This window comes from Ruditapes philippinarum, unplaced genomic scaffold (assembly GCF_026571515.1).
Source record: "Ruditapes philippinarum isolate M1 unplaced genomic scaffold, ASM2657151v2 ctg2163_1_1_1_1, whole genome shotgun sequence".
NCBI lineage: Eukaryota > Metazoa > Mollusca > Bivalvia > Venerida > Veneridae > Ruditapes > Ruditapes philippinarum.
The window spans coordinates 111,153-183,241 of NW_026853231.1; the positions used below are offsets into that span (position 1 = coordinate 111,153).

The 72,089-nt window shown below is 30.8% G+C and overlaps 3 protein-coding genes across 3 annotated transcripts; 1 reads left to right on the forward strand and 2 right to left on the reverse strand.

Annotated features, from left to right (window-relative positions):
* The first annotated feature begins 5,018 nt into the window (after positions 1-5,018).
* On the forward strand, positions 5,019-20,394 carry LOC132736182 (uncharacterized). Its single transcript, XM_060723277.1, has 24 exons — positions 5,019-5,056; positions 5,731-5,748; positions 7,225-7,371; positions 8,252-8,440; positions 9,254-9,426; positions 9,888-10,037; positions 10,317-10,486; positions 11,586-11,766; positions 12,242-12,372; positions 12,724-12,832; positions 13,610-13,804; positions 14,019-14,066; positions 14,319-14,492; positions 14,702-14,857; positions 15,236-15,439; positions 15,857-15,969; positions 16,156-16,285; positions 16,550-16,749; positions 16,881-16,980; positions 17,367-17,565; positions 17,787-17,968; positions 18,242-18,397; positions 19,047-19,192; positions 19,597-20,394. Exons 1-24 carry the CDS (start codon positions 5,020-5,022, stop codon positions 20,036-20,038), a joined length of 3,750 nt encoding a protein of 1,249 aa, XP_060579260.1. The 5' UTR covers position 5,019; the 3' UTR covers positions 20,039-20,394.
* Positions 20,395-20,451: 57 nt separating this feature from the next.
* Positions 20,452-22,660, reverse strand: LOC132736183 (low affinity immunoglobulin epsilon Fc receptor-like). The gene is made up of 5 exons (XM_060723278.1): positions 22,571-22,660; positions 22,361-22,458; positions 21,769-21,850; positions 20,713-20,929; positions 20,452-20,545 (listed from the first exon to the last, which is right to left on the reverse strand). Exons 1-5 carry the CDS (start codon positions 22,602-22,604, stop codon positions 20,524-20,526), a joined length of 453 nt encoding a protein of 150 aa, XP_060579261.1. The 5' UTR covers positions 22,605-22,660; the 3' UTR covers positions 20,452-20,523.
* Positions 22,661-23,571: 911 nt separating this feature from the next.
* On the reverse strand, positions 23,572-25,871 carry LOC132736184 (galactose-specific lectin nattectin-like). Its single transcript, XM_060723279.1, has 5 exons — positions 25,783-25,871; positions 25,592-25,689; positions 25,020-25,101; positions 23,945-24,161; positions 23,572-23,665 (listed from the first exon to the last, which is right to left on the reverse strand). The coding sequence occupies exons 1-5, from the start codon at positions 25,814-25,816 to the stop codon at positions 23,644-23,646; spliced, it is 453 nt and encodes a 150-aa protein (XP_060579262.1). The 5' UTR covers positions 25,817-25,871; the 3' UTR covers positions 23,572-23,643.
* Between the last annotated feature and the right edge of the window lie 46,218 nt (positions 25,872-72,089).

Genomic DNA, 72,089 nt, shown 5'->3' on the forward strand with positions numbered 1-72,089 from the left:
ATATTTAGCATGAAACATGTTCTAATGGGTGTCTACAAAGTTTATTCAAATAAAAGCCCTGGGGTCAAAACTGGCCCCGCCCCGGGGTCATTGATTTTCCTTATATGTGTATAGCAAAAACTTAAAATAATCTTCTTTGAAAAAACCCAAATAGCTAGAGTTTAGATATTAAGCATGAAACATCTTCTAGTCAGTGTCTACACAGTTCGTTCAAATAAAAGCCCTGGGGTCAAAACTGGCCCTGCCCCAGGGGTGTCATTGTTTTTAACTATATGTGTATAGTAAAAACTTAAAAAATCTTCTTTTAAAAAACCCAATGAGCTAGAGCTTAGATGTTTAGCATGAAACATCTTCTTATGGGTGTCTACCAAGTTTGTTCAAATAAAAGCCCTTGGGTTATAATTGGCCCTGCCGGGGGGCGGGGGAGAGGAAGGTGGAGGAGGTCATTTATTTTTTTCATTATATGTGTGTAGTAAAAACTTAACATCATGAAACTTTTTAATGGGTGTATTCCAAGTTTGTTCAAATAAAAGCCCTGGGGTTTAAACTGGCCCCGCTCCGGGGGCTATATACAGGTGAGCGACCTCAGGGCCATCATGGCCCTATTGTTTCTTCTTTTTAAAGCTAGCACATGGTCCACACGTTTGAGATTTAGACGCTTTAACCGCCCGGTCACCTCTGTTCCTATATGACTATTTATTTATGCTTCTTCTTATGTATTCCGTGATTCATCCTGATCAAGACATACCAAACTTAAGAAGGCCCTGCGCAAAGTCTTCAAATAATGAAACACCATTGCGTAATGCGACGAAAATGAAAAATGTACTTAAGGTTTATATTATATAACTTAACTACCTAAACTTGCGAAAATTGAATACATAGTTTATCTTTTAGTTTAAACTTTAAACATTATAATCTTATTTTAAAAAGTATATATATAAACAAAATAATGGTGATCATAGATCAGAGTTAAATTTTACTTTAGTGTATTTTAAAATGAAGTTTAAATAACAATGCAGCTTGAATTCATTTACAACTACGGTGCCGTGTCTCGTACCACTGACACTCGTAGTTTTTATAAAAATATTTTTTTACGCATTCAAACTCTTTTGGTCATTGCATTGTTTTAGTTGTTGTAATAGCTGTGGTCTTCTACGTGTGTGTTTAAATTAGAGGTTATTAACTGTGACTCTTCAGATTACATCAATGTTTTGTCAATATTTGTTTTAAATATGTAAACACTTTATTGAGGCATTGTCTGAAAGTAAAACTTTGGTACGACTACTATTTAAGCAAATCAATATTATCTGCTCTAAACCTGTTTAATAATGTATTGTTGATATAAGTATTCATGGAACGCAATTCTTAGCCAGTCATTTCTGATACAATATTGAACAAAATACACAATGTTTCCTTTCATTTGTTCTAAAGTACTTTCACTGGAATATTCAGTTTATTCAGTAAACACTGCCGGTATTAGTAAATCGATGCATTTTATAGATACTTACGTTAATTCAAAATACAATTAGTTTTGTTTGCTGACAAGAGTGCCCCGATATTTAAACTATGACGCTCTTATTGTTTGGTACTTTTATTGTATTCAAATGTTACTCATTGGCCAATTACCGGAACCATCTTTTTATCTGTAGCTATTTAGCATGAATTAGAATTTTGTATGGAAGTCAAAATACTACTTTGTTTACATTTCGATACTTTTAAGACAAATTATTTCACATTTATCGTTAGTTTTTTTAAGGTAAAGCAACTAACATTTCTCTAAAAGCATAAATATCTAAACATTATGAAATTCATGTTTGTCCTTTATAAAGAAGTAAAACTTTATTTGTTTCTGAGGCATAATGTGCCTTTAACTCGTGGATTTTGCTTTTGGAGTTTGATATTTTATATTCAATTCAATATTTTTCTCGGCAAAACATTTAAATGTTCATCACCCGTACAGTTCGTTATGCTAATAAAAATAAACAAACAAAAACAATATAAAAACTCACAATTAATTGTAAATAGGAAATTCAGTTTCAACCAAACTAAAGTTAATACATGTAACTTTATTTAAAGTTTTCATTATAACAAATGTTATCAAATGGAAATCTTGGTCGTAAAAGTTATATTCAGGGTCAGAAGCGTGTTTCATACAAGACACAGCATAATTCAACATACACAAAACTATGTTTAATGTAACAAAGAATGTTTTATCATATGCCCATTGTTAACTGTTAGCCTACTGGCAGAAACAGATTCTTCACATTGGACCAGTGCAGGCCAATATCGGCCAGTATATCCGTCTGATCACGACGTGCACTGTTCGCTATTCAGATAATGTATATTTTGAAACTTCCACTAAAAATGAAAAATGGCTTGTTCAAATTGTAAGATGAGCAAGTCCAGTTAGAGTATTTAGCATGGTAAAGGTTAATATTATGGACCTGTTGTCTTTTATAACAAAGTGCTTGCAAAGTGTTTACACTTATCAAGTGTTGCAGCACGTTTCAACGTAACAAATATTAAAAAAGTCGTTTTTGTTGTAGGACAATCGCATTGACACGCCTATGCAATACACCTCATCGAGACTATATAACAAATTCGAATTTGTGGTCTCATTGCAGAACTTTTGAATATTAAACTTAAATATCTTTATTGAAAAATATAATTTGACAACAAAAATATAAAAAAATAATACAAATGCCGAATACTAATGAGGCTTGATCAAATCCTGTATATAGTAAAGTTATTAATGGTAATTTAATTCTGAAATTTATAGCAGTTTACAATGTCATGATAAATCTCTTTATAAGCAGATGCAGAAGTATGAGTAAATTTAATCATTTATGACAATACTATAATTATAAAACTATTGGGCATCTATATAATGTATGATCCATAAACTAATCAATCTTCTCAGTTTCTTTAAGGCTCACTCTTTGGTCAAATTGGTCCAAACCGACCAATATTGACACTGTGTTCAATAATTTGGCTTCCAAAATATCAGACGAGACAGAAAAACTTATAAAGTATCTTATTGTCTCTATTTGTTATATAGACTAATTTCTAATAACCGTTATATTTGTAATAAAGATATATCTTGAACAGTGATTTATACATCATCCTTTTATCCGAACTGACATTGCATGTAGTTTGTGCACAAATATTCATTTGTCGTTTCTCTTATCAAATTCTCACATGTTCAGGTCAATATTAAGATACTCGTATAATGGAATTAAAAGACAAGAATCGCACGAATGGTGTATAGAAAAGTGTTAGCTTAAATAAAACTTATAATTTGTTTTTTAAATTGTTGGCATTTTGACACTAGTTTTGTCATGTTTTTACTTTTGACGTTGTAATGACCACTAAATATCTTATAAAAAGAATTTACTTCGTAATCTGCACGAAATCGTGATCTATGGATTTCTTTAAATACGAATTTTCTACTGCGGATAAAAACGTTCTTATAGGTTGAAAATTAGACCGGTGGTATTAGACTTAAACTCTTTCAATACGCGACTGGCTGGTTACTGAACTATTTTAATATATAGAACATTTTACATGTTGATTAGTGTTGCATACAGCCATATTATCCAATGTGCCTTTAACCAATCGCTAATTAATAAATACGAGCGTTTTCTCAAGAGTTCACATAAAAGTCCAGTCTTCATTTCTTAAAGAAAGCATACGTATTTAGTACAGTAAAACTTCGTAAACTTAGAAAGTTCTGAAATCCCAACAATTTTCTTGGTCCCTAAATTTCTCATTCTGTTTACTATGTTATTTATATTTCTGAAGTTCGGAACTTATACATTATGGATTCCGAATTATTTTCTTGTAAAATTTGGGATTTATCAATTAAAATTAAATTCCAACATCGCGAAAATGCTTTGTAAAACAGACAAACCTGTCTGTATCGACCATTTATCTTGACACCTGTTGTCAAGCATGACAAGCCGTTTAGAAGTAAATGATTACATGTTAAAAGCCTACTAGCATGCTAGTGTTATCTATTGATATATATCAGAATTAAAACTGCAAAATAGAGTTTATTTAAAATTTACATGATCTTAGAATATGATAACAGAAAAGTTTAAGCAAAAAAAAACAAAAACAACAACAAAAACAAATAAACCATAACTTTCCCCCATTTTCGAGTTTTCTGCCCTCGAAATGCTTATTTCAAGGTCAGACAATTCACAATCAAGGTAAGCAGTGCTTAACAAAACGTTCAATAATTTGTTTATTTTGTTTTTGTTTAAGACTATGCTTTTCTCCCCTTAATAAATGTCTTATTTCTAAATAATGTCCAGTCTTCTACTTTAACTGAACGAAGGGAACACAATTTATCAACATAATTTCATGGAATTTGTATCGCGACCAGGGATAAAATGACAAAGCAAAAACAAATGACTGAAATGAGATTTGTAATACTTACGTTAAATAATCTGCCCCTAAAATGACCGAATTTAACAAAAGGAAAACAATAATTATAAAAAAAAAAAAACGCTCAAGACCTCAGAATCGTATTGGCTGAACCTCATTTTTCCGCTCGATATGTTTCTGTTATCAAAATCGTACGTGTTAATGTTTTGACTCTTTGTACAAATCATTCTATTAAATGTTCCATATAGAACGTAATTCCGAAAGAATTTGGTATAGGGCGTCTGTATATGGTCTTTAAAAATTGCCAAAGTCTAAGGCCTTAAAGAAAGTAACCATTGTATGCATATTCACTCGTTAGAAAGTTATCTGTTTTAAAAACAATACAACCCTAATGAAAATTGCGTCCTCTTATCTTAGTTTTTTGTTATGCCACATAATTGTTAAAAATAGGATCATATGATTAACAGTGTTGTGTAACGCTGACCTGTTCTTGACCCGACCTGTTTTAAAGTAGCCGATTAATTGGCATAAATATTAAGGCTTAATTGGTCGACCATAACATTTGATCGATTTAACATTTAAATAATATTTAAAATTGGTCAGGATATCATTCTGTATCTGGAAGCAAGCATGGCGCGGGTCGCTATTGCAATCGCCGTTGTGGCAGGTATAATATATATCTATTCATATTTAGTTAGTTATTCTATTCAATTATAATATTAATTTATCAAAATGAATATATACGAGTTCATCTGAATAGTATTGTTAATAGATAGATTTAATGGTGTTTTTTTCTGATGACTTCTTAAACCCGATGAAATCAAATATTGTATGTATATATTATTGAAATGAAAAATATAATGCACGTGTTATTTAGTTATTCTTGTATACATAATTCATAAATTATCCTACCGCCAGATAAAAGAGAGAATATCAATTTTCTAGGTTTCCATTTCAGGAAGCTTGATATTCACTTTTTATCTTTAGTAAGTTAGTTTCTCTATATATATTAATTTGGATTTCTTCGAGATTTTTGTTGTTCTACTTTTACCCTGGGTGATCATTTTGACATTCAAATCAAGTTTTTTTTATTATTTTACTTATTTTGTACTTACCGATGTGACTGAATGATATATTTTGAACCATAGTTAAGCTGAAATTGTCCAAAAGTAAATGGAAATTTCTATACATAGCTGCATAGCTTGGATCGTTGCTTCGGTAGGTAGTTGAATGACGACTAAACATTAAATGTATATACTCGTATTTGGAGGTCCTAACTATTGTAACATTTTAATTTTGTTTCATGTTATATTAATCTTTGTTATTCATTTATATTTTCAGTATTGATGGTACAAGTTGGTAAGTTTATTTTTATTTTCGAATACATATTAGAAAGTACATATATTTTTTAAGTATTGTTATATGGAGACGGATGATCTCGGCTTACATTAAATGTAAGGGATTTATATTAAAGAGGTGTGAGTTAATGTATTTCTATGCATATTGATAAAGGATGATCAGGCAAATATTTTTCAACATAATCTGGGACCATCACTTGCGTGAGAGCTTTTAATGTGTCTGTTCAAGTGTAAATAAAGTGGTACTTGTTTAATGTCAATGCTGAATACAAAATACTGATATAAATTCACTATTCAATATACAAATGTAAATGTAAAATCATATATGAGAGCCATTTTATGTTGCTTATACTTAATATTATCTAGTGAGCATGTTCCTCTTGAGAGAAATAGTCGGGTATTTCTGTTTGTAAAAGAGCACATTCAATTTAATGTTGATAAAAGGATACTACATATTGTATTTCAGAAATAAATATGACTATTGTAATTGTTATATTTTTCTTTCTGTAGAAGGGCAAACGTGTACTTTATAATGCTGTTATATTGCATTTAGGAACATATGCGATCAACTTAATTAAGTTTTGAATGGGAAATATTTGTGATAAAATTAGCAAAAATATAAACAAAGTGGTATTTTGACTTCCCTGCAATTTAATCACGAAATACTCAAATTTACAACCTAATTTCAATATAGTACCTGATATAGAACAGTAAAAAAGCTTTAAAAGATTTAGATATGCAAAACAGGCCTTTAATAAAATATCCTGGCCGATTCAAATGTGTAATATCCTGCTTTAAAAACTTTGAAAATGAAACAAACAAATTTATTGTAGATGAAATCTAATCTGTTACTGTAGTAGCCTCTCAACAGAAGTTCTGTTCTAAAATTAATGACGTCGACCTCTAGACTAATAAGCACTTTATTTAAGGTGCACGAGTTATATTCCTAAATGTTTGAATAACACCGTGGATCATTTGAGCCGCGTCACGACAAAACCATATAATGGGTTTGCGACCAGCATGGATCCAGACCAGCCTGCGCATCCGCGCAGTCTGATCAGGATCCATGCTGTTCGCTATCAGTTTCTCTACTTGTAATAGGGATGGTAAGCGAACAGCATGGTTGCTGATCAGACTGCGCTGATGCGCAGGCTGGTCTGGATCCATGCTGGTCGCAAACCCATTATGTTGGTTTTGTCGTGACGCGGCTCAATTTTGATTATGTTTTAATGAATAAAACTAGGTAGTATTAATCTATGAGTAGGAGAATGAGGGGACAGTGGGAATCTTTCATCATATACTGTAGCTATGTGAATATTTACGATCATTACAAAATGTATCTGGTAAAAAAGATGTTAGCATACTTAGTCTAATGAGTATTGAATAATTAATATAATTATTCTTTTTATAAAAAAAATGAAATGTTCATCAATCATCAAAATCGTCGAAAACTTTAGATGTGAAATTAATATTTCAGGTTTTGTAGAGTGCCAACTAAGGAATTTGACAAAGAATGCCAATACAACACTATCAAATAATACACTCAGCAGGACAACAACACCTGTAACACTCCTGACAAAGTCTAGGGGCGGATTTGTAACAACTACACCGTCTATAGCATGGGGTAAGTGTTTAATTGTGTTGTGTTTTAAATTATTGACCTATTGAAAGTACACCACACCACCAGATACTTAAATGTCACACTCTTTTAAAGGGTAAAACGAATTCATTACATCATAAGGGTAAAACGGACTCTTTACATCATAAGGGTAAAACCATTACACCATGAGGGTAAAACGGACTCAATACATCATAAGGGTAAAACGGACGCTTTATATTGTAAGGCTAAAACGCACTCATTACATCATAAAGGTAAAACGGACTCCTTACATTATAAGAGTAAAACGGACTCATTACACGGACTCATTAAACCATAAAGGTAAAATGGACTCATTACATTGTAAGGGTAAAACGGACTCATTACATTGTAAGGTAAAACCGGACTCATTACATCATAAGATGACCTAACGAAAGACAAACACTCATTGTTAACATTGTTCCATATTTAAATCTACTTTGTTCTCTTATATCTTTTAAAGCCTTCTTAATGCAAATGTTATATTAGTTAAAGAAAAACAACTTAAGAAACATTTATGATTATTTTCATATGATACTCTATGAAATATGTTAGATTGAACTTGCAGAAAATGTTTACTCTAAAAGTACAGATAAACAACCAGATGTCTTGATTATTTTCCTGTCTCGAAACTGGAAACTACTGTTAATTGACATCAACTTTTGAATAAATTAGATAACAATTTGGAACAAACATGACAGTATTTCAAGATTAAATAATTATTTTACAATTTTTATTTAAATATCACTATAAATTTTTAATAAAGAAGCGACTAAGATATTCAGCATTCCTTAATATTTACTTTCATGTTACTTATTCTTTGATGCTAACTAAAATAAATATGAGTACTCTTTTCCGTGATATACAGTTACAAAATCACTGAGCAAAGATCAACAAAGGTTATTCAACGGAGCCTTTGACCCTCAGTCAACCGTCACATTCACTGGCAAGTCAATGTTTGACTCTAGGTCTGGAAATGTATCCGATGATTTCTTGGATCTTCTTGACAATGACGAGAAAAAGGCAATCATGGACTTGCAGAACGATTGGAAAGACGGTATGCCCCTTTTTAAATATTCTACTCCCATTATTCATACTCAAATGGTAATATAAATTAGATCGAAAAATTATTGACCATATGCTTAGCAGGTTGGATGATATTTGCTCCACCTGTTGCTCTAACATTTTGAAATAACATTGTGGCTGATAACCATCCACACATGTTCATACAGAGTTCAGTAAATTAAAAAAAAGAAAAACAACAACAACAACACAAAAAACAACAACAACAAAACAAACAACAACAAAAAACCAAACAACAACAAACACAAAACAACAAAAAACAACAACAACAACAACGCAATAGCCAATAGATTTTTAATTGATACCAGATGATAAAACTATAATGCAGACAATTTTATGAGCCTCACCACAACAAATCCGACATAATGGGTTTGCGACCAGCATGGTTCCAGATCAGGATCCATGCTGTTCGCTTATAAACCATATAACAAGAAGAGAAACTGATAGCGAACAGCATGGATCAGACTGCGCGGATGCGCAGGCTGGTCTGGATCCATGCTGGTCGCAAACGCGCTATGTTGGTTTTGTCGTGACGCGGCTCATATGATAAACTGAACATGTTTTTGTCCCTAAAATATCAGTAATTTTGGAAAGTAAAGAATTTCAATAAATAATTCGCCACCAAACATAATGTTTGGTTCTCAATCGCATATGTATTGACAGACAGCGTTATGCAACAAAGGATTACAAAATCTTTTCTATTATTTGTTTCAAATCATTTTATGTCATTATCAAAAAATATTCTGTCATATACATGTACTTTGTAATTAAGAGCATTCTTTTCCAGTTATTGATTTGGGCGATTTATTCAAGGACGCCATGCCCGACGACGTACAGTTTTTTTCTCAGCAGTTCAGTAACATGGACAAATCGAAGTTGGAGAAAATGTACGATGCACCGGGAACTGTTCAGACCGCCGATTTAAAAGCTGTTCCACTTGAAATAATTGGAGCGCTTAATGTAAGTAAAGACATTTTCACTTCAAAAATAAAAGTGAAAATAAGATATTATAAAAAATTTAAAAAATGTTCAAACGAGTTGGTCTATTGTTATTAACTAATAAATGGTTTTATGTAAAGAAATACGCGCACTGGCCCTTTATCTAAATTAATAAAGTTGAAAGAGAAGTTTTATAATTGGACTAGAAAATTTGACAAACACATTTCCTGAACGAATATTGAAGTTAATTTAAAACAAGTTAATGATGATAGTTGTTAGTGTTGATACACATTTTGATATTGAAAAAGACTAGGGATGTTTACTTTCATATATTGGTGTCTATGCATGTAATTCAAAGTAAAACAAATAGATTTATTAAAAAAATTAAGTATGAAAATATGAATAGAAATGTGTTACTGTATGCAGAGCTGAATAAGTTAATAAATCAAAGCTACATGCAAATGCCTTAAAACTTTATACAGGACACAGTTCGTAAAGACAAGCTGAGCAGATTTCCTGCCGACGCCAAAGACATGCTTTGCAAGAAATTACAGAATGATGAAACGGATTTTGATACAACCAAACGAATTGCCCTCGGTCTAGACTGTGTGGCCAGTTTGAAGAAAACGAGTGTATGTAGTTGCACATTTTATTAACAAGTTATTTGTTTGATTTATTTTGATTTTTATTCTTTTAAAGTAACTTTGTAGGAAAATACTGTAAGAGCGCTACGCTTGAAAGAACCTATACCTGAATGTCTGGTTTTATTATTTAACATTAGCAGTTATATAGTCTGTAACCTCACATTTTAAATAAGTTTATTTTGTAATTGAAAACAATTCTAACAATATATTTTAATTCATCCTTGTCATCATCGTCGCATAAAACCAATTTGAAAAACTTTATTTTAGAAATTGCCTCAAGGAAGCTTAGCTAGGGCTATTGCTATGAATAAAATGGAGAAGAAACATCCGAGAGATTGGTCACCAACAGAATGGAGGGATTCCATCAAAGATGGATGGTTTGCGGGACTTCCCGATGGTGTTATTGAAAGATGTCCAAGTAGAGTTGTAAAGGACAAGTATGTATATAGAAATGCAGTAACATTGTATAATCTGCTGACATAAATAGACAGAACGTGTCTGGCATGCTGTAGAGGGACTGAATTAAAAACGATTTAAAATAATTTGATTCTGCATATCAAATATAATGTTAATATAGTGACGAGTTAACCAAATAAGGGGACAAGCTGACTAGGTAAGGATGAATTGACCAAAGTTAAAGGACTAGTGTGGGAACTAAAGTTTCGATTTGAACACAAGACGGGTTGAATTGACATTTTCATATACTGTATCCTGGCTAAAATGAAAAGAAAATGTTCTAACTTGGCATTTCAGCAAAAAGAAAATACATGTATTCATGTATTATTGAGTACAACTTTTATGATGCCAACAGATTCAGATATTCTTTCTGGTTAAGATTTATATGGGTTATATATATACAAGTGTGTTGTCTGTTTTTGTTTTTTTAAAACTGTTTATAGATTGAAATGAGAATGTGAGATATGCACATAAATATAACGCTTTTCTCTCTCTTTTGTTTGAAAGATGTATGTTGGTTATATGTATACAGGTGAACTGTCGGTTGTTGATTCATTATGTAGACTATTATTTGATCACCGTATTGATTATCAAGAAGTACTTTTTGCTATTAATATAAGTGAAATGACAAAAATAAGATGGAGTGTCTTGAGACAAATATTAATAATGAATAAAAGTAGTTAGCATACTTTAGTAATGAGTATATTATAATAAGAATTTAGATATACTAGTATAGGCCAAATGTTAGTCACATCGCACTGTTTAAAACTAACCAAAACTAAAAATTGCATGGTTCCCATTCTACATGTATCCATTTTAAGATAGATATTTCTTAAACGTCACGGTATCGTTATATACAATTCGTCAATTGTCAAAATCTTTGGTATCATTTGGTCTATTTTTAATACAAAAGTACAGAATGGGGTGTACAATAAAAGAAAACATGTTTTGGTTAATAGTTTCATTTCTGATGTGTTATTATTTTGATATTTACACTTTTACTAAAATTACTCACTTCACTTCTTTGGGGTATAGAGATTCCATTTTAATTATATAAACACACACATATCGTTTTTTAAGTATGCGAGACCTTACGAAGATCTCGAAGGATATGGACAGTAAATTAAAGGACAAGGTTATGTCAAAGGTCAAAGATGCATCTGGCGGCGCCAAGGGTATGTCAGCTTCTGATATCAGCAACATGGGAGACATGGTGAAAGACATGAATATGAGAGAAATGAAGAGTTTAAATGCAACCGCGGTAAATATATCACTACTGTACAGTACAATAAATTTTTAAATACACTAAAGTCACCAATGTCGGGATAATTGGACACGTCCGTTTGTCCAATTTTGTGTCAAATCTGTTTCAATTCTATTTGTGTTAATCGAAAAAAAAATCCTCATGAAACACAAGACGAGGCTGCATATACAACATGCAAAACTGGGAACCTATTTAAATTGGTTATCCCGGCTAAATGCTTATACTAGAGGTCCAAAGCTGGTTCTCAAGTATCTACCTCGGGAAAGCATATATCAAGAGGCATTTATATAACGCATATACTAAAGTTCAGTTATTATGGAACATATTATTATAAAATGCGGATCCGAATAAGTAAACATGTATTTGTTATGCTCCCACTGCGCTTAGATTGCGCTATTTCAAATCGTTCTGTTATTTTTTCTAATTATTTGTCCTGGTATAGTTATGTCTTTTAACTTATTTATCCAATTAGGTACGACAAAGTTTGAAAACTTTTAGCGACAATGCTAAGAATATGAATCGTGCACAGAAAATGCAGATGCGAAAGACTGTGAGAGACAGTGTAGGCTCAGCTGGAAACTGGACCACTGATGACATAGTTAGGTAAACTTGTTCTATATATATATCTAAATGATTTTGCAAGTAAAATGTACAATTTCTAGCAATAATGACCACTTCTGGTCAAACTAGATGAATTTTGTTTTATCAAATCAGATATCGATTCATGAAATATTAATATCAAACAAAAAACTGAAATGAATTTATGATTCAAACAAGGCCTATGCCAGTGAATGGTATTCCTTGATTTCTACCATGATTCAAATTTCTAACATGCTGCTTTCTTCAGTTTGAAACACGCATTAATTTCCATATTTTATGTCTTGATAATGCGTTCAAACATATCAAACGAAATCTTAAAATAAATTAAGCGCATTAATTTCATTTTTCTTATAGTGCAGCAGCGTTTATAGGACGCGATAGAGATCTCATGAAGAAAATCGACAAAGATGTTTTGATTGCCGGTATGCAAAATCTTAGCAGAGAAGACATGGATCCAAAAAGTGTAAATATACTTCGATAATAAACTACAAACCTGAAATATTCATGTTCATATTAATACTATTATAAAAATCAAATTGCTCAATCGATGTTCAATTTAATTGAAGGGTGAAAGATAATTGTCTATGTTTTCGTAAAACATGAATTTTAACATTATGATATATGCTCTTCGGCAAAAATAAAATCAACTGAAATTACTGTTTATCAAATTGGCAGTCTTATAATTGTGTGACAAATTATAAGTAATATATTTTGTAAAACTCGATACAATTGTGCCAAACCTGTTAGTTATATCATATACCGTATTTTCATTAATCATCCAATTGATATACTTTTTGATTGGTCGGTAAATTCTATTGGGTATCAATGACTCGCATATTAAGTAGATATTTACGCCATTACTTCAGTGTTATTGAGTCAGACATATTATATCATAACTTTCTAATTTAGAATTTGTAACAATGCATTTGATTTAACAGGTATTCGCACTGGTATACAATATGATACATTTTATTTTGAATTAAGATGAGTAATACATGTGATGAAAGAAGATGATATTATTAATCTACACGATTTATATAAAATGTACTCAAAATAATGATTACGAAATAAAAATCTTTTTTACTTGAATTGAATATCCATGCGTGATATAAATTGAAACAATATCACTCTATCTTCATGGAGAACTAATTATTATACGAGCAAATTATTCCGTGAATTTTGAGAAAGTTATTTAAAAATCATTTACGCATATTGTATGGAAAACAACTTGTTATTTCAGGCACGGACAATGCTGTCAAAGATCAAAGAGTCTGCAGATTACGATCAGCCTTCTGATTTCGACACAAACAAGTTTAAAGAGATCGGAAATCTGGCAAAGGGTCTCTCCCCAAGGTTTGTAAAGAACATGACAAATGTGGACTTTGGCTCACTTCTTGGTTCAGGCGATCTGAGAGACATTGACTTTGCAGACAATGTAAGTTGATTTCCTTTGTTTCTTAAATTAACTGCATGTATTTTTAGTGTCTAACAATTCTTTTAAGACGACAGAAACAGTTATATATGTTAAATGTATGTTTGATGTGTCTTGTAACTCAATGAATATTTATATAAAAAACATGTTCAAACTGTTACGAAATAAACACGGTAAGTCGATAATCATCTCTTATTACATGTATATCATTTTTCAGTCAAAGGTTGTGGTAGACCGGGTACTCGCAGATTCCGGGAAGAATGCGGTAAGATATATAACAATTTCTGTTTTGTTTTCATCTTCTAACAACAATATGTCGCCGTTTATGTGCATATTCAAATTGTCTTTTACCATTTATTATATACTTTTTGAATGTTTTATTTATTGCACTTAATAATTTATTATTTGCCTGAAACTAAATTGTATAGTTTCGATAGTTACCTGACACTTTTAAGCTATAAACAGCAACATTTACTTTCTTTGCTGTTATAATATTGACACAGTAATTCTCTTTCAGCTCAGCAAAGCAGATCTAGAAAATCTTGGTAAGAATATGAAAGGTCTTCGTAAAGATCATGTTGATAAGATCAGTGCTGATGATCTAGCTACAGCTCTTGATGACATGAAGGATACTATAAATGAAATTGTTGACGCCATGGATAAAACTACTCTTGACAGTATGATTAAAAAGGTACGAAAACCAGCACAAGAAAATAAAATTATATTAGTACTAAAGCTATCTCCTTACATATCTTAGATTACTGTAATTTTTCCATTGACGTCAGGAATATAGGAACAAGTAATTAGGTGTTCTGTTTGGATAACTGTTATAAAATTTTATAAGATGTAACAAAATTTACAATATGCAGTCAGATAATATAAAAATAATTATCTTTTCAGGTAGAAAATGCAACCGGTGGACTTGGAGGAAATCTTGAGAAGATGGGAAGCTTGTTACAAAAGGTCCCTGTAAAGAAACTTCAAGCACTGTCAGATTCCGACTTTGGAGATATGTCAGGCCAGACTGAAAGAAAATTGAACTGCAGCAAAGATACGGTTAATATTTTGTATAGATTTTATCTCAGCAATTCATTGTAAACAACTTATATACGTATAACTATCACATTCAACATGTCAAAAAGGATTCAACTATCAGTTTGTGGAGACATAAAGTTCTTTATTTGAAAATTGTTAAACCTTTTCCCAACTGCAGTTGAAGTAATATATGTGGCTAGATATTGGTCATTAGTAAATAAGATATTATATAAAAGTGACATATTACGGGATTTATTATATTCTTAAGTACATGTATATGCCTGTAAAGTGTTTTCTAGCATTGTCAATGTTAACAAATCATTACCAGGTAACAAAATATAAATAGCTTCTTCTCACCAAAGGTGTCGTATATGTATTTGTTGCTTTCCTTTTGAGCAGTGCCCTGAATTATACAAGCGTGTTAACAACACCATTGGTCAACCAGGCATCAGGAACCCCAACTTCACTATGACGGTTTTTAGAAACCTTGGAAAGGTTATGTGTGGCATGTCATTGGACGATTTGAAGATGATTCCAGCAACCAAAATGCTCGAAGATATTGCCGGATATTTAATTGGACTAGATTGTCTTTCAGACAAACAAGTTAGTTTAGTATTTTCTACTTATAGACACATCAACATATTTATATACGTGTCTGAACTAATCTAATTGAATATTAAGTCAAACACAGAACGGTTTTTAATACGATTATGTTGACGGCAATTATTTCCTAAAATGTCATTATGTTTTAATGTGTACACATGAAAAAAACATTCAGAAAGCTTGTTTGTTATCTTTATGTATAAATGCAAAATATTAATAGATAGGCTTTGTTTCCCATTTATATATTGTTAAATTGACGTCACCTTATTAAGTAATGTATACATACCGTGTATTTTGGGCTCCCGGCTTTAAAAACCAAATAAGGTTATTTGAATTTGAACTTTCTGTGACAATTTTTATAGGAAGGTTTAATACAATAGAATTAACTTTTATTTGATTATTGTTCTACGTTTTCAGGAAAGAATCTTGGCCGAAAAACTAAAGTATCGTCTCGGTTTGTTCAGTGGAAATACACGTACTGTTTCTTCCCAGGACATTAAGAAATACGGCAAAATTCTAAAACACTTTGAGTATGTCTTTAGTACATTTTATACTTTTAATTTCGTTTGCAGTTTACTTTGTTGTTAAACTTGAAATGACTTGTCACAATATTTTAATCTTTCTCTCCATTTAAAATACATAGAAATGCAATATTGAATGAGATGGGTACTTACTTTCATTAAAAGATTGATATATTTCATTCTTGTTCAAAATAGCCCAGATGATCTAACGAGCCTTGGAAAGTCAGTTTGTGAAGACATAGCACTTGAACTTGGATCAACAGATCTTTCTAATGTCAAAAGTGAAGATCTCAAAAAGCTTGCTGATTATGCCCAGGAATGCGTGGTATGTTTGAAAAAAAAAAACAACGAAATATGTTCTTTAATGTAACAAAGATTGATAGCTTTATACTCAAATTAAGTTGATTGTGAAACAGAATAATCCGAGTAAATCAAATTTCTATTCCCGTGTATTTTAAGTAACATGACGAGAGATATTCTGTTTAAAACCGTACGAGTACATGTATATGCTTACTTTATACACAGACCTACTCCTTTTAAAAGCAGTTACGACGATACATTTTTTAGCTAAAGTATTTTTATATTTCAGAATAACACAGTAGATGCTATCAGTTCCGATGACCTTACAGCCATAGGTGACATAGTATGTGGTTTGGACACAAGTCGTGTGGATGATATAGACAATGATGCCATTGAAGATATCGTAAATGAAGTACAAAAGAAATGTGCTCAATGGACAAGCAAAGAAAGAAAGTCATGGGCAGATACTGCAATGAATAAATTGAATGTGTAAGAAAATAAATCCATTCACTGTGTTTGCCATTCATAACGTAAGACAAACATTAATGCATGTTTAAATATGTTTTTTGTATAAAATATATCGTTATATTATTATACAAGCGTTCAATTAAATATTTCAGGACTTCAGACAAGATAGCTGACACCGATGATGTAGTGTTGACTCAAATTGGAACCTTTGTGGCTGAACTTGACAAATCGGACCTTGATAAAGTTCCAAATGTAAGTCGTACCTTCACTTTTTTATTTACTATCCGCGTAAAACTAGGTAAGTGCAGAAAGAGAATAAGGTTAAATAACTGTAGAAATCTCTGGTATGGTCGTCCGTAAATATTCGATTTGCCTCTTTCACGAATAATATGTATGTAATTCTACTTTAATTCCATGTAGCAAAGTTAATTAAGGGTACATGTTGATAAGTGTATATGATTGTTCGTTTTTGCATTAGCCTTTCATAATTAGTCTTAGCAAGTCGTAAGTTAACTGAGCATGCATATAGTAACTATATGTTCACTTCTTTATAATTATGTTCTTCAATACTTGAATTTATTATAGATTCGTGATAATATTCCTTTCTAAGATATATTTCATCAGATTATCATTTGCAGGACGTGATGTCAAGCATTGGATCTGACATCGTTGACCAATTCAAAGATAAGAAAGAACAACTTGATAAACGTGACAAAAAAGGATTCGGTGGTGACGTAAAAGATTCAGATAGAAAAGACAGCGAAGAAAAAGAAAAGAAGGTGTATGAAAGATTGATTACTGCTTTCACAAGAACATCCAGAAGGAGAAGGCGTTCAGGTAATTAAGCTGTTATTAGAAATGTTATTAATGTCGATTATCAAACAGATTGACACATGATAAATATTTTCATCTAGTATGACATGAAAATCAATGATCATCGTTCGCTGATCATAACTAAATTCAGTTTCTTAAGTTAAGAATACATATAGTTTTCAAAAAAAGGCTCTATTTATGAAATTCTGATGGCTTTTTTACTGGTGTTATTGTTACAACTTTAGTATCATCAATATCCTGTGATGACATGCAGTTGTTAGGCTCTGGTGTCACAGCACTTACAACCGACCAGATCGAGGCTATAACAGATTCCGATTTCCTTGATTGTGCCAGCACTCTTGGAGGATATTCAACATGGAGTGCAGATCAGCTAACTTCTCTTCTAACAGTTGCCACCCGAGCCGGAGTAAGTTATTATGAATACTTTCTCTAAACCGTAGTATTTTAATTAGAAGCAACTATAAATGACAAAAAATTGATATAAAAACCAATTTCTGAGTTTTGAATTTATGTTTTGCAAATTATTTCTTTTTTTAGAGAATATTTTGAATCAGGCTAAAATAACTTATATTGTATTGTTTGATCTTAATTGATAATTCAGATTTAAATTAATTGAATTTGTCCAACATATCTATTAGCCAATTTTGGTATAAACAAAATTAATTATTCTGAATTTTAGACATTCAGTACATCATCGGGCTGGTCGGCGGACGATGTTACTGACGCTGGCATCATTACCCAGGGTCTTACACACACTGAGATAGAAGCTCTATCCGACCTTGATTTAGATGCTATGTCTTCTATTGGAAAACATGCTGGTTGGTCCGAGACTCAGGTAAAGCATTGAATATAATCAGTATATATTTCTAGGTTAAGTAGCACAAATGCAACAAAAATTGTCAAGGACTTTGTACATACTAGTTTATTATTAAGATGACTAAACATTCATTTTCATTGAACATGTTAAGTTTTGAAATGTTTAGAACAACATGAAATGGTCCTTTGATAAGATCTTATTTAGGTTAAGCATTCTGATAAAGCGATCAAATTTGATATTGTTCTGCAACTATGATTTAATGTTTTCCTTATGTTTTATAAACTGATGATTTCTTCCTTTGCTTAAATCGCATGTGGTTTTATATATCTGACATGTTATCTCAGTTCCCCCAACATTGAAATGTTTTCATAGTGAGTTGGGAATATTTTAAGTGCCCTTTTATAAGTTATTTCATGCACAAGCGGCATTTTACTTGTTATAAGTGAGATGAAAGATTTATTACTTAAAACAGTTCAAATGTCTTACACAAAAATGGCAAATGCATTGATATAAGAAATTATCAGCTTGATTTTCCTCTACATTATCGACATGACTAACGTTTTGGGTGGTGTATTATTATGGAAAACTTAAGTTTTTAATGTATTTTAAACAATATCAGCAAATTATATTTGCTTCTCATTAAAATGACAACCATTATTTATTATAGCTCGGGTCCGGATTTTCTCGTTGGTTATCTTTAAACAAAGGTAACGACGCAAGTACTGTTACATCAAGTGAGCTCATTGCACTTGGACACTTTGCATGTGGTGCAACGACCAGTCATATTGGACAATTCTCAAGTGCAGAATACAGGTACATGTATAATACCCTTTTACTATTCATTGATCACCAAATACACTAATGTTAATTTTAAATTAATCATCTATGTAATTTTTATTTTTTACAACAGATGATTTTAAACTTATCCTAAAAATGTGAAATATAAAATTGCTTGATATTTACATTTTGTTGCACATTAGAGGTCATATTTAAACATTTCATTTTAAACTTTATTAGTAAAGGAGAACGTAAGGTGCTCTCCGTTCATTATTACAGATACGAGCGGGGTGGGCACCCGAGTAGAACCATTAACATTATGAAAGTATCCAACTTCCCTAAAGTTGAGTGTGCAAGTCGTTTGAAGACTATGACCTGCAACACTCGGCCAAGGACGCCTCATTATTATAATCGTAGAACTATCTTTTTTTATTTCACAGTTACTCAGCAAGTTACATTGGTGAACTAACAAGCTGCACAGAGAGCCAACTAGAGGCATATGCCAACCTTGCCGAAACAGCTTTCGGTTCGATCTCCAGCTGGGATACGTCCGTTATTTCTACTGTTGGCGCCATTATTGGTGGTCTCACATCTACAGAAATTGGCACACTGTCAACATCGCAGATCGCCGCTGTCGAACCAGCAAGTGTTGCCCAGATTCCATCTACGTCTTTTGTAGGATTCACGGTTGATCAGCTGTTAAGTTTCAGCGTTGCACAAGCTCAGTCTACAACATCAACCCAGCAGTCTGGTCTATCTTCAGAACAACTTGATGCTCTTGTAACTGCTGGTGCAACCGTAGAATCGTCTGCTGTAGTAGCGCAAATACCAATTTATGCTGTTTTGTTGGCTGCTCTTCTTTCAATTATTTACACATTCTAGTTCATTCACTCAAGTTAGTTATCCTTTTAATACTTAAATACAATTTGACATTCTAATGTATTGATGCTACAGTACATATTTCAAGTACGAATTTTTTCAAAACTAAATTAAATTTCAAATAGATATTAATAATAACATATTCATTTTCAAGGTAAATGAACATATGATGAATAATTAGATGATATGTTTTATTATTTTGGTTTTTCTTATAAATTTAAATTTAGGATTATTATCTCTGTTCCGTTATTCGAGTTTTTATTTTCACTAGCGTAATTGTTGTTATACCTTCAATAAGAAGATTGTGTCTCGTCTTGATAATATTTATATGTATGACAAATAAAGAATGACAGACGAAATGGTTAGGTCTTTTATAAAGATTAAATCATCAGCATGTAATAAAAATAAAGCAATCATCAGAATAATGATTATTTTATTTGATTATTTTGGTTAACAGTGCAATCAATTAACAAACCAGTCCACATTTGTCAACCAATGATTTCCTGATTTCTGAAAGGCAACAATATGACTACAACTTTAGTTTTAACTCTTTTTTTTCAAGCAAAATATGTTATATATACTACTGGGAAAGAATTGTAAATGTAATTGCTATTGTAATTGTATTTAGAAAAAGTAAGCAAAAACACTTATTTGTTTAAATGTTTGAAATATCTTACTGTAATGTTTTCTCGCAAACATATTTCTGTATGTAATGACACGGCCGGTCATTCCACAGACCATGTGTATCCATTTCAAGACAGTTCTCATCATGTCCACTATTATTTGGTTCTGTTGGTCGCCACTTTGTGTACGTCATATCTGAATGGGAGTTTATCCATATCCATTCACCTTCGGTCGATAAATCTGTCCCGCCAATCCATATTCCTTTATTATCTTTGAATAAAATATGAAGAAAAGCATTCGTTTGTAAACAGAATATCATGGGAAAGTGCAAGAGGAAATAAGCTTCTTATTTGGAAACGAGGATATTGGTGCAATATTTTCGAGCAAAACTAATGTACTATAAATATCGAACATATCTGGCTTGTAAAGCACACATTTACTGAGCCCAGAACGATCTCATTTATATCCTGAAGCACCTGATCCCTGAATTAGAAACGTTAGCATTATTTCTATGTAGAATTAGCCGACTTTTCTAGAATGAGCTCTATAAAATACAAAAAAGCATATTGTGTCATTATTGTCATAGGTACTTTACAAATTAAAAAATCAAAGATATAGGTAGATAAAGCAAATAATTATTTTAAATAATATCAACTTAAACACTTTAGTGGTTCGTAAACATATTTGAGAATAGTGTTCTGATAATGTTATGTATGATTTATATCAGTACGCCATTTGGTAAAGATGCCTCTACAAATGATATACAAAAAATGTATATGGACATTTTTTATCATTGCCAGCAGGAATTATAAAGGATTCCAGCTATAAAACATATTGCTTATCCGAAATGAATAATATTTTAAATAAGACAATACTGTGTGGCATACACAGAAAAAACACGTATGTCTCACATATTTATTATACACTAGATCGATTATATAACGCCAAGAACTTGCACAATCTAACAAATGAGAGTGGAATTTGTACAAAGCGAAAATAAAAAAGAATAGTATAAAAAGTTCGGCGTGAACAACAAACATACACATTCATGATATTATATACATGTATATTGTTCCATTTGACCTCAATATTACTGAAAGCAGAACTACCTGTAACAAGCCCGTGAATAAACGTGTTTTCTTTCTCATCACCAATCTCTGCTAGGTATGCCCCATCCAACTCGCAAACAACCTTACAAAATATAACATATTGTCAAGGTCGATTTCGTAAAATGTTTGGTTGCACACATATAAACATATTCTAACAATAATAAATTATAATATTTGTTTTAGTGTTTTGTAGTCAGTGTGTAATGATATTTAATTCAAAATGATTCATTTTCATTATCAATAAGTAAATACAATTTTTGAAATTGCAACAATAGATTACAAGTCATAACACTATTTCTTATTAAAATAGCGAAAAACGGATTCCCTTAAAATGCCCAAATGACATAATCTAAAATGTTGCATGCTCGGTCTGATTGAGATTGTTCATAGACGGCACTGGAAAACGCAATTAACCGTCCATGCCTCCTTACACCGGGTTAAGCAGAGTTTAAGATTTAAACATGAAAATTGTGAAATTATGAATTTAGAATCATCTGCAGAACGATTAAGTAAGTAAGTTATAACTGAATGACTTATAAAGGTAACAACCTTTGTTGTTGTTTTTAATGGAAAAAATATAGTTGTATTATACCTTTGCATCTATCCAAGTCTCTGTGTCAAATCTTAGTCTATAACATGACTGACCATGATGTATCCAGCCGTCTGGGCACTGACCATAGACCACGGCCACTAATGTAAGAAAAGTCAATGATAAGGTTATAATAATCTATATGCATTTTTTTTGTAACAGAATTACAATTTTCGTAAAGTGTAACACAAAAAAAATTAACAAATACATTACCGGAAAGTGTAAGAAGTATGAAATGTCTCATCATAACAGAAATGAAGTTTATTTTTGACCTTATCCTTCTACTTAAATGTCATAGTATATATATGAAAGATAAGAAAAGTAAATTTAGTGTTGTCAACTTGTCATAACTCTCACATAGATTTTAGATGTCTTAAATGGTGGAATGGTTTTAACATTATACTCTACTGAATAAAACAAGAAAACGACACAAGATTTTAGCAAGGAATTGCGAGCACATTCCAAACTTAGAGTACATGAAATTGACAATGATTAATGGAAAGTTTCAAGAAGCTTACTTTACTCTTACCCAGCTAAACATCTCAAATAACATTTTCTCTTTAATCCGGACAAAACCAATTATCATAAATATGGAAAATTAAAAAAAAAATGAACTGGCTGAATGGCGAACGATACATGCCATGACGGACACGTTGACTAACCTTGGTTTGCACTGTTGGCTTAGTATGGGTGAATCAGTTGCCGCTAGCGGGCTACGGGTTATTGGTCCTGGATTTCGCTTATTTTTTTATATTTTTTTCTGTTGAGTTCCAACAACGTATGAGTATGAAACATATTTATGTTAAAGTGCACTTATTCTCATATTTTTCAAATTTCATTGACAGTTGTTAAATCTTTAGATGTGTCAAAATGTTACATGCATTATACAGTAAACTGTACTGTGTATAAAATAAAAGCAATATATAGTGCTTAAAATTACAAATTATGGAATTAAAAACCATGCAACAGATACACTTAATACGTTGAAAACGAAAAAAAAAGGACAACCCCCCCCCAAAAAAAAACACAACAACAAAACAACAGCAACAACGACATAAAAAATATCTAGTATCATCACACAATAATTTGTTAAATAATTTACATGTAATGTTCATACTATACGCTTTAAAACATTATTTTCGTTTGAAACATACTCGATGCGATTTTTGTTAAGCCTTTCAACATTATTATTCAACATAAAAATAAAGCAATCATCAGAATAATGATTATTTTATTTGATTATTTTGGTTAACAGTGCAATCAATTAACAAACCAGTCCACATTTGTCAACCAATGATTTCCTGATTTCTGAAAGAAGGCAACAATATGACTACAACTTTGGTTTTAACTCTTTTTATTACAAGCAAAATATGTTATATATACTACTAGAATAATCAGACAAGCCACACAAACACGAACATTTAGTAATTTAATTTAATTGCAAACGTTTCGGCTATATGCCTTCATCAGTGCAAAACATAATGAATATACTACTAGGAAAGAATTGTTACTGCAATTGCTGGTGTAACTGTATTTAGACAAAGTAAGCAAAAACACTGATTTGTTTAAATGTTTGAAATATCTTACTGTAATGTTTTCTCGCAAACATATTTTTGTATGTAATGACACGTCCTGTCATTCCAAAGACCATGTGTATCCATTTCAAGACAGTTCTCGTCATGTGCCATATTATTTGGCTCTGATGGTCGCCACTTTGTGTACGTCATATCTGAATGGGAGTTAATCCATATCCATTCACCTTCGGTCGATAAATCTGTCCCGCCAATCCATATCCCTTTATTATCTTTGAATAAAATATGAAGGAAAAACATTCGAACAAAATGTAATGGTAAAGTGCAAGAGGAAATAAGATTCTTATTTGAAAGAGCATTTTAGAAATAAAGATATTGGTGCAATATTTTCGAGCAAAACTAATGTACTATAAATATCAAACATAGCACACATTTACTGAGCCCAGAACCGTCTTATTTATATCCTAATGTACCTGATTCCTTTATTAGAAACGTTAGCATTATTTCTTTGTGTAAAAAGCCGACCTTGCTAGAATGATCACTATAAAATACAAAAAAGTATCTAAATAAGTAAATCTCCATTGCCATACGCATATTGTGTCATTATTGTCATCGACACTTTACAAATTAAAAAATCAAAGATATAAGTAGATGAAGTATATTTTAAATAATATCAACTTAAACACTTTAGTGGTTCGTAAACATATTTGAGAATAGTGTTCTGATAATGTTATATATGCTTTATATCAGTAAGCCATTTTGTAAAGATGCCTCTATAAATGATATACAAAAAATGTATATGGACATTTTTTATCATTGCCAGCAGGAATTATAAAGGATTCCAGCTATAAAACATATTGCTTATCCGAAATGAATAATATTTTAAATAAGACAATACTGTGTGGCATACACAGAAAAAACACGTATGTTTCACATATTTATTATACACGTATATTGATTATATAACGTCAAGAACTTGCACAATCTAACAAATGAGAGCGGAATTTATACAAAGCGAAAATAAAAAAGAATAGTATAAAAAGTTCGGCGTGTTGAACAACAAACATACACATTCATGATATTATATATATTGTTCCATTTGACCTCAATATTGCTGAAAGCAGAAATACCTGTAACAAGCCCGTGAATAAACGTGTTTTCTTTCTCATCACCAATCTCTGCTAGGTATGCCCCATCCATCTCACAAACAACCTTACGAAATATAACATATTGTCAAGGTCGATTTCGTTAAATGTTTGGTTTCACACATATAAACATATTAAAATATTAATAAATTACAATATATGTTTTAGTGTTTTGTAGTCAGCGTGTAATGATATTTAATTCAAAATGATTCATTTTCACTTATCAATAAGTAAATACATTTTTGAAATTGCAACAATAGATTACAGTTCATAACACATTTTTTTTTATTAAAATAGCAAAAAACGGATTCACTTAAAAACGCACAAATGACAAAATCTAAAACGGTGCATTTTCGGTTTTGATTGAGATTGTTCATAGACGGTACTGGAAAATGCATCTTAACACCGGGTTAAGCAGAGTTTAACATTTAAACATGTGAAATTATGAATTAAGGATCGTCTGCAGAACGATTAAGTAAGTCAGTTATAACTGAATGACTTATAAAGGTAACAACCTTTGTTGTTGTTATTAATGAAAAAATATAGTTGTATTATACCTTTGCATCTATCCAAGTCTCTGTGTCAAATCTTAGTCTATAACATGACTGACCATGATGTATCCAGCCGTCTGGGCACTGACCATAGACCACCGCTACTAATGTAAGAATGATAAGATTAAAAATTTTTGTAACAGAATTACAATTTTCATAAAGTGTAACAAAAAAAAATAAAAAAATAAATACATTACCAGAAAGTGTAAGAAGTATGAAATGTCTCATCATAACAGAAATGCAGTTTATTTTTGACCTTATCCTTCTACTTAAATGTCATAGTATATATGAAAGATAAGAAAAGTAAATTTAGTGTTGTCAACTTGTCATAACTCTCACATAGATTTTAGATGTCTTAAATGGTGGAATGGTTTTAACATTATACTCTACTGAATAAAACAAGAAAACGACACAAGATTTTAGCAAGGAATTGCGAGCACATTCCAAACTTAGAGTACATGAAATTGACAATGATTAATGGAAAGTTTCAAGAAGCTTACTTTACTCTTACCCAGCTAAACATCTCAAATAACATTTTCTCTTTAATCGGGACAAAACCAATTATCATAAATATGGAAAATTAAAAAAAAAATGAACTGGCTGAATGGCGAACGATACATGCCATGACGGACACGTTGACTAACCTTGGTCTGCACTGTTGGCTTAGTATGGGTGAATCAGTTGCCGCTAGCGTGCTACGGGTTATGGGTCCTGGATTTCGCTTATTTTTTTATATTTTTTCTGTTGAGTTCCAACAACGTATGAGTATGAAACATATTTATGTTAAAGTGCACTTATTCTCATATTTTTCAAATTTCATTGACAGTTGTTAAATCTTTAGATGTGTCAAAATGTTACATGCATTATACAGTAAACTGTACTGTGTATAAAATAAAAGCAATATATGGTGCTTAAAATTACAAATTATGGAATTAAAAACCATGCAACAGATACACTTAATACGTTGAAAACGAAAAAAAAGGACAACCCCCCCCCCCCCAAAAAAAAACAAAACAACAAAACAACAGCAACAACGACATAAAAAATATCTAGTATCATCACACAATAATTTGTTAAATAATTTACATGTAATGTTCATACTATACGCTTTAAAACATTATTTTCGTTTGAAACATACTCGATGCGATTTTTGTTAAGCCTTTCAACATGATAAATCTCTATATTTATGATACAAATGTACATATGTAACAAACAACAACAAGACACCAAAGGTTTGTATAGACCCATCTTTAATACGGCTTATAATTAAACCAGATCAGGAATGATTTAGAAGTTCAAAATACTGTCTATAACGTATTGTGTGAATTGAGGACACGGCAACTACAATCATCAAGTACACATTTACCGGTTATAGAAGAAAAAGCGTATTCAGGACAGGAATGTTAATCGTAAATCTAAATTTGATCTGAAATTGTCAGACACAAGGGATATAATAATGTTTACAAATCAGCAGAATTCTTATAGGGGACACCTGATGCGATGTCATTAGATGTATCATAGATACAGAGAGTTAAGGAACGGCAATCGGTTAGTGTTGATTTATTCAAAGCTTCAAAGCTTCTTCTTATTGACTTAAACGTAAAATTGTTACGTTGTCTTCCAGTAAATTCTGCGGAAACGAATAACTATGTGCAAGAAGACCTTTCCTGTATGAAATATGTAATACTTAAAAAGAAAAGTCCAAATATTATTAAACAGGATAATATGTTGTACGTCAAAAACTTTCTATTGTGTGAGTTTCAGAATTTAGTTTTATGTATCAGTTTATAAAATATCGCTGAATATAATAGACTTGTCAAGGCGCAGCTAAGCGTACAACCTTTAACCTCTGACTACGACAGCATTTGCATTGTGCGTCAACAGAGGCCTTATAGCGATGTAGGATACAATACTGCGCTGCTATGGCATCCTTACTCCAACTGACTTCCGTTCAAGCTCATTTTGGCTATATTTGTTCTGTGTAAAAGCATCATCGTTAACTTACGTAAACTAAAAATCGGACTATTCTCAAAATATATTTATGGTAAAAGCGGAATAATCTCAGAACAACATTTTATTCACTTCAAACAGAGTAGTCTTTCATAACACATTAATGAAAATGAAAACAAAAAATATTTGTAATGACCGCATTCATTTATTACATCAGTTTATATATCAAAGAAGAATATAAACAATGCTATTCTGAATGAATACGTAGACTTCATTGTATGTGTCTGTGTATGTGTATTTATCAAATACTCGTCATCGTTTTGCTGCCCTAGATCGCATAATTTCGCATTTCGAGTTACCCAATAACAGATCTTTATATATTTTTAAATTGATAAAAGAATATTTAATCAAGACAGCTTTTAGTATATTGATAAAGCAACCATGTTAAACACCAGGTAGTGAAATACACATGTATACTTTAATTAAATTATCAAACAGTCTTATTCATAGGCGTTAAAATAAGTGTCTCACTTATCAACAGGTCCGACAGACAATTATCATCACTAGTGTGGAAACTAATATTCTTGAATAAAATCAGATTTGAGAGGTAATATCTCTTTTTAGGTAAAAAGGACGCAATCCAAATTTGGAACATATTTAATATTATTGATGAAAATGCTACATGATTGAAGTGTACTGTCAAGTTGTTATACACATAAAGAATCAAACGAAAAATGAACAGACACATTTGTCTTATTTTCGTATAATGGTGATATTTACATGGTTTTTGACTAATAGATTTTTCTCCTGACATACTTTAGTGTATTTTTGATTTATCCCATTTGTTAGCACTAAGGTATCGTATATAATTTTTGTCGCAAGTTGCTTAATATAAAACATTTGATGTCAGTATACACAATTACTGGAAACAAAAAGATTCGTTATTATGTATGATTTATATATTCTATGATACTTTTGAACTTTTAAACGACATGGTTAAGAACAAAGCACGTGAAGGTAACTTAATATCCAGAAATGATGACATACAAAAAAAAAAGAATGAAAAGAGTAAAATAACTAAATGAAAAATTAAGATTTATGTTTACTCTTTAAAATGTGCATGTTTTACATTTTAATTTTTCTGTTATACACTTTTGATTGCTTCTTCTACACACAACTATTGAAACTTCTTAAAAGGTGCCATGTCAATTTTTGTACATTGAGTAAAGTACATTTTTAATACGAAGGATCAACATCCAATGAAATTGTGCTTATGTGTTACTTAACAAGCCTTCCACTGTCATTTATTAATCAAATCGAGCCTGCAACACTTTCATTTTGCGGTTTTGGGTGATCTGCAGCGTTTCTTTTTTTGTTCCATTTTAATAAGCGAACCTATATAATTGGTTGAAGCTTGAACGTATAGGGCATCAGAACAATATAAAAACACAAGGCTGGTGCTAATTACTACACCTTCATATTTTTCTCCTAGTTTGAGGTTTTCATTAATTCATTTAACAAATAATTAAACAAAAATTTTACCCCGTAATATTGGGACCAATCATCTTTTCTACAAAATTAAGTACAAAGAAAGTCCTTATGTTCTTTTTGTAGAAATCATGTTGAAAGCCTATATCGGCAGGGCAGTGTACCATCATCAAAAACTTATAAATGAATTTCTTTTTTTATTTTTGGGTGCTAAAGAAATGATGTTTGGCTATAATGAAAAAGATTAACTATCTTATGCAAAAACTGACTTTTAGTAAAGTTTAGAATCAATGTAAAATGTTTTATCTTTCTTTGACATTTGGAGCCAAACACTTAAAATGTTACATTAATGTTTTTTTAGAAATAAAATTGTCGGCCAACAATTAGGTTAACAGCGCAGTTGGCAAACACAATTCAGCATGTTCAAAACATCAGAAAAACTGAAAAAGATCCTTCTATTATTATAATTGTTGTTACACTGTTAAAATAGGTTTTTTAAAAGACAAAAAATCTTGCTAACATGTAAATAGATAAAAAAAACTGTTTTTCTGATGTTTTTCTTCTAATTAACATAACGATTGAAGACATTTTATCTATGATAAGTCTTGGATCAGTTATAAATGTAAAAACTTCTCTCAAATAACTTGTGCCAGAAAACTGCTACATCTACATAGTTGGCATGTTTAATGTAGGTATTTCAGTGTACATTTAGCTCAGAGGAATTCCCTCTTGATATTTGCATTGTTATAGTACATCATTTTAGAAATTGAACAGTCTACACAATACATTGTTTTTTTTAACATTACCTATCAATTACTGTTGACACAAATGGAACCCGTCCTTTATTCTATATAAATTAATATGATGTAGAAGGAGTAGGTGCGAGACAGTCGCTATAAAATTGGCAGGCGACTTGAAAACCTCTGCCGTGCACTGGTTTAGCGATTGAAAGGTTTACATGCTCTTGGTAAACATTATGATATGACTAACACATAATATTTTCTTATTATTGATTTATGCTTAACAGAATTATCGAACCTTGTTAAGTTATTTCCCAAGTAAAATTTAATTCAGAAACTCAAGTTTGTACTTAAATATCAAAACTAATGATAAGCAGAAATATGGTTCATTAAATGTCAAGAACATAAAAGCCAGATAAGATTCTTTAAATCATAATTAGTGATCTACATTCGGCATTAACTAATGATTTCGGCCATTATGTCTACGAAAGTGTGCCTGATAATATTTTTATGTATTAACTTAATTACTTTTACCGACTCAAGCCATTTGTAAGTGTCATATCTATAGATACACTTAATGATATTAAGACTATGAAGCTAATTATTGTATATTTAATAGTTTGATCGTAGATATGTCTTATATCAATAGTTATCAGAAAGCCATCAAATGAGCAATATTAGACAAATCAGATTCAACGGATGTTAAAATAGGCTCATCAACATTTGTTCAGCTCTTTTCTGATTTGTTTTACTTCATGACTTTATATCATAACGAGATGATAATTATAGCTCAGTTGTAGACCAGTTGCCAAACGTTTCAGTTATGTAATATTGTATGATATGTTAAGAAATGTAAAATGCTTGCAAATCAAACATATCTCAATGTCCGTGTTTAGCTGGATAAGTGTTACATTAATATTTCCCTATTCTAATGATACAATAATATATCAAAGCTACAATAAATACATTTCATAAAAAAGAAATAGCTACATTTCGTTAATTATATATGTTTTGTATGGACCCCCGTTCTTATTTTGGTGTCCAGACAACCAAAATGAGTTTTACAAGCCATAAATCTACAACCTTAATGTGAAGAAATCGGCAGTACAATTTCTTTTTGTATGAAAAACTCCGCCCTGGGTCATCCGTACATTAGTTGAAAATCAACATACCTTTTTAAGTAGCAGTCCGAATTTTACGGTATATTTTCGCATTATATCACGACGTTTTCATACAAGTTCAATCTTTTTTTTGTGTAAACGATAGGGCTAACAAACCGGGAAACTGAAACGTTAAAAGTCTTTTTGCATATTTGCTGTGATCCACATGATTACAATTGATTTTACCATTGTGACATAGCACATACACGAGCTACAATTCTTCATTCGCATGTTAAAATTTGTATACGAATTTTAGTGCTACCGTGGGGGTTTCCTATTAAATTCATAACTTATGAACATTATTAATGAGGTTTACAACAAATTTACTGTTACAGTATAAAATTTTAACGAAACTATAGAACGCTTGGTTAGTAAAGTGTCATTAAAGTGATGTTCATCTGCTCAAAATAAAAGATTTGCTTTTGTCAAATTGAAAACTATGTGAATTAATCATTGGTAATTTGTAATAATACTGTCGGGAAGGATATGTTAATTTCTGTCGATACGATAGAAATTTATTCAGGTTTAGTTAGTTTATTTTTTATCCAATAATCCTGTATTGATTAGTGATAAATCAAATACATGTAAGAAATAATATCTATCAAACTGACTGAAAATGACACATATTTCGGAATTTAAGGAAAAAAGACGTATATTTGAATATTTAAGCCATCCGTTTTCTTAACTATTCAGGACTCTAACAGAACAAATATATCTATATAATAAATTGTCTTTTTGTCTGGCCGTATTTAGACGGTAATTGCTATAGAGATAACGTTACGATGAAAAATGTTTGTTTCGGAGATATTTCAAATGTATTTCATATACTGAATTATAACTTTATAACTTTTGTAGAAGTGTTCGACTTTCGCATCATTAAAACTTACCTTCAGATACAAGTATATAGTGTTTGAAAAATCTGATCATAATGATTACATATTGCTTTAGAACAGAATCATTTTTTATCAAAATCCTTTAACAGGTGAGAGCTTGCCTCTAATGGTTGAAGCATAAGTATTGCAGTTACTCTATATGCCTGCGTGATCTGTAGGAGGCGACTAAATGGGTTCTTTGTAGGTGACCTGATTTTAGATCGACGTTTGTAACACCTGACGTTAGTCAAAATCAACTTTCGTGTGGCGGCGCTATGTGCCCTATTCATTGTATATACTAAGTGTTAACTTGTATCATCATCGTAATTAGAAAGTATGACAACATACAAGTCTGCATTATCAAATTTAAGTTGTTTCTAATCAAATGCTTTATTGATTTTATTCTTGTTCCTGGCAGTTTTGAAGTTTGTCCTGTCCGTAGAATGCCAATTTGTTCTGTAATTTATTGTGCGATAGAAAAATATGTGTGCGATAGAAAAATAAGTGTTGTTGATAACAAATAAAGTTATCAGAGCTCAAAGAAACTGATATTTATCTATCACTGAGCAATCAAAATTCGAAACTACCGAATAAACATTCATTTGACAGAAATATAACCATCCGTTCTTTGACATGATATACGAATTACTAACCTAATTTTGATGATTAACAGAGTAAAAATTCAAAAGTCAATTTCCAAGAAACTGATTACTACTATATAGCCAAATGGCAAATGTTTGTCAACAAATACAAATATGATTGATATGTTTGTGTAACCCCTAGGTCACTTAAGTTTTCCCGGAAATACAGGACAAAACGTAATAATAATTAAAATAGCAAGATAAACGATTTATTACTCATAATCACGCTAGGAAATTACATTTTGATCAAAGAAACTAAAATGATGTGAGATACAAAAAGACCAAGAGAAAACGTGCCCCAATTGATCAAACACAGTTCCCGTTCAGACATTTGTAATCATTTAAGGTAACGAGTTAAACCACGCTATCCTTACATACTCACAATCAACAATACTTCATTTGCACTTTACTCTTAAGGTGGGTTTTTCTTCGCACTAACGCGGTAAAGGTCATATAAAAAGCAGTTGACTTGAATATACTTGGGTTTGGTTCGTTTGGTTTTACAGCGAATCATCACAGTTTAGGTCATATGGCGCCGAAACAGGAAGACTGTTCTTGGCTAACCTTGTGTGTTACAAACTTAAAGCAACATCAGAGGTGGAAACCACCTCACCTGTTGGAGATTTGAGATACATAGCGATCCAGTAATTTGAACCCATTTAGTCGCCTCTTATGGGTAAACGGTGGATGCCATTCTGATGCCTCAACTTTTATAGGTAATCCTTCATCCAGTGGGTGTGACCTGAATAGAACCACCAACATTACGTGAGGTAGCTGGACAGCTTTCCCACATGAAAGAATCCAAAGTCTGATGAGTTTTTAACCAACAGCGGTAAGGGGGAAGATATTTGAAGTCTTCATAAGTCGCCATATTACCTCTACTCTGTTTGTGCGACGTAAAACACAAACACAATATATGTGAGAATAATAACATAACATAATCATTTCGGTTTTAACAGCAACAATCTATTTGTAAGGATCAGCAAAGAGGCAAAACAAGGATGTAAAACATGTAAGATGTAGGTCACTTTGAAGATATGTGCTCAGATGTTAATTATTATACATGTATATGTTTTATTCTGTTTCATTGTATATTAAATACCGTAGGTCAGAATAACATATGTGAAAACATAATATTTGGCATACATTTTGTAAATTTATATATAAGAAAATAAAACAATGAAGGGAAATTAAATGCATACAAATACAATACACCCACATGATTCATCATTAAAAGTTACATTTGTTGAAGATATTCTTCTTATGCGATCAATTAAAACCACCCCTTTTAACTATCTAATATAAAACAATTCCAAAAGAAATCGAATATCATTTCCTTCTTATGATTTTATTTGAAAAGCTAACAAAATACCAAAATACACACGACATAAACCATTTAGTTAGTCAATCAGTAGAGCTATGCTATAATAATTGTTAAATGCTAATTTCGAGATTTACAATTTTTTATTTAGTACACGCGTAATCGAAGCCATGTTATTTCTTTCTAGAAATATACATTTGCCCTAGATACTCACAAGAATATTTCAAATTAGAAAACTCTGAAACAATTGCTAGTTTAGGTGTCACATCATGATCTAGGTAGCATTAAGATGTATATTTGGATTTATTGAATGTTGTATATAATTTTTTTTTGTTAAAAAAGAAAACCATTTCTGGAGCAACCGAAATTGATGGAACAAGTGCTGGCTATAGTACGTATAAACCAAACAGAATATTGCAACGTGTCTGAAATAATATCCGATGATATTTAAATAATTATGCCATTTATTTTGTTAACAGTTTGTCAAAATTTAGACATTATTTTCCGTTTGTAGGTCGTCTATTTGTCTTTCCAAATCATGATGCAAATTGGAAATCCCAGAAGTGCACTAATTTTGTCTCAGATACTGAAACTGAATTTTAATAGACACATTTGGAAAAACTGTCGGACTTAAAATAATGGTGATCGAGTGAATTTATGCAATAAATGTATACAGAAAGGATACATATTGACATTATAAAATATATTCTCATTTCCTTTATAGACAAATACATATATAATGTAGCTATAATTGATTAAACATTTGCAGAGATATATTGTTGAATAAATACAGAGAGTGCAGGATCTAAGAAAATAAATGATTTTATAAGATTGAAAATTGATATCACAGATAAATGTTCAGGTGCCATAACATTCAATTACCTCATGAAACAAATCAATATTCAAACAAACCCTCAATACTGAACACATTTTTCTTCATTTTTTGTGTGCTAAATGGCCTATGTTGCCGTTGTTGTAATGATAGTACATTTGACCGTTATAGCATCTATGATTTGCCGAAAGGGATTCATTCATGTGTGATTTAAACTTAATTTCTGAAATAGATATAATTCAAAAATGTAGATGGTTTTAATTATGCCGATTATATAATCACTTTTTTCTGTTTAACTGCGATATTGAATTAGTGAATAGTGCGGTACGTTGCACCACTTCTTTGCAAATCTTTATATTTCGTGTGACGACAATTTTAAAAGTAACAGTATGTAAGACAATTAAACAAACATTATTTTGAATTAAATATAACTGATGCTGTTTTGTTAAACGAAAGCGGAAAAAGGCAAACTGTGTAAGTATTCAGTTTTGAGATCATGGCTGTATTTATTTCATCATGATAACAAGATAATTTGTACGAAGTTTCTATTGTACTAATTGAAATAGCATCGGAAAATGTTTACTTTTATATTTTGCTTTTTTATACTTAACATTGTCGTTAAGTAAGTCCAAAGATTTCAAGTAAGAACTCTGTACGCGAAACAAGTAGTTTGCGGACTTTGAATAACATTCATTTTCAATGGATTGTTGTACGTACTTATTTTAAATTTCAGATAGTGATAATACTAGTATGTAGGAAAGCTTTTGTTCACACGTTTTGTGTTCCATACTTCACACTAAAGTATAGTTGTCTTCATCTTTTATTCTGTATCAGAACGTTCTGATATTCCATAAAGGCGGCTAAGGGTATCATTTGATTAATCAGACGTATCAATTGTACTTGTGTTTGATGGCAAACATTTTCCCTTTGACATTATAGTCGTAATGAGTTATAGAAAAGTTGACATAGGGATTTATAACGCTATAATTCATTAAATATATAGGTCAGTGAACAGACTCAATCAAACCGAGTCTGGCAATAACAAATTGGCCTGTCTCCTCTACAACCAGCAATGCAAAGTTATCCCAAATTATTTATATCTTCAGCAATATATCAAAGGTGCAAATCAAAGGGAAGTGTATATCATAATGGGAACGTACAATAGATGAATTCTAGTAATATGTCAATAAGATCAAAACGTTTATCTTTATTTTAAAGTTTTTACCGATTTTCATTATATGCGTCTATGTGACGAATATATCACACAATATTCTTAGATAGAATAGTAAAGATGCGCTATATTTTACTTACACCAGGAAAAGATACATTCCTAGGCAAAAACAAATTTACGTGAATGACAATAATTATTATTGTTACTCTTATCTAAAAGATTTGTGTATCCGTAGTATCGTACAAATGGAATTTTGTCATGACAAAAGATATTACTTTTCACTATACGTGATTGTTTTTTTATTTAACTGTTTTTATATTCCTTTATCAAATTAATGAATACTTTACTGATAGCAGGTAATTTGCTTATATGCATGGAATATTCTAGGTATCTAAAGGTTATAAGTAGCGTTACATTTCAAACTAGCATATCTTTATTTTCATGATATCAAAATAGTTTAATTGTCTAATCTTCATACTAAGCATATGATGACTTAAATGTGTGTGAGAGCCCTTATGAGATGGTCGAGTATTTAAACTGATTGTATCAAATAATTTGATATAATTTCGTTCAAATTATTGTAACATAGCCAAACCTTGAGACGTTTTTCATGTCATTGCATTTCTCGTGTCCTGTTTACGTCATCTACATTTTTTCTACTCATCATAAACATGGCAAACATTTCCTGAAGGTTACTGCAATCAATTGACTGCACCTGTAGCAAGTATCGAATTGATATTAATTTGAAATTACATGTGATATATATGCTTCTGTCAAATGGCAGCTAAAGTGACCATTTGATTAACCAAACATATCGAATGTATTTGTGTTTGATGGCAAATATTTCCCTTTGACATTTTACTCGAGTTATCGAAAAGTTAAAATTACAAGCTTTTACGAAATAGAATCAAAAATGTTTATTGGGCATAATGGAGCTATAACATTCATAAAGAAGACGTTAGGGTCACAAATTGTCTGGCAAAGCCAAACGTGACTAAAACCAGTTGTACTTAGTAAACATTTTAGTAATAAACAACGACCTTTATCTAGACAGATTATTACGAAAGTGTTGTTTTAATATTCTATATATATGTTTTATTTAATTGTTTTCATCAGATAGTAACAACTTAACGACTGGACACAGAACTTTAATGTATGTAATATCATATGTTTGGCAATGACATTTTTCCTCATGCACCATATGTATACTCTTTATTTGTACTTTAAATCTCTCAATTAACGTTTACAGTATATATGAATATGTTTAATACATTGTCATTGATTTAATCTCAATACTTCACTTTTATACTTAAGATTATGTAGTATAAGTTATCAAATAATTCTGCACTGTCCTTAATATACAAATATATGAATTTTTACAGGTGCGTAAAAAATATACATTTGATATAAAGCCTTTAGTGGTTAAGCTATGGTGGCTGATTTGTGCCATTCGTGTTTTCGTCCCTCGACCCCGCCAAGCCAAAAGTCGAGTATAAACAAGTTAAAAAGACGGGGGTGCGGAGCGAAAACACGTTAATTAGCTAGGGCGCGGGGCGAATTTTAATAAATAAAACTTCGTCCCGCAGTTGCGCGGAGCGAGATTAAAGAAATAAAACGGCAGGGTTGCGGGACGAAAACACGCTTATAAAACTTCACCCCACGCCCTCGCTAATTAGCGAGTTTTCGTCCCGCGACCCCGCCGTTTTAACTTGTTTATTTTCGACTTTTCTCTTGGCGGGATCGCGGGGCAATAACACGAATGCACAAATCAGCCACCATATTAACCCGCTTAAGTATCTTGAGCTTCCATAATAGATCTAAGTGTTGTAAAAACAATGCGAAGGTTAGAAAACATTTTTGCTCTTTTAACCATGCTACCGTTATAACACATTTATACGCCCCGTTTTGATAAGAGTACATCAATTTTTTTCAACAGAAGTATGGCAATGCTTTTTTTGATGAAAAAGCCATTAGACAATCTTACTAGACTAGGTCTATCTTAATCACCTTGTAAGACATCTGAAGCCAAGTACGTATTTCCCATTAATTATATCAAAATTTTGACGACAGTTTTGTTTTATTTATTGTCCACTTGGTAATCTACAGTCCGACAGTGGTGCGATTTAGCTATTTCTTCTTTGTTAATTTGCTATATACCGATAGAATACATATATTACACAATTATTATAAATCTTTTATAATAATGCATACTAAGTTAATGTACCTTTATCCAAGGTTACGTACGGTATAGTAAAGTACCCGTTGGAATATAAACCCAAATATTTTAGTACATAAAAACATTTTATAAAAAAGTCGGCCTACAATTTATGTTAACAGCGCAGTTGGCAAACTCATTTCAGCATGTTCTAAACATCAGAAAAACTCAACATGATTCTTCTAGTTAGATCAATTGTTGTTACACTGTTGAAAGAGGTTCTTAGAAAAATGGAAGACAAGGAAACAGGTATCTTGCAAACATGTTAATCGTTTTCCTTCTTATCAACGTTTGAAGACACCTTATCTATGATAAGTCTTGGATCAGTTTATCATGTAAAAAAATCTTTTAAATAACGTGTGCCAGAAAACTATTACATGTACATAGTTGGCATGTTAAATGTAGGTCTATAAGTGTGCATTTTCCCTGAAGGAATTTTCTCTAGGCATTTGCATGGTAATAGTAAATATTTAAAAAAAATGAACAGTCTGCACAATTTTTTTTTTCAGAATTAGTTTGAACATTACTTTTCTATTACTGTTGCAACAAAGCATAATGTCGTTTATTCTGTATCAAATTATATGATGAAGGATACGGACTGCATTTTTTTGTGCGATACCTTAATAATCTTTATAAATTTGACAGATTATAAATTAATTTTAATTGATTATTTATTTTTTACGATACAATGATTCTTAGTACTTAACATTTCAATCAGTAGCGCTGGTATCAGATACATTTTTGTGTCTCACAGAGAATCATTTCACAATTGTATAGCTTTAGTTGTTTTTTTTTAAATATTTATCACGTTATCTGTTAATATTACTAAAATCTTTGCCATACTGCGTTAAAACGTTTGATCGGTATATTTAAATACTCTTGGTAAACATTATGATACGACGAAAACAAAATGTTTTCTTGTAATAGCGTGATGCTTAACAGTATTAACGAACCGTATAAAAATTATTTCGCAAGTAAATGTAACTCAAACACTCTGAACAAAACTAATAATAAGCAAACATATAGTTCATTAGATGTCCAAAAACATAAAAAGCCAGATAAAATTCTTTATATTATAATTTGTGATCTACATTCGACATTAATTTATTGTTTCGGCCATTTTGTACGAAAGACAGGTAGGGCAAATTCAACTTCATGGATTCCCGATTTCATCTTCATGAACTCACAATTTAAACTTCATGGATTCCCGTTATCAAAATACGAAATTCACGAATTCACGATTCAGCTTCATGAATTCACGAGTTCAACTTCATGACGACCGAAGTTCATGAAGTTGAAATCGTTGATTCGTGAAGTTGAAATCGTGAATTCATGAAGTTGAAATCGTGAATTCTTGATGTTGAAATCGAAAATTCATGAAGCTGAAATCGGGGATTCATGAAGCTGAAATCGGGAATGCATGAAGTTGAAATTCCCCCACCGGTCTTCCGTAATTATGTTTACCAAAGTGTTCCTAATAACATTTCTATGTATTATCTTAATATTTTTTTTACCGAGGAAGGCCATTTGTACTCGTAAGTGTCATATTTATAAATACAGAACATTTGTTTGTCTTCATTTTCGTGATAAATGACATTGTTTATATTGCCGTTGTTGCAATGAAAGTACATTTAACCGTTGTAAATAACTGAATTTCCGAAAAGGAGTCATGTACATTTAACCTTGATATTTTTAGATAGATATAATTCATACAGGTAGACATTTTTAATTTTGCCGATTATATAATCACTATTCACTGTTAAACTGTGATCTTTCATTAGTGAATAGCGTGGTTCGATGTACCACTACTTATGAATCTTTATATTGGGTGATAACAAACGATTTAAAGTAACAGTGTGTAAAACAATTAAGTTTATACCATTTTATTTTAGTTCTATTTGTTGGAAGCTATAAGCTTATTGAAAGTCTCTCGAATCGGTTCCTTGAACAAACCATAATTAAGCAATGAGTGTAAAGTTTCATGCTCATGGAAACAACGGCTTGCCCCTGATGGGTTTGAACCCACGAGGTCAGCAATCCTTGTATTACTAGTCCGCTACTCAAACATTTTTAAAATCATTTCAGCAATTATTTTCATTCAAAGACAAAGTTAACATTGTTTTTGAAATTTGTTATATTTGTTCATATAATATATAATATAACTTCTTAAAATACTTGCTTTAAACATTCAGAATTTTCGTAACAGAAAAGATAACAATATTATGAATACAGCTGATCAAATCTCAAGTTTTTGATTTCTGTTTTTGTTAAAGAGTTTAAATAACTCTAATGTTCGTGTCAAATAAAGATTATTGCTGAACGTGTTTTATTATTTCTTTAACCATTGGATGTAAAACAGATAGCAGATCACTATAACGGAGGCATCAAAAGAAAAAATAGGTCTCTGTAATCGTAATTAGTACATGTCTAACTAATGTACTTTTCACAAATCATTGATTCTTTTTCATACAAATTGAGATCTGTTCAATTTTTAAAGTGATATAATAAAAAATAATACAGTTTGCCGTTTATAGTTCGTATCAAATTACAATCCAAGCAGGTGTGCTATATTCATACCAAGAGCAAAAACTAAGCCTGTTGAAGTAAACAAATATTATGTCAATCAAAATATTACTCAAGCACCAGACGAAGTGCATGCTATATATGCTTTGTTTCACAAAACATAAGATTTGGAAGATATTAGAAAGATTTTGTCTCCGCTGTAAATATAAGAACGACAATGTTGGGGGAAATTAAAGGATAAATAAAAAATGCATTTCTTTCTAAAGCCATAGCAAAGCATTTAATTCTAATGATTGTCTATTTATTTATTTTGTAATTATCAGACTATTACAAAAACACTTTTTACAATTTATCAATATTTCCATATTTTGTTTAATTGATATTCGTTATTCTTGATTACTTTTATTTCATTATTAAACATGTTTCTAAAAAAACCTTGGTGCCTGATACTTTCACCAAAAAAGACTCTAAGAATTATTATTTATTGATGAACAAAAACAATATTAAGTGAATAGAAGTAGGTAAATTAATGATTCTAAATCATTTAGAATCAGGCTTTATGTTTTGTTGGGATTTTATTCCGTGAGGGTAGATGTTATTAGTGTCTTCATTAGCAGATAAACAATTCAGTAAAGCTGATAAAAATCTATTAGACATGTCTTTGTATCATTTTTCATATATAATTTTGCTTGTCTTGTTTTGCAACATCTTACTTACTTATGTTTTCATTCATTTTCCATATTTTCTATTGCTAAGAAATCTTCAACACTTCTTTCTGTTTATAAGACCTCCTTCAAATGTTCGCTTTTCGTTCATTTGTTCATTTGAATCATACTTAACATTCTCACCTCTGGCAACAATAAATTGGACTGTCTCCTCTACAAGCATTGCAAATTTATCCCAAATCATTGATATTGTCAGCAATTTATCAAAGGAGCAAATCAAAGGTAAGGGTATATTGGAATGGGAACGAAAATAGATAAATACTAGTAATATGTCAATAAGATTGAAACGCTTATCCTTATTCAAAGTTGTTTCCTTATTTAAATAACATCATTATCGATGATCTTATCTCAAAGATTTATGTATTCACAGGGTCGTAAAAATGGCTTTTGCATGACAAAAAGTATTACATTTCACTATAAGTTATTGGTTTTTTACTTTAACTGCTTTTATATTCCCCTATAAGATTAATGAGTGTTTTTCTGATAGCATGTAATTTGCTTATGGACATACAGTACTCAAGGTATCTAACGTTTAAAGGTAGCGTTACATTTCAAACTAGCTTATCTTTATAAATAAAAGTGCCGTTCATGGTATAAAAAGTATAAAAATAGCTTAATTGCCTGATCTTCTTCATACTAAGCATATGATTACTTAAATGTCTGTGAGAGCCCTGAAAAAAATGGTGGGAGCTGATACTATCAAATAATTCGATATAATTTCGATCATACCATTATCAACAAATGCCCAGCCTTGAGACATATTTTATGCCATTGCATTTCTGTTTGCGTCATCTACATTTTTTTCTACAGATTATAAAGATGGCAAACATTTCCTGAAAGTTACTGCAACCAATTGACTGCACCTGTAGCAAGAATCGAATAGATATTAATCCTTAAAATATATATCCGATATATTTGCTTCTGTAAAATGGCGTCACATTTTTATGAACCAATAAATCAAGGTTCTGCATAATAAGAAATAACACCGTCTAATATCACTTATCGATTTGCAGTTTCTGAATTAAATGCAAATATTTAAATAATTCAGTGATACAGATCATAATAAATCAGTTCTTTAAATTGACTGCATTCTGGATTTAACATAACTATTGTTTCTATTTTTCGATAAAGGCGAAAAAGCAAAATATGTTGGAATTTGTTTTGGAAAACATGGCTTGTCCTTATAATTACATGATGTTTTGTTCGAAGTTTCTTTAAGCAAAGTTCGAAAAAAATAATACCATTTTTCAATTAACATCTTTTTACTATATAAGGATTTTCCTAACATTGTGATTCCAAGCGGGAAACTCTTTAAGGCGAAACATATCGTTCTTACTAACTAATTGTTATAAACGTAGTCGCCCCAGCTTGTAAGGTTCATATTCTATGCTGTAAGCGCTCCATTTATAGGTGGAACATCAATTTAGTACTTTATGGTTCAATGAGGACATACAGAGTCATGTAAGATAATGCATTATGCATATTTTAATAATAGCATCGGTGTTCAAAGAAATAAAATACCTTTTGAAAAGGTTAAATAAATAATATCAATTTAAATCTAAAGAATCAATGTTATTTGCAATTCTTTACAAATGTCTTGATTGTTATTTCATATATTGTCATGTACGTGTTTTCTTTAGATAGTAACAACTTAACAACTGGATTCAGAACTAGTATTGTAATACCATATGTTTTGCAATAACATTCTTCCTTTTTCCCCATATATAATCATTCTTTGAACTTAAAATGTCCCAATTTACGTTTACAGGGACATATATGAATATTGTCCTCGATTTAATACTTCAATGTTATAGTTATATAAGAATATGTAGTATAAGTTATCAAATATTTCTGCATTGTCCTCACAAACAGACAAAAATATGAATTTATACAAGTACATACAATATATGCATCTTATAGAAAACCTTCAGGGATTAACCTGCTTAAGTATCTTGAGCTTCCACAACAGATCCAAGTGATGTTAAAAAATGTGGAGATGTGAAAATACGTTAACCTTTTCAATCATGCTACAGTTATAACGAAAAAGAACGTCCATCCTATGTGAATATATCATAACCTTTATTTTAGCAGTGGTGACTTATTACATTATACTATTAACATATCGTTCTTGATTGCAGGTCAGTACTTATGCAAATTACCATATCATCTGTGAAACATTTTTACGTATTTATATCTTTTCAAGCAACGTTATTTTTCACATAAGTGTATTGCTTTATCTTCTTTGACTTACCTTTATGGACAGAATATGCTTTATTTTGTTTATTTACAGAACATTTATTCTTTATAATCATAAAGATAATATTTCAAGAACTCTATGCTTGTTTTAAGCAGTCACGGCAACTCAAAACTATTACACGCCTATATTACATTATGCAGATACGCAAAGTGTCACAGGAAGCATGATAAATGTGCCATAATCAAGAAAGCATAGTTTCAAGTACTATACAAACCATTCTATCTGTTTGTTCGTCATGTTTCGCTCAACAAAGAAATAATAATCCGCAAAACCCCGTTTTTTCTCCGTTTTGATAACATATTTTCCCATTAATTATATAAAAATTATGACGACAGTTATGTGTTTTGTTTTATTTAATGTACATCTAGTAATCTGACAGCCTGACAGTTAGATGAGATTAACTTACTATTTCAATCTACCTTGTTACTATGCAACACACCGATATAACACATGCATTTAACAATCAATTCTTAATAATGCGTGCTAAGTACAATGTACTTTTATTTAAGGTTATGTTCGGTACAGTGAAGTACCGGTTGGAATATTAACCCATATCTGTCTTTCTTTTCTATATGACAACAATATAAAAAAAACTGTCGGCCAACACTTATATTACCATTGCAGTTGGCAAACGCACTTCAGCATGCTAAAAACATCAGAAAAACTCAAAATGAATCTTTTATTAGAAGTAAAATAGAAATATAATCTTGCAAACATGTTAAAAACAACTTGTATCCATTGTTTTTCGTTTACTCAACATAGCGTTTAAAGATACCTTATCTATATAATGATAAGTCTTGGATCGGTTTTACATGAAAAATCTCTCAAATGACGTGTGCCAGAAAACTGCTACATCTACATAATTGGCATGCTTAAGTCAGGGCTTTCAGTGTACATTTTCCCGCAGGGACTTTGCGGTAAACATTTAGGTTGTTATACTTAATACACTGAAAAATTGAACAGTCTGCACAGATTATTTTCGAATTAGGTTGAACATTACTTATCTGTTACTGTTGCAACAAAGCATTAATATCGTTTATTCTGTATCAACCTATATGGTGAAGAAGGAGTGGTACTGCAATATTTTGTCCGATACTATTATAATCTTTTTAAATTTAACAGACTATAAATTTATTTTAATTGACTTTTTTCTTGACGATATAAGGAATTTTGGTACCTAAGAAATTTAATCCGTTGCGCTGGTATCAGATGCATTTTTGTATATCACAGAGCAAATAATATGTACTTAAGGCTTGCATTTTTGTCATTGTTTGAAACAAAATAAGAAATGTTAACTACAGGGAGAAGAAGCAGTCTTGTCTACAGTTTTAAAGACAAAACAACAACAACAACAACAAAACAAAAAAACACAATAACACAAAATACAACAACAACAACAACAACAACAACAACAACAACAACAACAACAACAAAAACAACAAATTTTTATTAAATGTAACTATAAAATAACGATCACAGAATGTCCGTCCATAAAATAAAATACATGTTTCGAATGCAGAATTATATTGAATTGTTTTTTTTTTCTTTTATATTTATCACATTATCTGTTAATATCACTAAAACCTTTGACATGCTCTGTTAAAACGTTTGAACGGTAGATTTACATAATCTTGCTAAACATTATGATATGACGAAAACATAATGCTTTCTAAGCTAATTACTGTACATTTGATATTATTGTGGATATTTCTCATATCAACAGTTATCAGAAATTCACCAAAGAGCCTAATTAGACAAATCTGATTCAACGGAAGTAAACATGGGCCATCAACATTTGTTCAGCCCGGTTGTGATGTTATATCCTTCATAAATTTATGTCATAATGATACTAATAGCTTAAATGTAAGCTAGTTGTTCAAAAGTCCTTTTGTGTATTTATATATTATATGAAATATTTAGTTTGATTTGTTTGATCTTGGAATATAATTCATGAATGTCAAGATATTCCTTTTTGCCTAAAGAAACAAGGTACATTTGTAGTCTAATTAAATATCTGCCTTCTTTTTTATCAGATAGATTTATATTATATGAAATATTAAGTTTTCAATAAACAGGATAAGAGGTATAATAAAACGTATGCAATATCTACAAATCGTCAACATATTTTACAAAGTTAATCAAAGGTAAGGTACAAGTACACATTTTCAAGGGTTTTTAATTCCTAATTTCATTCATCAGGTTTCTTTCTATTATCTTTATATGATACTATATTTTTGTATCTAAGAAAAAAAATCAAATTTTACCCCCACCCCAACAAAAGAAACAAAATATAAAAAAAACAAACAAACAAAACAAACAACAAAAACAACAACACAAAAACGATGGTCATCGAAATAACTACATTGTTTTCTCTCTTCCATAACAGAAATTATTGATAATTATATAAGTAAAGGGCCAATGTTATCTTTCAGTGAAGAGACAACATTTAAAGAAATATGATGCTTGCAAATTAAACATATTTCAATGGTAAAAATGATTTAGAAAATATATGAAAAATGACACCAATTAATATTTGGTAATCAATATTATTAATATTTTTTATTCTGATATAATAATACATGAAAGAGATGAATAAATAGAATACAAACATGTTACGTTTTAGTTATTGTCATAATTAATATATCTAGTGTTAAAAATAGTCATTAAAGTGCAGTTTATTTGCGTATTATTAAAAATTTGCTTTTGTCAAATTGAAAACTATTTGAATTAATCATTGGTTATTTGTAATAATGCATTCGAGGAGGATATGTTAATTTCTGTCGATAGACACAGATTAATTTCAAGTTTCTTTTGATGTTAATTCAAGTCTTACTTTAAGATAAACCTGTATTGATTAGTGATAAGTCAAATATATGTTAGAAATAATATCTATCAAACTGACTAAAATAATTACATTTGCTCGGAATGTAAGGAAAAAAGAAGTATATTTGTATATTTAAGCCATTCTTTTTATTAACTACTCGCCAGGACTCTAACAGAACCAATATATTTTACAAGTAAATTGTCTTTTTTTCTGGCCGTATTAAAACGGTAAGTGCTATAGGGATAACGTTACGATGAAAAATGTTTGTTTCGGAGAAATAACAAATGTATTTGATATTCTTCAATATAACATTTGGCATTCATACATTCGCATCATAAATAATCTTAAGGTATTAGTATATAGATAACGTACATTACAAATTTATTTTGGCTGAGACCTTGTCACTTATAGTGTCTGTTGTCATTGCTTATCGTTTTGTTATTTATTCCTGCAATCAAACAATGCTATAAAATACACACAAAAAGTCAAAGAACACACTATTAGATCCTTATATCAATTCTATATTGAGGGGAAATATAATTAATATACACAGATACAGTTTGTTTTTAATAACAAATCGTCGTCCATCATTAATGTTTTGAACATGTAAACCATTTACTAAACAGAAAAAAGCTGGAATTTTTGTTTCAAATGTATAAAACATATTTATGTAGTCTGTTGATTGAAATCTTATCATTAAACATTGCTTTAGAAAAAACAATTTTTTTATCAACATACTTTAACCAGTGAGTGTCTTACTTTACTAAGTGTGCCCATGTGACTGAAAGGTTGCCTGTACTAGTTGAGGCATAAGCATTGCAGCTACCATTTATCCTTGCGTGGTCGGAGGAGGCGATAAGATGGTTTCGAGTAACTGTGGTCTTTGCAGGTAAGGTGGTTTTGGTCCCTAGCGTTGCTTTGACCTTTGTAACACCCGACGTTAGCCACAATTATCTTTCCTGTAGCGGAGCCATATGACCTATACCTTTTAGTGCGCCGTAAAACAAAACAAAACAAAAACTTGATGATTAAATCAGGTATTGTTCTTGTTATATAATAGCATTATAAAACTTATCAATAAAAAAAAAAAAAATGTACTAAAGTAAATGGTTTATACGTTCTAAGACAAAACAAGTGAATGACTAACCTAAATTTGATTAACAAGAGGTAAAATCTAAAAGTCTTGCGCCCTGTCCTGATTTTGTTTAAGGGCCTCCTGGGCTCCTTGCCGCTGGTTTTTTTGTTGCTGGGTCGCATGGGGATAACGTTCATTGAGCACCGCCTTTCCTTGTAGATCTTGTTTATGCCGGCTCGCCACGGCGAGCCGGTATTACGTTAGGATTTTACTGAAAAACAACCTAAAACTCCGAATCCATCCAAAAATTTAATCGGAGCTTGGCTTCCAGCTTTCTACAAAATTTATCTATCAGGGCTAGGATCCAAAATTATTTAGCCAATCAAATTTAATCTTACATAGCGTCAAAAAAACCTTCAATTTTCACACCATTAATAAAAAGCAGCAAGTATTATTTTGAGCGCAAAGATATAATGATGATTAAAATGTTTGTTTTCATGATTTCTTTTCAAAAAATCATATTTAATTTTAGCGATCTCACCTGTTCCTCTGTAGTAAGTTTTCGTTTGGTTAATTAACATAAGTGTACATGGTTCTGTGCATTTTTTCTTTTCCTTTTTTCCGGTCATTTTATCCTTTATCGGTATTTAGTGTATATATTTACTGGCCGGGGTCAGGGAGGCCCGGACTGGCCGGTTTCCGGGATCGTATAAGATATAGAGGGAAAACTAATAAACTATATTTGTTTGGATTATTGTCGTAATGAAAGGGCATTAAACGTAATTTTTTTTATTGTATGTAATGAACGTTAAATTAATCAAACTAAGGATATAAATATATTTAGGGGTATTTATTAACAAACTTATAATGCAGAAATCCCAATACTAATTATATGCCTAATTAATTGGAAAAATCAAAAACTACATTCTTGAATTGGTCAAATCCCGGGATCCCTTTATGTTTAAATGCGATCCCAAGCTTTTCTGAAAACTTTATATTTGAACTGGCCAATTCCTGGGATCTCTTTATATTTTAATACGATCCCGGCTTTTCTGAAAACTATATTCTTGAACTGGTCAATTCCCAGGATCCCTATATGTTTTAATAGGATCCCGGCTTATCTGAAAAACATCTTAGACTGTTCAAAATCCGGGATCCCTATATTTTTAATAGGATCCCGGCTTTTCTGACAACTTGTGTTTACTTTAGGACTTGTGTCTGTCACTCATTCCAATACTAAATTACATATTACAACTTAACTTTGTATAAAGAGACATTTTTTATGAATTCTACCTATCTAAGATTTATTTGGTCAAGGTCAACAGGCCATAGAGTAAATGTGCATAGACATAGGGACTTCATTCTATCTGTTTACATGCATCTTCATATATACTCATATTCCTCTTTGTTCAACTTAGAGAACTGGCTTCCATAACTTTATTTCACTTTTATTTTGATATTCGCTGAAGTCTCTTCAGCTAACAGAACTATCATTTTTACATTTAAACGCACCCCTGGAAAAAAATTACGAAGCGAGTCGCTTATAGCTTTTTTAAAAGCTAACCTTGTCATATTTTACAATCGTCTGCATTTACGAATAAGTGTTAAACCAATGTTGTCATCCTAATTAGAAAGTATAACAACATACAAGTCTGCATTATTGTATTCAACTTGATTCTTATCAAACCTTGTTATATTCTTGTTCCTTATTGTTTTAAAGTTCGGCCCGGCCTTAGAATGCCAATTTGTTTGATATAAAAATAGAGTTGTGTTGATAACAAATAATGTTTTGTTAGTAAAAAATAAGGGATGTCATAAGACCTAAACGAAACCTATTTTAAAATAAATAGTTATCTATCTATCAATGAGCAATTAAAATTAAAACCTAAACCAAATGTACATTTATTTGAAAAATCTAGAACAATCAGCTCTTAGACAAAACACGTGAATTACTAATCTAAATTTGATAAACAACAGCGTACAAATCCAAAGGTCAATTTCCCAATAACGTACTACGACTTTATAGCCAAATGGCAAATCTTTGTTAACAAACACAAATACAATTGATATGTTTGTTTAACCACTAGGTCATTTAAAATTTTCCGGAAGTTTAGGACAAAACAAAACAATAATTAAAGAACAAGATAAATGATTTATCACTAACAATCATGCCAAGATATTACATGTTTGACCAAAGAAACTGAATGATGTAAGACGCAAAAGACCAGGTTCAAACGAATATTCTCCTTTCATTCTTACATTCATTTAAAAAATACATCTTTTGCACTTGACACCGATCATGAAATTTTTTTTTGCTAATAAGCAGTGTTAAAAACTTAGAGCAACACCACGTGTCAAAACCACGTCACCTACTGGTGATATGAATTGCATCGACACACCAGTAATTGGAATCAATTAAGTCGCTTGTCACTATAAACGGTGGCGGCATTTATGATGCCTTAACCCTTAAAGGCATCCCTGCACCCACAGCGGTAAGGGGCAATATATTTGAAGTCTTCCTTCTCCAGTCAAGTTTAAAATCGTCATATTACCTCTACTCTGTTTCTACGATGTACAACCCAACCTAAATATAATTAGGTAAAAATTAAGATCGAATCGCGAGAGATTTACTTTTTGTCAAGCGAACAATTTACCGATATTTCAATCACTGTTGACATTTTGTAAAAACGATGTTTTAATTATTTCGATTTTAACATCAACAATAATAAACAAAACAAGGGTGTAACACATATTAGATGCAGATAACGTTGTTAATGTTAATCTAGGATCTTTTTATTATTTATTTTGATTTATTGTTGTATATTTAATAGGTGAAATAACAATTGAGAAAACATGTGTTATTAACGTTTTTTTTTTAAAAATAAATCTAAAATATTGAAACTCTTTGACAAACAAAAAGCTATCTTTACGTAATATGTAACATGATTATACTATATGCAATGTCTGATTTATTTCATATAGTATGTGATCAATTTTTGATCAACCTTAATTGATGGGACAAGAGCTAGCTACAGAAAGTATAAATCAAGCATTGTAACGTTTCTGAAAAGATTCGATGATGATATTTAAATAATTGTCCCATTTTTTTGTTAACAATTTGTCAAAACTTAGACAACATCATTATTCGCTTGTAAGTAGTCTTTTTGTATTTCCAATAATCCAAATAATGATGCCATTTAGAAATCCAAGATGAGAATTGTTATCGATAAACACACCAAACGAGAAATATGTTTATCTAAGATAATGAAGATGAAGTTTAATAGACAAATTTTGAAATACTGTCTGTCTTAAAGTAATGCTGCCCGAGTGAGTTTATGAGAAAAAGGCACACAAAAAGAATACAAAGTGACAATTTACTGTACAGGTGTCACAACATTACATTATTTCACAACAATCTAGACAATGTCTCGTAATGCTTAAAGATAACAATCCAAAAAATTTGACCACTATTCTGACATGTTTACAGAGAAAGTATTGAAAACATGAAAGGTTCTAATTTCATTTTGACATGTAGTTATCGAGGGATACAGTTGCAAAAAATAATTCCTCATATAACAGATCACTATAACGGAGGAATTACAAGAAACCAAAAAAATTGGTCTCCAGAATCGTAATTAGTGCATGTTTAACTCGTACTTTTATAATTCCTTGATTTCATTTAATACAAATCGACGACTATTTATTAAAAATATTTATTTTTAAGTGATATAATGAAAAATAATGTTGTTTATGGTTTATATCAAATTACAATCCAAAGGATTAAAATAATTTTATATTTATCTAACAGATTCACCATATATTCATATCAAAAACAAAAACTTAACCTGTTTAAGTAAAAAATATTCTGTCAATCAAAATATTACTCAAGCACCAGACGAATTTCATGTTATATATGCTCTATGCTTTGTTTCATTAAATGTATGATTTGGAAGATATTAGAGAAGATTTTGTCTCCGCTTAAATATAAGAACGACAATGTAGGGGAAAATAAAAGGATGATTAAAAATGAAATTTTTTCAAAAGACATATCAAAACATTTAATTCTAATGATTGTCTATTTATTTATTTTGTAATTATAAGACTATTACAAAAACACTTAATACAAATTATCAATATTTCCATATTTTGTCACATTGATATTCATTATTCTTGATTACTTTTATTTCATTATACATTTTTCTAAAAAAAAAAAAACATTGGCGCCAGATACTTTCACCAAAAAGACTCTAAGAATAATTATTTATTGACGAACAAAAGCAATATTCAGTGAATACAAGTAGGTCACTTAATGATTCTAAATCATTTCGAATCAGGCTTTATGTTTTGTTGTGATTTTATTCTGTGAGGGTAGATGTTATTAGTGTCTTCATTGGCAGATAAATAAAAATCTATAAGACATGTCTTTGTATCAATTTTCATGTATAATTTTGCTTCTCTTGTTGTGCAATATCTTACTTACTTACGTTTTCTTTCATTTTCTATATTTTCCATTGCTTTCTTGAAGTAATGCGAAAAATACGTTCATGTAAACGATGAATATCACACTTTTATTTTTCTACGGCCAAAGCCTGAAATAAATCTTTAAAACCTCTTCCTGTTTATAGCACTTCCTTCAAATGTTTGCTTTCCGTTCATTTGTTCTACTTGAAGTCTCTGTACCAAACAAAGACCTGTTTATGTTCTCTAAAGATAGTCATTGACAATTCATCGGGTATATAACTACAAGTATCCATTAGACACCAAAGTAGACGGGTTTATTTTGAAAATTCCCTGATTTTTTGATATGGTATATCATACCTACATCTACTTTTCAATATCACTGCTATTATATCTTTTGATATGGATATTCATAGATATTGCTGGTGATGTTCAGCCCAATTCTGGACATGCACACACATCGTACATCTCCTCAGATTACAGTTTATCGTCTGATATTATGTCTTCATTAGTAAACTTGCCAAATCACTCCTCTGCTGTTCTCTACAATGTTCAAAGTATAAAACATTTTTCATATTCCTCATTAAATTGACTGTTATGTTTATAACTTGACTGCACCTGTAGTAAGTTTTAAGATTATTTTATTCCTAAAAAGACATTTGATATATAAATGTGTGTCCGTGAAATGGCGTCACATTTTAATGAACCAATAAATTAAGGTACAGTTAATTTATAAAAACGACACCGTTTTAGAACACTTATCGATTTGCAGTTTCTGGAATAAAGGCAACTTTATAGAACTGTTTTATAACATTCAAGATGTTCTGGATATGAAATCATACTTAATTAATGTTTGTTTGTTTGGATTTTTACCGCACGTCAACACATAGCTGGCCATATCGTGCCGAATGCTATAATAGTCCCAAAATGTTATATAAAACTTTATAAATGACAATAAAAATTAGCCAATTAGATCCTAGAATACAATTTTATCACTTTCAAATAATCAATGATGTTTTGTGATGGAATTGCATCAAAGAGTTCTTTGAGTGAATTTACAGAATGAAATCTATTACGAGCCTGTGAAAAATCATGACATTCAAGAAGAAAATTCTTGACAGTAAAATTTTCATTACAACCTACACGAAAGGGACATTTCGGCATCGAAGAAAAACTGTTTGATCACGGCGGTTTGACAGAGATAGAGATGGTGACACATCAAGAGATGGGTTTATATCGTGAAGTCTTATTAAAAGCGACATTGAACGACCAATTTGCTTTCCATTCAAATGATACGAGTTTATTTATAGCCGATCCAATCACAAGCAGGTAACAATAAGGAATCAATAAGTCAGTTTTTTGAAAATTTAATGATTGTTTAGCTAAAACATCTACTTTTTCATTTACTTGTATACCTACATGACTTGGAATCCAATATAATACAGATTTTGTTTTAAGTATATAATGAAATCGTAAAAGAAGTTTCTTCATCATTATATTGTCAGATTTTTTTTTATTTTAATGGATATTAAAACAGAAAGCGAGTCAGAAAATATCACAAATTTATCATGCGCATGCTGTACTATGTATGACAATGCTAAATCTATAGCTTTTGTTTCAGCAGTAAAATTGATGCATTATCTGGTAACCTCATACTAGATGTAAGATTATGTTCAAACACATCCGCACCTACCTTGCAACCATCTTTTGAACCGTCCGTATAAATATGTATAAAATCTTCATGTTCTTCCTTAATAGCTAGAAACTTCTCTTTGAAATGTTCAGGTGAATTTGATGATTTTTTGACATTTGAAAGGTTAATATTTATTTTCGGGGAATTTTAAGTCCTTGGTGGAACTTCCTCATCGTCATTTTGAAGGATACCGTCTGGGTTAATATTACATTTATCTAAATCATCCTTTAAACGAAGGCCTGATGTTTTAATTTCTTTTCGTTTGTTAACAAATTTGTCAGTTTAACTTGGTTTGAAAATAATATTTTTAGCTGGATTTTTGCAATTAGATGAAATTCTAGTTGTATATTGAAGTGATAGCTTTTTTCGACGGGGAGGAAGCGATGGTTCCCCAGCTTTCACATATAGACTTTATACAAGTGAGGTGCGAAAATCACCTAATCTGGCAACAACAAATTGGACTGTCTCCTCTACAACCAGCATTGCCAATTTATCCCAAATTATTTACATCGTCAGCCATTTATCAAAGGAGCAAGATAAGGGTAAATTAGAATGGGAACGTAAGATAGATAATACTAGTAATATGTCAATAAGATTGAAAAGTTTATTCTTAATAAAAGTTTTACCATATTTTCATAACTTTGGTCTATGTCATGAATAGATCAAGCAATATCCTTAAATAGAAATGTAAAAATATGCTCATTTTACAAATGATAAAAAGATAAATTTCCTGGCAAAAACGAATTTACGCAAATAACAATAATTATTATCGTTGATCTTATCTCAAAGATTAATGTATTCGCAGGGTCCTAAAATGGCTTTTCATGACATAAAGTATTAATGTTTACTAAAAGTGATCTTTTTTTTGCTTTAACTGTATTATACTCCTTTATAACATTAATGAGTATTTTACTGATAACAGGTAATTTGCTCATATATATGAAATAATCTAGGTATCTAAAGTTTTTTGGTAGCGTAGCATTTCCAACGACCTTATATTCTATGTTGTAAGCATTCCCCATTTACAACTAAATAAGAGGTACAGCAGGTTAAATGTGGACAGACTGATTCATGTTAGGTAATACAATAATAATATTTTAAGGAAAGCATCGGTGTTCAAAGCCACAGAGAAATCTTTTGAAGAGGTTAGAATAATAATATCATTTTAAATTTTAAGTATCAATGTCATTAACAATTATTGTTTGTACGTAATTATTTTAAATTTTCGAGAGCGATAATATGTTGGAACGCTCATCGTCATATGTTTTATAAGGTGGAAACGTTAAAAATGTTCTTTGTCCTAATGAAGTGTGCTGAGACATCAGCGCTTGTTGACTGCTTCATTAATAAAGCGGATGAAATATGTCAAACTTTATGTCATAAACATGATTGCTGCAGGTGCAAGTATATAATTGCAAGGAAATAACGGAAATGTTTGTCAATTTTCTCAAGTATGACATACTTAAAAACGCAAATAATTGCATGTTCGCCAAAATATGAAATGAAATTGGAAATATTATTTGATCGAAATGATTAAACAGGCATGATCAGTCCTTGCCAATAATCGCAATTTTTGCGTTAAACAATTGCTCATTTGAAAAGCTTAATATAAATGCGGCATTGAACAGTACTGTCTTCGTATCAGACGACAAAATTCTTACAAAACTACGTCTACCATCTGGATAAGAACAAAACACACAAGAAATATATATGAAAGATTTCATTTATCATCAAGGTAAGATATGATAATTGAATGGTGGAAGTTACCATTGAAATAACGGCTGATCTAATTATCGTTTTACGATATAAATAATTGTCAGTGGAGGAATCCATCTTAAAACTTATCATTTTACAAGCAGTTTAAAAACAATTTATGGTGTTGGTAATGGATTATAACCCGAACTATTCAGTATATGAATGGTTCAGTATATGAACGGTTAAAATAAAAATTCCTCATGATGTGTTGTTTTTTTATTTTGTGTTTAGAAGAAACATTTTAACATATTTTTACTTAATTTCAATCAAAGTTATTGTTCACATACATTTCTTGATTTATTCTCGATGTTGCAAATTTATAAACAGTATTCGCCTCAATTCAATTTAACTAAAATTATATTTAATATATGCCAGAACTAGTCTCAAAAAGTTTAAGTAGATCTAAGTCAAATTAGTTCAATACACTTCTATATAACTTAATAAAGATACACCAGATGTATTAGCAAACATGGTAAATGTGTCCTAACCTTAGTATAAATGTGTCTTAAAGTATGCTAAAAGTTTTGCTTTTATAAAAATGCAATTAGACAGACTTAATTAGACTCTTAATTACATTGTTAGACATCTGAAGCCTCTTTTGTGATTTTCACAAATTAATTCTACATTCATGACGACGGTTTCATATTGTATATTGTAAACCAAGTGATCTGACTATCGTCTTCTCTTCGCTTCTTGTTCATTTAAATTAAAATATCACAGATCCTCATAAGCATATACAAGATAGGTATAGGTATATCTAATCTTTATTCTTAAAAGTAACTTGAACATTTCTTCCGTTCTACTTTCAACGGTCACTGCACATAGACATGTGACCTACACCAGACCTACACCTGATTGTTTTTTTGAAACAATATATGCTTAAGATCTGTATAAGATCATATTAGTTATGTCGACTTTGTTATTATGTATACCGATATAATACATGCAATACTAAATTAAGCATTTAAGAATAATAATACGCATTTAGTACAATGTGACCTTATCCAAGATAACGTACCATAAAGCGATAAAACCGTTAAATATTAACCCAAACAAATCATAATCGATATGATTTTTTCTTTATAAAAATCGTTAAATAAACTCAAAATGATTATTCTATTTAGATAACTGTTGTTGGCTCTTAGAAAAGAAACGCTGGAAAATAACAACCTTGCAGACACGCTAAAAAAGATAAAAACTGTATTTTCTGTTTCGTATTTTATCTTCTAATTAACATAATGTCTGAAGATACCTTATCTATGTTAAGTCTTAAAGCAGTTTTTGCAAGTAAAAACGTCTCTCAAATGAGCTTTGCCAGAACACTCTAACAGTAAAAAAAATTGTAATGATAAGGTAACGACCATAGAATGTCTATCCATCAAAATGAAACAATATACATTGCAGTTTGAATTGATGATTTAAGTGCTGATACTGGTATATTTTTTCAAATTTTATCTATAAATATGTCTTGCTCTGATAAAACTTTAAAAGATAGATTCCAATGCACTTGTTTGACAATATAACATGACTACCACAACTATGTTTTTATAATGATGTTATTCCAAACAGTATAACCGAACCATGTAAAAATTACATAGCAAGTAACATAGGTCCTTATATGTGAAGAACATAAAAACCAAATAAGATTCCTTAAGGACCCTAATGGGCACTATCAGGAACTAAAAAAAAATTGACATCATAGGTCAGATGTATACCTTAAAGTTCACCTGTATGCAAAATTTAAGCAATGTTTACCGTACGGAAATCAAGTAATGGCCAATTTTCTGAACTCAAGCTAGGATGTTATGAGGGCCCATTTTTAGAAATGAAGAACCTTTAAATAATCTGCAATAACATTCTAATGAAAAATGTTTTCCCATTATTTTTTTTGTAGAAACAAATAGTACCATTCAGCTGACAATCCACATAAGCAAAATTATGGTTTCTACTTACAATTTATGAAATCTGTATAGAAATGTTACCCTACCCCACCCATTTTTACCACGTGTCTGACCATTTTTCTACTTAGAGAGCCTAATTTAAAGAATTCTTAAAATTTACCTAAATGAGTGCCTGTTTTCAAAGTTTCCCTAAATTTTTAAAAAAGTATATTGGTTGATCTTGACGTAAAATATGAAATACTTTTACCGTCTAGTTTTGATTATATTACACTTTGAAAATATCAGGTACCATATTTATGACTAGATTTAGCATAATTTAGCCAATAAATAACTATATAAATTATAAAAATCAAAATTAAACACTTTTTTTCTGTCCAAATGGGACATGAGAGATACATAAATAATGTAAAAAGAAAAAGAAAAGAAAAAAGTTGACCCTTCTGGGGATTGAACCCATGGCCCTCATTATCAATGTAGTTAACAGTAGTTCTAGCCTATTTGAATACTCAAAGCGGAGGTAATGCATAAGGATGCTAATACTTTAAATTATAATTGGTGATCTATATTAGACATTTACTATTGTTTTCGGCCATTATAGCAAAAGTGTTTCTGATAACATTATTTGTGTATTAACTTAATTAGTTTTTTTTACCGAGAAAGGCATTTGTTAGTGTCATGTTTATAGATAAATCTTCATGATTTGGAAGTCTGCAATAAAGCTAATTACCGTATATTTGACATTATGGTGGATAAATCGTATATCAACAGTTATCAGAAATTCACCAAAGAGCCTAATTAGACAAATCTGATTCAACGGATGTAAAAATGGGCCATCAACATTTGCTCATCATTTTTGCGATTTGTTTTTCCCTCATAAATTAATGTCATAATGAAAGGTAATAATAGCTTACTTGCAAGGCAAACCTATGTCAACTTTTATATTATGTTATATTATATGACACATTAGGCGTTCAGTAAACAGGAAATGGAGTATAGTAAATTGTATGCAATACCTTCAAATTGTCACAATATTTTGTAAAAATAAAATAAAGGGAAAGTACAAATTTCGATTTTGAACCTTTGCACAGACTTGAAGATTAGAATTAAACATCTATACATGAACATGACAAATATGAATTTAGAAATACAGATATGTTCATAAGGCTGTTGTCATAGAGTCATCAGTAAGATAATTTCTTGACATTCACAGTAAAACAATGGGTATGCCCTAAACAAGAAAGCAATAGGCAGAGAAAGATAAAAGCTTTATGCAAAATCTAACATAATATGATAAAATGCCAATATTTAAATTATTTAATCTAATTTTAATAGCAAAATTAAGTTTTATTTCTATAGACCGTTTAAAGGCGGTACCTTTCTTCGTTCCTTCACATGTTTTAAAGGTATTTTTTCTGTATTGTGTTGCATGTTTTGAATGCTTTCATGTCTCGTGATGTCATATATAGTTATATTGTTGTTCATGGGTCGTATCCTCTTTCTATTCTCCCTCTTATCAATTTTGAAGCATGTCCCACCCCTTTGTCCGTACACCCTCGTCCCTTTAATTTCCACACCAGCCTCTTTAAGTTCTTATCATTTCGCTTATTACATGTCCCCTTCTTCTCCTCCGATATTGGTTCGGTGCCTTCTTTGAGCCTTATTGGTGTGACTGGATTGTGTCGGGGTTTCCGTTCTATGAACCTTACCTTGCCTTGTTGGTCTCTGTTCACATAGTTTTGAAACATTATCAGTATCACTGGGGAGTATTGTGAAGCATGTTAGAATGATTGACACATTACCTGGGTCTCATTACTTAAAGCTAGCTTAGAGTCTAGATCTTATTCAATTTATTTTCTTTAAGCAACATTTGAATCTAACATGTTCCTTATTTAACAGACACTTTCAAGGCCTTCATTGTACATTTGTTATTGATATTCAACATAATTTTCAAAAGATTTAAAAATGTAGAATACAAAAGAGTTGATTTTAAGTAATTTCCTGAATTATTCAATATATTTAAACCAGAAATAATTCAAAACATATCACCAAATTGTTGCTGTGTTGCTAATCTGAGTATGATTAAAATATCTTTGTTAAAATTGAAAACTTTGTAAATTAATCATTCAATTTGGTAATTTGGTAATTAAAAGTTTTTCCAGACTTTTATAATATTGGTCTATGCGAAGAATATATCAAACCATGTTTTTAAATAAAAATGTAAAGATGTGATATATTTTCCATCTGGAAAAAGATACATTCCTGACTAAAAACAATCAAAGCAAATGACAACTAGCCGTTTATAAATATTTGTTTATATATATGAAAACATTTTTTGTTAATTCGTAACCCGACAGCAATGTTGGCAAACGCACTTCAGCAAGCTCAAAAACATCACAAAAAAGAAAGAAAACCCAAAATTATTCTACTGTTATGGTTAACTGTTTTTGGTTCTTAGACAATAACCCTGAAAAACATTAACCTTGCAAACATGTTTTAAGATTGAATCTGTTTTTTTTCCTGTTATTTTTCTTCTCCTTTAACGAACATAACGTCTGAAGATAACTTATCGATGATAAAAATCTAGAAAAGGGGTGATCCCTTGGACAAAATTACATGAAATTTGCAGATTGATTTGATTGAGTCTGTACAGAAGTCTTGTCTCATTTTTGAAAGTAAAATCCTCTCTCAAATGAGGTTTGCCAGAACGCTGTAACAGTATATGTGTTTGCAATTATAAAGTCACGATCAGAGAATGTCCATCCATGAAATGAATACAGGGTTATTTCACAATGGTGTCCGTCACAGAAGATTGTGGCTAATGACGGCAATGAGTTATACTGCAGTCGGGTTCTTTTCTTTTGTCATTTATCATCAGGTTCATTTTGTTAAAATATGATAAACAAGATCAACAAGGAAAGGCGGCGTTCAATGAACGCAACCCCCATATAACCCAGCAACAAGAACCAACGGCAAGGAGCCCAGGCGGACCCCGAACAAAAACAGGACAGGGCAGGGCAAAGACAGAGCACAGACAGGTTAAAGCCTTGTTCACATTCAGCTGTGATTGGTGATAATGTAAGCATTAACTGCGGAATAATTTAAATATTGCTCAGATATTCAGAGTCCTGGCTACTCAGCATGCTTTGAGGCCCTTCTTAAATATATTTGAAGTTCTTATTTGATCGTGTATGTTTAATATATAATTTCAGCTCCATCCATTCTTCTTTTGCTGACTCTTTTTCGGCATTTGGTATGATCCTGCTTAGAAAAGGGAAAGTAGTTCTGTACGCTTCCCTCCTGTCAGGCCAGTCATTGAATTTGAATATGTTATCTACGGAAATGATGGGATAAATCTCTCTTTATGGAAGAACTCTGTAGATGTCAGGACTTTATTTATAACTTCACAGATGAGATCCTCTTTGTCTTGTACATATCTACCTCATTGTTTATTTGAGTTATGTCAGAGCCTTGCTAGATTTTCTATAAGATATTTTCTAAGTATTTCTCCTCTCCTAGTCTTCATTTTAACCAACTTTTGCTTCAATTCTCCCATCAATTCTCCCATTCTGATAGCGCTTTGTGAAATTAGACATGCCTTTACTTGGAAAACATTGAACACATCGCTAATAATCCAGTCCATCCTGAAATGCATTAAAGCGAGGAAACGATCTGTGGTAAGAAGTTTCCAAAAGTGTTTTGCTCTATCAGGATTTTTTATCTTTTCCACCGGCAATCACTTGAAGTTTAAAAACTCTTTCATATTCGCAAAAGTAAAAGTATAGCATATCTTTTTTTGTATCACATACTGCAAGATCTAAATTATCAGCCTAACAATTGCACAACTGTTACATAGTTACCACAGTTTTCATTACCACCAAGTTCCTGGTTCAATGTGTCAATCAATAGTTTAACTGCTCACCTTATGTATTAAGTTCACGTTTGTCCCATCAGTATTAATTCCAACAAGCTTATTGGTTATCATTTCAATTTTTACATTCACTGGTTGCATATCCATCTTAAACCTTCTCAAGATGACCATTTTTACCTGGACTATGTCAAAAACTTTAGTTTCTAAATGTCCACTTTTATCTACATACCTATCATATACAAACTCTTGTCTCTAATGCCTTTATCAGTACCAGCATCTGATAGGATAATGAAGAATCTTGTGGATTTTGATTTTCGCGTACACTATCTTTAGGAACATCTGAACAGATTTCATAAAATTCCTTGTAAGATTAATTATTTCTATAATTTTGAGTCACTGAAATCCCATTTTCACAAGCAGGTTAATAATTGTTTTGATGTAATGATTGAATTTTTGCACCCTTTACCGTTTTTGGAAATTTGTAAGACGTCAGCCGTTTCGGGAACTTAAGCCAAACTAACTGAAAGTATCACGGTTTACGGTATTTGACGATCAACGATCTGCAATGGCCGTAAAAAGGAGACCATCGATATTAACGATTAATAAGAATCATTATAGGCGACTAAATATCGAAGTACACTTTTAATCTGAAGAAATATGTGAGGTGTTATAAGAAATAATTTACCGTCAATCCCTTTTTTTGCAAAATTGTAATATATTGTTTTATTTTCAATAGCTTCATCGAATCATGTAAAAACCTACTTCGCAATTAAAATGTAATTCAAACACTCAATTATGTTCTTGAAGTCATAACGAAAGATAAGCTGCAATATAGGCCATTAAATGTCCAGAACATAATTTGATACAGCCAAATGAGATTTCTTAAATTATAATTAGTGATTTACATGCTACATTAACTAATGGTTTCGGCCATAATGTCTACCAACGTGTTTCTGATAACATTTTGATGTATTAACTTAATTATTTTTTACCGAGAAAGGCCATTAGTTAGTTTCATAAATAAAGATAATCTTCATGATTTGAAAGACAGGAATAAATCTAATTAAAGTACATTTGATATAATGGGGATATTTCTCATAACAATAATATCAGAAATCCATCAAAGAGCATAATTACACAAATCTGGTTCAGCGGAAGTAAATATGGGCCATCAACATTTGTTGAGCTTTCCAGTGATTTATTTTATGTAATGAATATATGTCATAACGATACGATAAATAGTTTATTTTTAGGGGAACAATGCCAAACTTTCATGTGCTGTTATATTATATGACACGTTAGGCATTCAGTTAACAGGATATGAAGTAAAATCAAGAGTATTAGAAAATATCTTCAAATTGTCAAAATAATTTATAAATGTAAATTAAAAAGAATGTACAAAATTGCTTTATGAAATCTTTATCAATACCTTTTATATTTCATCATCCTATTTTCATTTAACATAATCCTTAATGATGAAGAACGCTTAAAACGTCAATGTTACAAATGATACAGTTACGGGTTTATTGAACATGTTAATGGACGGTAGTGTACCGTCCATGCCCTAGCACCGGCTTGATCAGAATTCAACATCAAAACATAAAAATGATAACATTTTAATAAAAAACATCCGCAGACGTGTTTATACGTCATGGGACCTGCAAAAAGAGACATTTGTGTCATTCCACGACAAGTGACGTATGGTTCCAAGTAAAGCAATGCATATGTCCTTTACAAGAAAACAATAGGCGAAGCTAATTAAAATGGAATATTGAAAATGGATCAGAGGTTTAATTAGCCTGCATAACACGGAAAAATGTGTTTATAATATCAAAACAAGGTTAGCTTTTAAAAAAGCTAGTAGCGACTCGCTTCGTAATTTTTTTCCAGGGGTACGTTTAAATGTAAAAATGACAGTTCTGTTAGCTGAAGAGACTTTGACGAACATCAAAATAAAAGTGACATAAAGTTATGGAAGCCAGTTTTCTCAGTTTAACAAAGAGGAATATGAGACAGTATATATGAAGATGCATGTAAACAGATAGAATGAAGTCCCTATGTCTATGCACATTTACTGTATGGCCTGTTGACCTTGACCAAATAAATGTTAAATAGGTAGAATTCATAAAGATGTCTCTTTATACGAAGTTAACTCGTAACATGTTATTTAGTATTGGAATGAGTGACAGACACAAGTCCTAAAGTAAACACAAGTTGTCTATTAATTCAGCCAGAAAAGCCGGGATCCTATTAAAAATATAGGGACCCCGGAAATTGACCAGTCTAAGATGTTTTTCAGATAAGCCGGGATCCTATTAAAACATATAGGGATCCCAGGAATTGACCAGTTCAAAAATTTAGTTTTCAGAAAAGCCGGGATCGTATTAAAATATAAAGAGATCCCAGGAATTGGCCAGTTCAAGAATGCAGTTTTCAGAAAAGCTGGGATCGCATTAAAACATAAAGGGGTCCCGGGATTTGACCAATTCAAGAATGTAGTCCTTGATTTTTCAAATTAATTAGGTATATAATTATAAGTATTGTGATTTCCGCATTTTAAGTTTGTTAGTAAATAGCTCTAAATATATTTATATCCTAAGTTTAATTAATTCAACGTTCATTACATACAATAAAAAAACTTAACGTTTAATGGCCTTTCATTACGACAATAATCAACACAAATATAGTTTATTAGTTTTTCCTCTATATCTTATACGATCCCGGATCCCCGCCAATCCGGGGCGTCCCGGATCCCGGCCAGTAAATATATACACTTAATACCGGAGACCGGAAAAAAAGGAAAAAGAAAAAAATGCACAGAACCAGATGTAACCTACTACAATGGAACAGGTGAAATCGCGAAATCAAAAGTCAGTGTAAATATGATTTATTTAAAAGAATTCATGAAAACAGACATTTTAATCATCATTATATCTTTGCGCTCAAAATAATACTTGCTGCTTTTTAAAAATGGCGTGAAAATTGAGGGTTTTTTGACGCTATGTAAGATTAAATTTGATTGGCTAAATAATTTTGGATCCTAGCCCTGATAGATAAATTTTGTAGAAAGCTGGAAGCCAAGCTTCGATTAATTTTTGGATGGATTCGGAGTTTTAGGTTGTTTCTCAGTAAAATCCTAACGTAATACCGGCTCGCCGTGGTGAGCCGGCATAAAAACATAGGGACGAAACTCGTCTGTTCTGTTTTGAACATTATGAAAGCAAACGTCTCTTTCATAGCCGTATACTTCTGATAGTATACATTGATTGCATCCCTCTTCCTATTTGATATAGACTATAGAACCCATGACAAACAAACGGACCGATTTTTTTTGTGCTATAATATGGCAAGACCACGTTAAGTTAATTTTGCATCATGTGAAAAATTGATTGGCAACAGATAGTAATTGGTAAATCACTCGATCCAATTTTCTTGATATATATCTTAACACCCTAAAAACAATTATGAAATATGTTTATAATTCATAAGAAAACAATTGCTCATCAAACAAATGTTTGAGAACTCATTCGTTATTGACTACAGGTTTTTAAAGATAAATATTTCATTTGAATAATGGCCCAAAATCTATCAACCTTCGGTATTTTCTTAAAAAAAACCCCAAACATGTCCAATAATAAAGGATACTTTATAATATACACTTAAGTATTCAGTTACATGCTATAATCTAATTAAGTATGAGAACAAATCAAACAATGGACAGGGATAAAATGCTGACAAATATAATGCATCCATTTAAATAGTGCTTCAACAATAGAATAAAACTATAATAATTGATACATGCTAGGTCAATTGAGTTAAGTCTGAAATAATTGTCTTGCCAGTGTAACTGGATCTGCGTGATGTTCAACTCATATTAATATGTGAAATGTGTTGCTTACAAAAGTGTGAATCAAATATATTTTTGTTACGTTTCTGTAAAGATTCTAGATGATATTTTGATAATAACGCCATTTGTTTTGTTAAGGATTTGCCAAAACTTAGAAATATTACTCGCTAGCAGGTTATATTCGTCTTTCCTTATCAAAATGCAAATTGAAATTCAAAATAAAAATCGATATTGAGACAGAAACAAATCGTCAATATTTTGTCTAACATATTGAAATGAATTTCATTGACAAATTCTGAAGATAATATCTAACTTAAATATAACCAAGCTCGAGTAAATTTATTCTATTTTAACATTATAAAATATCGTTCCATTTCCTTATTAGACAATTAGATAAATAATAATAGTATTAAAAAATGAAATATTTACAGGTACATGTATACCTGAATAGGACTGAAAAAGACGTTTTGCAAAATTAATATAGCAGATGAATGCCCAGGTGCCATAGTATTCCATACATGGAAGACAAGACATTTTACAGAACAGCTTAAATATTTTGACCACCTATCTAACATATTTATAGAGATAGTATCGAATAAATCAAGTGAAGTGTTCTAAATCATCTTTACATTTTCAAAGAAAATATTTCCTTATGAAACAACAAACCCTCAATTGTTTACGATTTAAATGTGATTAAGCTGAAATAACATCTTTGTCTTCAAATAATAAAGGTCATATGTTCATAAGGAAGTCAGTGTAGAAAGTAGAGCAATACTTTAACGCATATTGTCCCATATGTATTTAGGTTATTGCTTATAAATGTTTACATAATATAACATAATTTATCAAAAGATTATGGATAAGTGGAGTTTGCAATTCAATCTGTCATTTTTCTTTTCTTTCTTGGGTGAAAAGCAAACACCGGCTTTTCGCACACATTTACAGCATATTCTAAAATTTAGAAACCTGAGTTATCTTTTATACTGACGTTGCTGCAGTTGATGCATTTAGGTAGGGGATTCTGTGGTATTTTCATATTTTTGGACTTCTCCGATATCTTTCTCAAACATGTTCGCTAATTCTCCTATACTCCTACTGGATTTCTGTTTCTTATACCTACCATTGAAAGCATGTCATAATGTCTTAAATATAGTTACATGTATCATCTCTACTCTGAAAAGTCTTTGTACCTAGTTATATTTAAAGTATGTTCAAAACAATTTTACAATTCATCTTGAATTGATTTAGATATATAGTTAAAAATAGTACTCGATTTTTAAAAATATGTCATGAGTTTCAACCGGTTTTATAGGGTTTATGATTTTAATTATAAGTTTCCTCTTTCTTATAAATGTGCAATCATTTGATGGATAATATTCTTCAAACACTATTACTGATATTGTGTGCTGGAGCAATTACTTTTGTTTATGATAAATGGTTACAAACAAGGACGATTTCCTAATCCGGGAACTTATAATCCTACGTTTCTTCGAATTTTCAACAAAAGCTATTTAAAAGATACAAGTACCATTATTTGTATTCATTAATAAAATTGGTATTATGTTATATAAATGCAATAATCATATACTCTTTAGATATAAGAAGTGACAGACAGTCCCAAAAAATTGTTAAAAATTGTATCGGGCAAAAACGATAATATAGAAGATTGTTGTGTGTAATCAAAGGTCGAAGATCAAGTTACTGCTGAGGTTTTCAATATATTATTACAGCAGCCTTAAAAAGCTTTAGGAACATGTCAACTAGATGTATATAATTCCAACCTTCTTTAGTTTTGACGTAAGCCATAATTCATTATTACAGCAACAGTATCTGAAATTAGAATAAATAATAATTTGAAAACATTCCTATTTTAATGTATTTTTAGAAGTACTTTGAAAGTAAAATGTTACTTTTAAATTTTTTATTTCGATAAGTATTTTCCAAATATAGATTATGCAAGAACTCTCGAAAAATTTCCTTTGCCTACCAAATGCAATTGTACTGAAACTGATTTATTTTATCTTTTACCATAACAATTATTCATTGTTACTCTCGTGGTAAAAGCGTTTCGTCTTGCATCTAAACTGTTGGAATTTCGAATCCTTATTTCAAATTTATTAATTTATTTCTTTTATTTTTTGCCGCTGACTTTCATACAAAGAAATATTCTTTTCTTGATCTGTAAGTTAAACGGAGTGATGATTCATCCAATAAAGACATTCACTTTCTTTTTGAGTATTTAAGTAATCATCTTTTAATAAATGTGTAATGAATTGTACTCTGATAATTTTTTTGACATGTGTCATATAAATGTGGATTAAAAAGCAAAGATGTAAAAGTTCAAAAAATGTATATAAATAAAAATGTTTTTTTTTAAATGTTTTTTTTTAAAATGTGTTTTCGATATTTATTGTGAGAATGTTACTTAGTATTTTGAAGTTGATTAGTCACATGTATTTCAAATTTTGAAAAAAAAAGCACAATAGAAATGTATCATTCTGATATCCGTATAAAATATTTCTTGAGAAAAAAGTAAAATGAGCTGATAGTTATATAGAAAAATATTTTGTTCTAGAACTGCGGTATATAGATATGTCGTTTCGGACAATGTGTCTCACACAAACCAAGAATATTCAAATATAATTATTGTGTAGTTTGTTGTCATTTATGATACTTACTACTTTCACCATAATTTCATATGGAACACAGACCTTCCATTGGACGACTTCACTTTAATGTCTCTAGCCAACTTAATACGTTGGCTGTTATAAATCTGCTAAGACACCACGTTTATAAACTGTGTCATTAGATAAGCAGATATAAAATATATCATATTTCATTTCATAAACGTGGTTGTTGTAGATGCAAGTATTAAATTGCAAGGAAATATCCGAAATGTTTGTCAATTTTCTCAGGTATGAAATACTTGAAGAGCAATTAAATAATGTTCGTCCAAACATGAAATTAAATTGGAAATATCATTTTATCAAAAACGATTAAATAGGCATGATCAGTTAATGCACCTTCATGCAATTATCACAATTGCTTACTTTAAATACATTATATATAGAAGAATTAAACAGTATTGTCTTCATATCAGGTGAGAATAGTTTCTTAAACAATTTCGTCTTGAGGGGGCGTGGACGGTAACTTGCACTTTCCAGTACCGTCCATGAACAGGCTCAATCAAACCGAGCCTGCAACATTTTCAATTTTGTTGTATTGGACTTTCTTTAGGGATTCTGTTTTTCTCTATTTTTTTATCAAAACAGAACACACATTAAATATATATGAAAAATTTCATTTATCATCAAAGGTAAGAAACATGGTAAATGTGTCCTGACCATATTATTATTGTGTCTTTAAGTAAAAGCAACGTGTTTTCTTTATAAAAAATTCAATAAGACAATCGTAATGAATTAAAACGCTTTATTACGTTGTAGGTCATCTGAAGTCTCCTACGTGAATTCAACATATTATTTCTACATTTATGGCGACGGTTGTGTTTTCTTTAGTGTGCAACTAATGATCTGACCGTCGTCTCTTAAATGTTCCTTTTACATTTAAATATTTTTTAAAGAACCTTATTTCTTTAATAATTAGCATATACAAGATATGTCTATTTAATCTTTCTTCTTAAAAGTAACCTGAGTATTTGTCCCGTTCTGTTAGCCGTTACCACATAAATACATGTGACCTGTAACTGAGCGCTTGTTGAAACAATGCATACATAAGATCTGCATAGGATCAGATAAAATATTAAAAGGTATCAATCTATATCTTATGAAATATTTTAATAAAATTCATCAACAACTACATTATATTGGTTTCATTATTATATGGTTGATTACCGAAAAAGTTGTAACATAGAATGTCTCTCATGCACAATTTAAGCAAACATAAATCTTCCGGAACAAAATATTATTTTGCCATTTCAAGTAGGGTTTTTACCATTTTAGCAATGATTTCGTGCTTGCACCATTTGGTTTTAAGGCAATAAATTACCATATTTATTCCATAGTATACTTTTTTTTTTAAAAAATCCATACACTAATTTTTGCATCAGATTTATAGCCTTATACATTAATATTATGTATTTACCGATATTATACATGCCATACATAATGAAGCATTAAATAATATATATATACATATATATTTAGTACAATGTGCCCTTATCCAAGATAACGTACGATATAGTAATGCACTTGTTGGTACAATAACCTTAAGCAACCGTTTTTTTTAGTATACGAAAACAATTTATAAAAGATTCGTAAGCCGACAAGTCATGTATGTTAACATCGCTGTTGGCATGGTCAAAACATTACAAAAAAAAATTTCTTGTGTTTTTTGGTTCTTTAAAAACCCTAAAAACAATAACCTTGCAGACATGTCAAAAGATATAAAAACTGTTTATATGTTGTTTTTCTTCTAATTAACATAACGTCTGAAGATACCTTATCTATAATAAGTCTTGGATCACATATGTAAGTAAAAACTTCTCTCAAATGATGTTTGCCAGAACACTGTAACAGTAAATGTATTTGAAGTTATAAATTTACGATCATAGAAGGTCCGTACATAAAATGAATACAAGGTTATTTCACAATAGACATTGTAGCTTGAACTGTTGGTTTAAATGTTCTTATATTTACCACAATGCATCTGTGAATATTTTGAAAACATCTCTGTGCTCTCTGGTGAAACCTTTTAAATGTTACATTAAAATGTACTATGACTTAAAACAAATATTTAGTTTTTATAATGATGAGATTTCCAAACAGTGTTATCGAACCATGTACATAAAACTACTTAGCAAGTAAAATGTAATTCAGACCCTCAATATTGTTCTAAAATCCGGACCGAATAATAAGCCGAAACATAGGTCTCCTAAATGTCCAGAACATAAAAGCCAAATGAGAGCATTTAAATTACAATTGATGATCTATATAAGACATTCACTTATGTTTCGGCCATTATGTCTACCAAAGTGTTTCTGGTAACATTTTTTATGTATTAACTTCATTATTTTTTTTTACACCATTTGTTAGTGTCATGTTTATAGATAATATTCACGATATGAAAGTCTGCAATGAAGCTCATTACTGTATATTTGATATTACATATCAACAGTTATCAGAAATTCACAAAAGAGCCTAATTAGACAAATCTGATTCATCGGATGTAAATATGGGCTATCAAAATTTGTTCAGCTTTTTTAGATTTGTTTTCTTCGAGAATTTACGTCACAACGAAACGTTTATAAAAGGTGAGAAGTCAGATGTAATATTATAATTATGACATATTAAGCGTTGAGTTAACAAAATATAGGGTTAATCAATCGTAAATCGTGAACAAAATAATTCATAAAATCAAATTATAAAGATTGTACAAAATTTCTTTTTGAAGTTATTTTATCACAAATTTCATCTGTTTTGCATTTAATCAGCCCTAGTATTTATCGGTACGCTAAACAAACCCAGCAAAATTGAGAATGCACCGTGTATAGCAAGTAACGCAGTAATGTGCAAATAACGCTGGAATTGTGCAAAAGTAACGCAGAATTGCGCAATTTAGTGGCTTAAACGAGCACCGGGATAAGAAAATGGACCAGTATTTTTTATTGTTCACCAAATTGGAAGAAGTGAGTTATATGGTTGCTGAGACATTATACTTTAAACCTTACAGCATTCAAAACTATTTCCATGAAAATGTTTATTTTTCAAGATTATTCGTGAAAATGATGACCTTACTAGCGTATTGATGGCGATTTTAGTCTTGTTGATATCTTTAAATACAATAACGTTCATATTACTTTATGATCTTTTATATGCGGTGTACGTAAGACAATCTACTCGTGTCATATTTCACTAAATTTTGCAGATAAAACGTAATTGAGACCATTTTTACGAGGTAACGCCGAATTCGTGTATGAAGCACTAAAGCAACAGAGGTTATCTCATTAAAAGACGCTAAATTCTATTTTACGAGCTCCCTTCTATTGTTATACGACACTTGTAGTTACATACAATGTATTTATTTGACGAAACACAAACCTTACATTCAAAACAGTAATCAGGTTGTCTTTCTCTCGAATGATTTAAAAAAGTAAACATATTACTAACAAGAATTGTAATCCTGGTTAAATTTTAAATGTCGAAGCCGTATGTGCTTATTCATTTCTTAAATTTGATTTAGCAAAAAATATTTTGGTTCTTTTACTTACTGTGTTTTTCGTTTTGGTGATAGCGTTACTTTTAAGTTAATTACACATTCCAGCGTTACTGGATATGCACAGTGAGAATGTTGCAGGATCTTCAAGCCCTGTCACCGGCTTAACCAGAATTCAACATGGAAACATTAAAACAATAACATTTGAATTAAAAATCATACGTTGACGTGCATATGCGGCTGTTGCAATAGAACCTTCAAGGAAACACATTCATGTCATTCTATAAAACAGGCAACATACCCTAAACATGATAATATGTATGTTCAAATAGGAATACCGGGATAACCAAATAAGGAAAAATTCAAATTAAATACTCTTTAAGCACCACTAGCATACGCATACAAACTCTATGTCATGCAGATATATCTTTAAAAATCGAATAAACAACATCTTGGATTTAATTGAGGGGCCACTATTTATGGCCTAAAACTCATTTCCCTGCAACTGAGAGTATATTAGAAGCAACGTTCATTTTATCTTTTTGGCTCTTTATTATATATTCTTAAACATATATATTATAGTTTGCAAATCTACAATATTTTGATGTATAATCATCGGAGTTCAATGTAAGAATATCATAAACATCATGATATCGAGGGATTACAATGTTATAATAAGAAAGGTACGAAACTGGTCAGCTCTCTTTGGGACATTATGAATGCGAACGTCCAATACTGCTAACATTTAATTTGATGAGATTTGATAAGGCGGTACTCCGCGCATTTGAAGGATCCCTTTCATTTAAAATCCATGTATATAGAGAGTTATAAGTGTACAGAAAATTAATGAGCCAGAGCTACAGATAAGCAGCGTATCTGCGTAATTACCCAATCATTTGACCAATTTACCCAAATAAAATAAAATATTTGCGTAATAAAAACGCAAATCAAAATATCAGTACCCAACTTGTTTTGATTCTCTAGCGTATTTCCAATATCTCGGACCGTAATTCACCT

Bases quoted from the DNA above. Each gene is read 5' to 3' on its own strand.
- LOC132736183 (XM_060723278.1), bottom strand. From the start codon at position 22,604: ATGATGAGACATTTCATACTTCTTACACTTTCCG. The intron at 21,851-22,360 runs GTATAATACAAC...ATATTTTGTAAG, and splicing joins AGACTTGGATAGATGCAAAG to GTTGTTTGCGAGTTGGATGG. The intron at 20,930-21,768 runs GTAGTTCTGCTT...TTTTATTCAAAG, and splicing joins TATTCACGGGCTTGTTACAG to ATAATAAAGGAATATGGATT.
- LOC132736184 (XM_060723279.1), bottom strand. From the start codon at position 25,816: ATGATGAGACATTTCATACTTCTTACACTTTCTG. The intron at 25,690-25,782 runs GTAATGTATTTA...TTCTTACATTAG, and splicing joins CATACTTCTTACACTTTCTG to TAGCGGTGGTCTATGGTCAG. The intron at 23,666-23,944 runs GTAAGATATTTC...GCCTTCTTTCAG, and splicing joins GTTTGCGAGAAAACATTACA to AAATCAGGAAATCATTGGTT.
- LOC132736182 (XM_060723277.1), top strand. From the start codon at position 5,020: ATGGCGCGGGTCGCTATTGCAATCGCCGTTGTGGCAG. The intron at 15,970-16,155 runs GTATGTCTTTAG...TGTTCAAAATAG, and splicing joins AAAATTCTAAAACACTTTGA to CCCAGATGATCTAACGAGCC. The intron at 17,969-18,241 runs GTAAGTTATTAT...TCTGAATTTTAG, and splicing joins CAGTTGCCACCCGAGCCGGA to ACATTCAGTACATCATCGGG.